The sequence below is a fragment of the Equus quagga genome, chromosome 11 (genome assembly GCF_021613505.1).
Source record: "Equus quagga isolate Etosha38 chromosome 11, UCLA_HA_Equagga_1.0, whole genome shotgun sequence".
Classification (NCBI taxonomy): Eukaryota; Metazoa; Chordata; class Mammalia; order Perissodactyla; family Equidae; genus Equus; species Equus quagga.
Genome location: NC_060277.1, coordinates 94,683,927 through 94,756,015, shown reverse-complemented (window position 1 = coordinate 94,756,015; position 72,089 = coordinate 94,683,927). Strand labels below are relative to the sequence as shown.

Sequence of the window (72,089 nt, the reverse complement as noted above, 5' to 3'; positions counted from 1 at the left end):
TTATATGTGGGATGCCTACCACAGCATGGCTTGCCAAGTGGTGCCATGGACATGGCGCCCGGGATCCAAACCAGCCAACCCCAGGCCACCGAAGCGGAATGTATACACTTAACCACTGCGCCACCAGGCCAGCCCCAACGATAATTTTATAATTTAAAAGTAAAAGCATGCTTTGCTTGTCATATAAAAAGTGTATACTATTGTTTACATCGTTTTACCCAAAGAGAACATACTCAATGAATGCACTTGAATTTCTCTTGATCTGTGTTTCTGTGATAGTTTCCAGAATGACATTGTGCTTCTATGATTTTCAGACCCAAGCAAGACTAGAGTGACTAAGACCATCGTGGAGGAGGTGGTGGATGGCAAAGTCGTCTCATCTCAAGTCAGCAATGTTTCTGAGGTGAAAATTAAATAAGCAATTTCCAGATCAACAAGAGTGTCTTCCCGAGAAAAAAATCTAAAGGACACAAAGGAAGAAATTGCGCCAATCTAGTCATCTTTCCAGACAACTTCACAGAAGAGTTTCCATTCAGAAATAGACAGCTAACCAATTTTTCTGCATCCTCTTCTTTTCTTATTAAAATGCTCTTGAAAAAGTTGAAATGACAGCTCTGCTCTAATTGTTTCTATGCTTCAATAAATTTACTTTTGCAAGTTAACTACATTATTCCTGAAATTTTTTGAGAAATTCAATATTTTAGCTAGACATGAAGCTATCTATTATAACCTAGCTGCATTATGTTACCAATATTAATTCGTTGTTTATATGGTACCTTCTTCATGAAACTCAAGATAATAGCCGTTTCGTATGTGGACATGTTTAACATCACATTAGAACTCAGCGATGGCTCAGTGTCCCTAAAACTACAGCCAACAGCTCAGCACACAAAGGATGAGATTATTTGAATAATCAGTCTATAATTAATTAATGTCTAGCTTTTTATGTCCATCACTGAACTGGGTATTTCATAAGATAGAAACGTAAGATATGCCTCCTACTTTAAGAAGCTTACATTTTAGATAGAGAAAAGAAAGCTAAACACAGAGAAGACAGTAAATAATAAGGGGTGTTAGTGGAGAAGGCTCGATGCCACAATATTCACCAGAAGCGCCACAGGGATCTGACATCTCATGTTTGCAGGACTTTTAGGAGACTGGCCAAAATAACAAGTCTTGGGGAGTAAGACTGGATATATGATATGGTGCCAGATTTCTGGAAAACGTGAAAGACCCAAAGAGAAGAGACGCTCAGATACTTGTTCCCTCGCCAAATCTAGCCACACCTCTAGCCAAAGACTGTCACTTAGCCAAGGTCTTTTCCCCCGTGGATGGTCCACATGGCTGTCTTGACTTGCTTGGGATAACGAAGCCTGTTAGAGCAAGGTAGGAGGTGGGTGCGTACACGTGGGTCCCAGGAAGAATCAGACAGAGGACAATGCCAGGTTGAGTAAGGACTTTCCCACTCAAGGAATTTAATATGGCCTGATCACAAATTAGAGAACTAACCCTACAAGCCAGTCCTCCAGAAAAGCACACGGAACTTGGCATAAAAAGCCAAATTTAAAATTACAAAAGGATAAATCTGAACATAATTGATGTAAATTATACTTTCAGACATAAAATCACTAAGAGCTGTATGAGAGTATCAAACCTTAATAATCAAAACACACAAAAAATGCAGTTTTTCACCTTTTAGGCACATCAAATAAAACATAAAAATGAACCTGCAGGCACACTGCGACTTCTGAAATAGCTAACCACTGAGAAAAGCTAATGGCTAAGCATGAAACCACACCTCAAAGAAAAAGAGCAACATTGTCTTAAGTCAAACACATGTTTCCTATCAAACCATTACAGTAAATTAAACCTTGGATTTTTCTCCTCTACTGAAAAGTTAAGAAATATGAACCAGGAGATCCAATGTGGATCGATGGGGGAAGTACAGAAATGGAAACCAGATGTGTGCAGCCTCCAGCATCTCAGCCCATCACGGCCGCATTGGGAAAGCGTCTCTCCTTGCGTCTTCCTAGAGCTAGTCTTCTCATCCTGTACTGCCTGGGACCTAAAGTTTACGGCTATGCTCACGTCAAGGCAACAGTATGAGACTGCCCTGAAAATCATCTTAAACTGAAAATCCTCACTCTGTGTTTCCTTGGCAAGTGTTAAGATGCTGCATTTGTACTAAATGATTGTTGACAGATATGGAAAAGGCCAGATCATAGGTGCTAATATACTGACATGCCGTAGACTGTGTTAAGAGCACATTCAATTTTTAAAACTGAAACCTACTGAACCATTTTGGATCACGAAATTTACTTAGAGTGCTGAAAACAATGTTAAGGACAGGGTTTTCACTCATCATTACCCGCTCTAAAATTATTTTAAAACCACACAAGCATATGTTTTATTTTGAAACTCTAAAGTTCAACTCTTCTTTAACTTCTAAATGAGAGGAACGCATTTCTTTCTTCTGAGAGTGGACTTACCCCTAAGAAGGAAGAGCCAGTGTCTATTTGCATATGGATTGTCATCGGCTGACTTTTGATCCAGAGATTCATAAGGTTGTTCTTGTCTTTCTGACCTCAAGGGACAAGGGACAAGAATGGTAAGGATGCTGGAAGTGGCATCTGTCCTCACAGAGATTAGAAAAAAGAAACAAGGTTCACAGAAGGCAGAGAAGAGGAATCAGCCAAAGGATTTGAGGCTCTATGGAAAGTAGCCTAAACTTGCTTAATGACTTCCTGGAATTAGACTGTGTTCAAAAGACCTACAAGAGGAGACAAAGTGATAAATATAAACTACCCAGAATGTAGCTCAAGTAATATTTTCCAAACAACCTCGTTAAGTAACAAAATACTGCAAGCAATAAATCACTTAAAAATTATCAGTGGCTCAGATATGGTACTTGAAGAAAAGGAATATTGGTCAAGCCCTTTTAAAAATAATTTATTCATTTCTAATATGTCAGCATGTACATGTCAACATGAAAGATAAGGTGGAAAGAAGCAAAATTATTGAAGTTGGAGACCAGAAGAGCTGACAAAGATGCCCCTAGGCCTGAGTTCAGACTAGAAAGCAGGATACCCAATGCCCCTCTGGCCATTAACATTGAAGCTGGATTTGCAGTAGAGGGCAGAACCAGGGGAAGACCAACTTTCTGAGCAGGACAGGAGCTGTGTCCTGGCAATGTGTGGGGTCTTGAAGTGAGCTTCATAACCTCTCAGTGGCAGCAAAGGTGGGAGGTGAGAGAGGCCAGGCAAATAATTCATTGAAAACTAAATTTTTATGCACAAAAAGTACACATGATATGCAATCTAAGCAAGAGCTGTTCTAAAATTTTTATAATAAGATGTTGAAGAGATCCTATGCAAAAGACTTTGTAAAAAAACTGATACATGGATTTTGAGAAATGTAATCATAATTTCTAAGCATCCTCCCTTACTCTTGAAAAACTTCTTTTGGTGCAGTTGGTAACTGAGATTATTAATGCCTGGAATGTACTGACCTTGTGAAAAGAGCAAACACACTCTGCTTTTAGCTTTACTCATTGCTTGGAGCTATCTGTAAAATAAATTACTTCAAATAATTTTTTATTAGCTTGCCTAAGACCAAGAAGTCAGATTTCTAAATCTCCATGACAGTTTTTCTGCAAACAAGGGCTTCATTGCACCACCTCAAGATGAGGTAATTTCGCTTTCCCCGCTGGGTGTTCCACACCCAAAAGTTTCCATGAAGATCCAATCTTAGTGCTTGTGATTTCTATCACAATCATAGCAACATAAAAATCACAGAATTTTAAAGAGTTGGGTGGTGACTTTTATTCCAACCTCCCACCCAGAAGAGAAATTCTTCCTGAAAGACTATTCTAGGCTTCCAGCCTCTGGTTGAAGGTGCTCAGAGCTTGGAAAGTTCACGACTTGGTAAGGGAGCCCATTCCTTTTAAGAACAGGTGTAATGTTAGAAATGTTTTCCTTATATTGAGCCAAATCTGTCTCTCTGTGTGACTTCCAGCAAATTGATCCTGGTTCAGACCTTTGGAGGTATTTTTAAATGGCCATTGTGTCTTCTCTTTGCTAAACAAAAATCCCAACTTCTTTAGCCATGCCTCGTCTGATGTTGTTTCCATACCGTTCATTATCTGGACCATGTTTTGGATATAATGGACACATTTGCAATTAAATAGTGCTCCTAAAATATGGCACCCAGAATTAAACGAAAGGATCAAGAGCAGTCGGAGAATGGTCGCTGGGCTTTTAAATCTTTTAATATAGTCTAACTTCAGCAGCCACAGCACACTCACAACTCTGCTGAGTGAGGACTGTTGCAGAAAAACTTTATCCTTCGCCAGATGTTTTGTTCTCTTTTGTGTTTTTAACTCATAGAACTTCATTTTTTTTATTCTATTTAATTTACGAAATCTTACTTATTTGCGGTCATCATTTCAGCCTGGAATTTTTTTAAATATATTTTTGATTCTCTTATTCAACATACTAAATATATTTTGTGTCATTTAGAAAAAAAGTAACAACAAAAGTCTAGAATGTAAGTGGACTCACACCAGTAGCTCCACACTTACCCATAACAAACATCAGCTTGACGTGTGTGTTTGCTAAACATGCTGGTAAGTATTTTATTCTATGTTAAATTGTTTCCCTTTTAACAAAAGTTTTAAGAAATTCTTATTTGATGAGTAGGGTGTTGGAAGACATGGGAACAGACCCAGACCCCCTTAGAAAAATGAAGGAAAGGCCATGGCCAAGAGAGAAGATCAAGGGATGCCGAGTTTATTTACCAAAAATATTGTCTTTCTAGTGTGACAGCTTTCATTAAAGACAGACAGACGTAGACACATGATTGATAAGTAGATGGATAGACAGATAGATAGATGGATCCTCCATCAACCTGTGGGTTTATTTCACTGCCTCAGACAACACAAACCGTGAAGAAAAATACATTTTATACTATAGAAACAATGGGGGGAAAGGGTTCCCCATGATAATAAGGAATTTGGGAAGGGAAAGTGCAGCATGGCATGGTTATTATCTCCAAGTTTAGGATTTCTGCTACAATTCAGGACCTGGTTATGTTGATTTAAAAGGAGCAAGGGACAGCCACTGCAAAGGTTTACGGGAACCTGGAAAACAAGCTTGCTACTTAATACTAACTCAGAACTATATGGTATCAGTTCTTCTATTCCTCTTTAACTTTTGGGGGGTCCTATGCATTCATAAAATAAGAATATAAAGTTAGATATTATTAGTCACTTTGAAAGTCCAAGGCAGGCTTTGAAGAAATTTAAAACTTAAAATTTTATTTTCTTACAATTGACAAAATTCAAGAGAAAAAATAACAGAAGAATACTAAAATGAATCTGACCATTTTCTCTGCCTACATTTTATTCTAATTTAATGTACAGGATACATAAGCTAAGAATCTGTCACTTTCTGTTACTTCACCAGAAACCCCTAAAAATGATTTCAAACAGCTTCATCTGAAAAGATAGCATATTTATCATATGATGCCAAAGGAAAATAAAGTGTTATAAGCATAGTAATAAAAAAGGCATGAGGGCAGAAATTCCGTAAGGGAAAATACAAGTTTAACTAGGCTGATTTCATGTAAGTATTACCTGCTTCATTTCTCCAATGTGTGATAATGAATACCCGAAGGAATTTTCTGTGCCTTTAAATAAATAAGACACTCCATGGAGTTTAACAAATAATTAACAAAATGATAATTTAGTATGATAGATGTCATTAAAAATCCTTAAGGTGATTCTTTCAGAGATGAAACACCGACTGTATCAGCTATAAAAGGAGTTACTCATTGATAACTTTTAACGGTCTTCTGGAGACGTTAGGCTTTGCAAGGTGGCAGCTCTTTCATCATGTCACACTTTGCTCAAAAATCAAGTCTATGGCACTTAGATTCTGTTCATGGAAAAGGAAGAATTGATGGAGGAAAACGTGGCTTCAGTGGCTTCGCAGGTGGAGCTGTTTCCACCAACTTTGGGAGTGAGAGCAGCTTGCTCTCTGGTAATGACAAGGGTACGATGTGAAATCTGAACGACCGTCTCGCAGTTTACCTGGACAAGGTGGGCACACTGGAGCAGGCGAACGGCACTCTCAAATATAAAATCAAAGCCTAGTCTAAGAAATTTGGACCTGGAGCTAATGGCCAAGGAGAAAAACAGGACTGCAAGAAGTATTACCAGATAATTGAGGAACTTAAAAACAAGGTAAGAAGGGGCTGGCCCCGTGGCCGAGTGGTTAGGTTCGCGCGCTCGGCTGCAGGCGGCCCAGAGTTTCGTCGGTTCGAATCCTGGGCGCGGACATGGCACTGCTCATTGGGCCGCGCTGGGGCGGCGTCCCACATGCCGCAACTAGAAGGACCCACAACTAAGAATGTACAACTATATACCGGGGGGTTTTGGGGAGAAAAAGGAAAAAATAAAAAAAAAAATCTTAAAAAAAAAAAAACAAGGTAAGAAGCTTTGCTACTGCTACACAAAAGAACTACACTAAAAATCACAAAATATCAAAAGATTGGAAGCATCTTACGTGTATACCTGTGCTTTTCTCAATTTAACCAGATTAAGATATTTAGCAGGCAACAGAATATACCTCTGAGCTATGTTAAATTTTTTTTCTAATTTTCTTATGTTTATATAGTTCATTTTATGGAAAGAATTATAACAACGTTTCCTAAATACTTAAATAAAATCAAACTAAATAAATTGCCCACAGTTATTTTATTCTCAAAAGAAAAGATAAATGCTATAAAGAAATATTTAGATAATTATTTAATGTATTTGTCATTAAGGAACCATATACACATAAAATTTCTTTGAAGACCTTGAAATTGGCATCGCTCAATATCATTGTACAGAAGTTCAGAATGTGAGTATAACAACTTTTTTGTGTCCTGCTTTTCCAGATATCAGATGCAACCATTAACAACACCAGTCTCACACTACACACTGATGATGTAAAACCAGCAGCTGAAGACTTCAGACGAAAGCAAGATGTGGGTACCTTCAAGGGCACAGTGGGAAACATCAACCAAGGGGAGAAACACTATGTGACGCCAAGCTTATTTTTACACTAGAATCACGAGTTGTAAAAAGAGTAGTTTTCTTTTCAGAAAGAAATGAGATCCTAAAAATGGAAAAAGAAATTAGCTACATACACTGTAGAAGGCCAGTATTTACAAGGATGTTATGGAGATTCTCTGTTCAAACAGTCACCACCTAATTGATGTTTTCTAAGTAAGAACTTTTATGTATTAGGTGTGTTTTAAGTGAGGTTCCTAAAAAGTGCCATTATATGTTTCTGAAGATTCTTTAATTAACTCCCTCTTTTATGCATGTGTACAAGGCCTTCAACAAACAAGAGGGAAATAAGGTGAGTCCTAAAAAATAAAAATGCTGTGCAGGTTCTTCCCCAAAGCTTTCAGCACTTTACATGCAGTGCCATACTACCAAAATATATATATATATATGAAATGTTAATAGCAAATTATATTCACGGCAAATATTGAGCTGAAGCTTAGCATTTCTGGATTGTTTAGAATAGAGCATGAACACAAACCTAACGACCATTGAAAACATTTGCGACTTTTTCCAGGTATGAAACTGAACTGGTCCTGTGCCAGAGTGTCAAGGCTGACCTCAGTGGCCTGTGCCAAGTCCTAGGTGACCTGACTGTCCAACACTGATCTGGAAATGCAGATTGAAACTCTGGCAGAGGCGCTACCTTATCTCAAGAAGAACCATGAAGCTGTGTGTGCCCATACACTGAAGCGTAACTTGCCTCTTTCTTCCTTAATTCTTGTCACTTCCAATCTAATGATCAGATTAAGGAAAACTCTAATACATGAAGTGAATTCTACTGCCATTACAGTTGAATTTTTTGATGGTTGTTTCCAATTCAGGAAATTAAACGCCTGCCAGCTGTTGCAGGCTCGGACGGTCATGCAGAGATGGACAGTGCGCCTGGAGCTGACTTACCCAAGCTCCTCGACAACATGAGAACTCACTACGAAGCCGTGACCGAGCAGAATCGCCAGGATGCTGAAATTAGGCTCAACAACAAGGTCAACCAAAAACACAGTCGAGTCAGGAAATGAGGACAACTTCCCTTGCCTGATAAATGACTCTGTTTCGTAATTGCATTTCAGAGCAGAGTGCTACCACAGCAGATGGCTGCCGCTGCTGGTGCATCCGATTCTGCTAAGACTGAGATGAATGAGCTGGAGTGGGCTCTTCAGGCTCTGGAGATAGAGCTACCGTCCGCAGGAGCCCTGATATATAAAAATCTCCTCAAGGGTGGATACGCCAAAAACCAATTTTTCCACACAGATAACTTCATGATTTCACCTCCACAATGTGTTTCCAAAAGACAGTATTATATTCCTTAATGAAGTTTATTTTTAAAAGCTCTTAAGAAAAAGCCAAGATCTTGGGCTTCTTCAATTAGTAACTCGGACGGGAAAGTTTCCATTTAATGTATGAAAAACATCTGGAAGCAAAATTATTAATTGCACATAGACACTATTCTGCAAATACTATAGCTCTTGAATTAGCTGAGACACCCCGAGTGTCCACCTGAGATGGTTGTTAGGGGAATGCTGGCCTGGCTCGTATTCAGAATGATATCACATGTTTCCATCTCCAGATGGGTGGCAAGGCAGGATTCCTGTCTGAATGCTTAAGAGAATTCACCTAGATAAAATGCCCTCGTTTAGATCAGCTGGATTTCATTCAATATCAAGGAGTATTTATGTTGTATTTTAATTAAGATTTAATACCCTTAAACTTGAATAACAATGTTCCACTTTTTAAATCAGTTTTCACTTCTACTCCACAACACAAAATTATTCATGATAAGCATTTATAAAGCATCCAATGTTTCAGGAGCGGTGAGATGGGAACCAGGATAGCAGTGGCATTTCTGTCTTCTGGGAAGTACACATTGGCCATAGGGAAGCTTTTATGAAACTAATAATGCATTAGCAAGTTGCTCTGTTTCCCATTGACCTGGTAGACCTGAGCCCCAGTCCCAGGCTTTTTCCCAACTCACTGTGTAACCTTAGATAAGTCACTCTTCTAAAAGAATCCATCTCTAGGCCTCCTTTTTCCTTTATCTGTAAACTAAGGGAGTTGGTGATCCCTAAGGTACCTTCTGGTTCTAAAATCGATGATTCTATGCAATTAAATTTTTTTAAAAATCAGAAAATTATCAAGGTGGCAAAATGAATGTTAGAGTGAATTAAAATGAGATCTAGATTTACTCTAATTCAAGGAGTTTCCTGAAACTTTTCTAATGCCTTATGCCCAGCGTCACGTTCTAAGTAAGGTAAGGTGTATCATCCTTGGCACTGTAGACGTTGGGGTGGGATAATTCTTTGGGGAGGGTGGGTGGCTGTCCTGTGGGTTGTTGGATGTTTAATGGCATCCATTGTCTTTATCCACTAGTTGCCAGTAGCATGCCCCTACTGGCTGTGACAACCAAAATGTCTCCAAACACTGCCATGTATGGAAGGGCAAATCACCACTGCACCACATGAAAGCAGCATTTTCCTGCTGCACGAGAGCAAATGTTCACCATGGGACGAAATGCTCGGCTTGGTCCAAAAGACGCAGGGTGAGGTTCCCTACTTCCCATGAAATCTCAAAACCTTACCCCTTAAAACATGGTGCCCAAGTGCAAAAGGTTATCTGTCTTAGTTGAAAGAGAAGGAGTTAGAAGAAAGAATGCACTGTGTCTCCATTCTTGCAAAGTGAATAGGAACACTTTCTGATACTAATTTACCTAAATAACTCTTTGTTTCCTCTTGTCTCTTGGGCAAACTTCGAACTTCACTACACCCACAGAAAACTTCCCTGGAAGCCAGGCTGACAGAGTCAGAAGCCAACTACAAGACTCAGCTTTCACAGATCCAGGTTCAGATCAGCGCCCTGGTGACCCAGCTCCTTCATGTCTGCAGCGAGACAGAGAGCCAGAGTGCAAGCTGCCAGCAGCTCCTGAACATCAAGACGCGCCTAGAGAATGAAATTGAGGCCTACCATCGCCTGCTCAAGGGGCAGGGCTGGTACATGAGAAGCTGCGAGTTGGGTGAAGTAGGGGAGCAAGTGGGGCTGGGGGTAATTCTAGGTACCAGCTTGCTTCTATTTACATTCCTAACTAAATGCAAGGATGTTAAACTACAAGGGTTGGACAAACTTCCACGAGGCCCATCCTAACAGTACAATTTCCAACATCACTCTTACCAGCTCCATGAAGACAATGACCTTGATTTATGAACCCAGCTTCCTGGTCCCACAAATTACCACCCCACACAAGGCACTCCACAAATATTTGCCTAACTGAACTGAACTGAAATTCAGGGCAACACTGTGGCTCTATCTTCCGTCCTCAGAACACAAGCCCATTATAGCCAACATATCCTATGTTTAATAGTCATTTGGGCTGTGTAATTCAAAAACAGAATGAATAAAAAACATAAAAAGCTAAAATTCAATGACTCCAACTTGGAGCTTTTCAAAACGGTTCTGGATATTACAATTTTTATTGAATACCTAAAACAATCAAAACAAAAGTTTTCTTTTCAGTCATGAGTTTGAAACTGGATCAAAAAGAGGAAACAAAATTAAGGGTAAGTTCTGTAAGAGAGGTTTTCTATTATTCTATTTCATTTTCTTTGGAGGAACAGCGTATTCAAGGTCCAAAAGACTTGTGTTTGTATATGAATTTATCACTTGCATTAAGCAATTAAAGTCATATCCACCCAGGGCTCTAATTGTAGACCAGTTTCACTGAGACATCTGTCAAAATAGTACTGTAATTTTTATTTGAAATGTGCACCTATATAAATAATAAATGTCCTAGAAGCTTTTACAACATCGCATTTAAATGGTTTCCCTCCAACATTTTTCAACTCAAATGTCGGAAGACATTTTTATGTCTATTTACTTTGAAAGGTCAAAGGAAGTATAAAGGAAAGAAGAGAGACTAAATGAATAAAGTGAAATGCTTACTGGAAGAGAAAAAGGTGGTGAAACCAGGTTTAAACTTGTAGATTAGTTTAAGACTGTTTTTCAAACTGTGGCTATAACCTATCAGTAGATCTTTAAAAATATTGGGTCACAATCTGCATTTTTAAATGGAATGGAATAGAACACATCAAAGCACATGTTATCTACAAATGGTAAATATCATTTTACAAAAGTTTTGTTTTAGTTATAAATGTGTCTGTGTTTGTTGTGTACTGAGGTCATGGTATAAAATATATTTCTTCTTGTGGGTTGCAGTAAAAAAAAGTTGGAAAGCTACTGTTTTGGTTTTTGGTTTTTGGTTTGGGGGAGTTTTTTTTACAACCTGTCTCTACTTCCATCAGTCCATCTTCCACACTGATTCCAGAACCATCTTCTAAATTCAGATCACATCATCCTAATGTTTTACAAACACATGTGCTGCCTATTCTCCACTGCCTACATGTGCTTTACCGTGGCCCACAACACCCTTCGCTATCTGGCTCCAACTTACTTAATTCTCCAGTCCTCTTTCCTACTAACCACCCCCAGGACCTGCCCTGCACATGTACCCTGAACTCCAGCCACACTGAACTTCCCTCTGTCCCCTAAACCTGCCAAGCCCTTTCACCTCTCCAAAGAATATACACCATTGAGCATTAACTATGTGTCAGGCTCTGTGCTAAGCATTTTACAGGTATCAACTAATTCAATACTCACTACAACCTTCTACAGTAGACGATTATTATCCCCATTTTGCAGCTGAGGAAACTAAGACACAGAGAAAGTTAAATAACTTGTGCAAGGCAGCTGGTAAATGACTTTTCAAAATTTCTGACACAGGCAGTCTAGCTCCAGAGCTGATGTTCTTAATCCTATGGTAATTTTTTCTTTCCATTAAGGTTTTTCTACCCCCATTTCTCTGCCTTCCCTACCTGGAAAACTCCTATTCATTCCTCAAGACTCAACTCAAAAGTTACCTCATCTACAAAAACTTTCTCAGTTGCACCAGATAGATGTAGTTGTTCCATCCTCTGTGCATGTTATTTATCCATTGCTATTTATGTAGTAATATGCCAGGCATCATGCCCAGCACAGGAGGATCAAAGATGAGGGAAACATCATGTCTGCCCCCAAAGCCTCTGCAGTGTGGCAGAGGAGACAGACACTTAGATCATTATGATACACAGTAGTAAGTGCAAGTATTAAGATTATAAATATAGTGTTCCCGGACATCATGGAGAAGGGACTTCTAACATATCCTAGCTGGGAAGAGAAGGTGAGGAGGTAAAGATCAGGCAAGGCTTCCTAAAGGGGTAGGGGAGGTAGGGGAGCTGAGCCAGGTCTGAGCTGAGTACCTGTCCCCAGGAGTTGTCATTCTCTGTCACACATCTGTTTCTCTGGCCAGCTGGCAGGTCCTCAAGGATCTGGTTCATCCCTGTTTCCCCAGGGCTCTCATGCCATGCCTGGCTCACAGTAGGCACTTTTCTATGAGTATATGAACATACGTGTGGGGTGTGAGGTTGATACAGGGTTCAGGGGTTGGGATTTCTATCTGAGCAACAGAAAATAGTCGCCTAGACTTAAAGAATAACTATCACAGAATCACTGACACTCCTTCTTCAGCACATTCTCCTGTCATTCACTTCTCTGTTGTGCATTCATTTGTCCTTAGTATCGGCTCCTCCATTACAACTGGTCTTCTCTTGCTTGAGGGCTTGGGTTTTACTCCCCGAGCTTTGACACAGGCTTTCCTCCTTCTTACAGGTCTGAGATCCATCTCCTTTCCATCATCCCCCTCCTGCTCCCCTCTTATCACATTCCCCATTTTCCTCCCACCCCTCATAGAGAGCATTTGAGGAACTGATGCTTGTGTATGCATGCACAAACGTGTGTGTTGTGTACTCAGGATGTAAAAGGATATATTTCTTCTCGTGATTTGCAGTGGAAAAAGTTATGACCTTTGTTATAGAGTTTCCTTTATTTTTCAATTTTCAGTTGAACCCAATTGCATGAAATGGATTATGAATCTGTTCGCTATCACTCCTGATGTCACTTCCTTCTCTATCACTGAGAATTCATTGGTACTCCTAGAAGGATTCAAACTCTTCTTTATTTTTCAAGTTAATTTCTCTATGACTTAACCATATACCATTTTCTTCCCTATATCATTGCAATGTCCCTCCACTTAGAATGTCACAAGATTATAACAACAACAACAATAATAAAAGCAACTACCATTTATTAAGCATGCACTACGTAAATATATTATAATTCTCACAGCAGTCTGTGTATTGGTCACAATCCCCTTTGCACAAATGAGGAAACCAAAGCCCAAGGAGACTTTCTCATGATCCTGAAGCTCATATGGGATGGAATAAGCCAAAATCAAACCCCAACATTTTGGGTTCCAAAATTCCCATTTTTCATCTTCCCAACAAACTTATGAGGTGGGTACTCATATTATCCCCCATTTATAAGGAAACTATAATTTTCCCAGGTTACACAGTAAGTGGAAGAGTTGGAATTCAAATTTAGGTGGTCTGGCTTCAGTTTTTGTGCTCTTAATCATTTGCTATACTGAGTTTACTCTGTTTTAGTGTTTCACTGGAATACAATATACATACCAAAACTGCATTTATCATAAATCAAACAACTCGATGAATTTTCACAAATTGAACACACCTGTGTAAACTAACCTCCAGCTCAAGAAACAGAACATTATCAGCAACCCCAAAGCCCCCCAAATGTTCCCACTGTCACTAATGCCTCCAAGGGGAACTGCTCTCCTAACTTCTAGCACCACAACTATAGTTTTTCCTATTCTTTAACTTTATACAAATGGAATTGTACAGTATGTTCTCTTTTGTGTCTGGCTTCTTTCCCTCAGCCTGATGTTTGTGAGATCCATCCATGCCTTTGATGCAATGGTAGATCATGCTCTGCCTTCAATAAGGACACATGTGAGGTGTTAGAAGTTCACCGATTTATGGTCCCTTTCTGGATGAATCGACAGTGTAGAAAGAGGAAAAATGTATGAAAACATATAAATAACAAAGTATTAACCATAATTCTGACTTAGCTTTATCAAAATCACTCCAAATTAGTGAAGGTCTAAAAAAGTAAAGATTGAAATCAATGAGATTTGTATGCTTATCTTTCCAACTATTTAGTAGGTAGAGAAGTTAACAAGTGTCCGATAAGAGAGCCGTCTTACTTTTGATGACAGTGGAATGCTTTATCAAATTATTCATTTACATCAACATAAAATTGACACTTTCTTTTCTTTTCACAGAACCAACAAAAATATTTTGGTACAAGACAATTGTTGAAGAACTTGTTGATGGCATTGTTGTCTCATCACAAATAAAAGATATTCACCAAAGACTAGCTTAAGGAGCATCACACAAAGCAGCCCGTGAAAACTAAGACAAACTGGGAACCATTTCATCTTAGTCGTGGGTATGGGATAAGCCATGTAATGCTCAGAGAGTCAAACTGAAAAAGAGCTGAAGACCAAGGGATGTATTTAAACAAGACTGATCTTTTAACAATGGAAAAAATAAACATCAGCAAGATATTTGGGGAGTTTTTTGCTCATATGCAATAAAGTCATATGAAGAGATCCACCTGCATTTTGGAGCTGTTAAATCTTTTGTGAATTTACCAAAAATGAGTACACTTCTGAATCAGGAGGTCTAATATTGAGGTTTTCTGTTCTGGCCTGAAGCAATCAACTTGGGTCAAGTGCTTGTCTGAACACTTGGTAAACACTTGGTAAACACTTATTGTTTACTAGATGGTAAATAATAAGAGAGAAACACTCCCTTCTAGAAGCCACAGTCTAGCTGGAGATGTGAGAGACACTCATGAAATAGTTCAATGGCATCGGACTATCACACAGCACCAAAATTGGTAGTACAGATGATAAAAGCCAAGGAAATTCACAGATAAGAGTTCAATATGGCCCAGAGAGGCCAGTGAAAAACCCATGAAGCTATAAATTAAGGTGACAATAATATAACATTTCATACTCATGAGTGAGCAAAAAGTAAAAAGACAATATCAAGAGTTGACAAGGATATGAAACAACTGGAACTCACATCTACTACTGATGGGAGTATAAATCAGTACCATCACTTTGGGAAACAGTTAGCATCATCTACTACAGTTGAAGAAGATACACTGTGAACCAGAAATTCCTTTCATTTACTTATTCCTTCAATAAATATTGAGCTGCTACTATATGCCATGCACTGTTCTAAGCACAAGGTTCCTATCTAAACTATCCTAGCTCGGCACCCTAGCAAAACCTGTGCACATGTGCACCAGGAATCATGTTCAGAAATGTTCATAGAAGCACTGATTATAATGGCAAAAAAATTTTTGAAAAGGTCTATCACCAATATTATGGATAAATAAATTGTGAATTCCTTCCTAAGGACAGAATTCAACACACCAGAGATAATTAATAAACCAGAACAAACAACAACAGGGATGAATTTTAGGAACATATTTTAAAAAGCAAGTTGCAGGATATATACATCAAGTTAAAAAAACATGTACCACTATAAAATAATGTATAGTCTAGTGATGCAAACAAGTGAGGTTAAACCAAAAAGAACAGCAAGTGAAATATAAACACAAAATTCAGGGAGCAAGAAGAGGAGGGGGAGGGTAGGAGCACACGAGCAACTCAGTGGTACCAGTAATGACAATGTTTTATTTCTAACCTGGGTGTGGTTCATGGGCATTTCTTGCATTGTTTTTCTTAATACCTTGTACATATTTGATAAGTATTCTCTTGTATCTATTCAACAATGCTTTTAAGTCCAATAAAGTGAAAAAGCTTGAATTTGGAAGGAAGGATTTGAATAGGCAGGCATGAAGCCAATATGACTGAAGGAAAAGTGATAGGATTGACCATGATATATGTGGAACCATGAAGTTGAATGTGGCAGCATGAAGAATTCACCTTGGAGGATGACAGAGATAAGATTAGATACACGGAAGAGGGTCAAACCATGGAGAGTCTTGAGAGCTTCTCCGAGGAGTATAGAATAACCTTAAGTTTCACAGGGAACTGTTGATAGCTTTAGGCTTAAGAGTAACCTATCAAGGGTTGAATACAAAAATTAATATGACCTCTGCATGCAAGATGGACTGGAGAGGGGGAAATAGAGACTAGAGATAAAGTAAGTAGGTTACTGCAGCAACTTAAGGATAAATTGAAATTTTTCTGGACCGAGATAAATCTGGGAGAAGTAAAGAATCTGAGAGACAGGATTTGGTTAATTATTAGATTTTAAAGAGCTAATCCAGGGTAAACAAAAGTTCTAAAATTTCAAGGTGGAATAAAAATTGTAAAGTTGGAGGGCGAGCAGACTTAGAAGATGATACAGCAAGCTGTTCATATATTGCATTTGATGTAACAATGAAGCACTCAACTGGAAATATCCAACAGAAAACCAGAGACACAAATGGACGATTGGCTACAAATTGCGCTAAGATGGATACGTATAGCACGGAAAACACAAAAGTCTTACTTGCTATGTAAAATTTGTTAAACACAGCAAAAATCCTAACCAACAGGTAAACATTCAAACGTTTAGAGATCATTTTTGAAATCACTTTCCAGCTAACAAAACTCTAGAAATTCAGAACTAAATATGATATTTTGAGGTATGAATTATCTCAACTCAAGAACCACAACAGAGAGGTCCTTTCCAGAATTGAGTCACACACAAAAACGCACATGCCATATTCAGAAAGGAAGCATGCGGAGTCTGTCTTGTAGGTCCCCATTCAACTCAAAAAACAATTTTTGCCTACTTACAATACGCAAGTACTGAAGTAAGGTAATATAGCTAAATTATCAAAGGTGTCATATAGAATTACACGGTTGCAAAAAGATCAAAGTTAATCCTAAAAGATTAACACCTAGGATTTCTCAAACAGAACTGAAAATATTTTCCTAATTCTCAAACAAAGCTGACGTGAATGACCATCTCTTTCAAGGTATGAGTCACTAGTTTTCTGGGCTACTTGGAGAAGTTTCAAAGATAATGATTTTTGAAGGTAATGAGCTTGTGGTACCTGTATGTCAACATATAATGAAATTTCATTTCTGGAGTCAGCAATGATAGATGGAAAAAACACATTGACAAAAGTGATTAAGAAGTTGAAGCTTAATGGATTAGTATAGTGAATTTTTCTGAAGTCAACAGTGTGAAAATGTTTGCAAAAGGTGTGGCAGAACATGGGATCACTAAAGAGTAACCATTCTTGCCCTAACAACAGTTTTGTTTTTCGTATAGACTAGACTAAATTTCAGAAAGTTTATTAATTTCCAAATGTAGTTATTTGTAATTTAGGCCAAAAGACATCTTAAAATGTATTAAACTTTTTAAAAAATTTTTTACTGAATAGACCAGCGGTGTAAGAAGCCAAAGAGGAACAAAGTCAAATTGAAGGGCCAAAAAAAACTAAAAGGAAATAAAAAATGTTCACAAATTTCAGAACACTTTATACCACAAATGAGCAAAGTATTGCAGACTACAGTCTTCAAGAAATCAGCAACTGTGTTAGGCACCAAACCAGAAAATGAATCATGCGCACTTTTATCTTAATACAAGATTACTTTTCATAGATAGCTCAAAACTTATTGATTGCTAACGATACAAAGTTATAGTTAAAAGAAAAATGGTAATAGAGCTAAACTATCAATGGCATCATATAGAATCATATAGGTGAAAAACGGATTGGTTCTGTCTTACTCAATCTTTATGATTAACACTGAGAATTTACCAAAGAGAATAGAAAATGTTTCCCTAATTCTCAAACACTGCTGACTTCAGTGAGCATATCTTCCAAGGCATGAGTAGCTAGTCTTGTGGTGGCTTGGGGAAGTTTCAAAGATAATGATTTTTGAGAGTGAAAACTACAGACCCAGCATGTTCTCCAAATGCTCAAAATTATTCATGGAAGTAGAAATATTATATTCACATAAAATGACATGATCTATAGATGTAACTAAGTTGCATTAAACTGAATAATTGCTGGTATGCCATATTAGTGTCTTTAATCTGAATACAGTCCCAGGCCCAAGAGGAAGATTGCCATTCTATCCTAAATATACACGGTAATCCCTAAGAGAGAAACTCCTCTCCTGGGTGCACAACAAGAAAGTTAAATCCAAGCCTTGCAATGAGCATTTCCAGAACTCAAAATGTATTTTCTTTTCTGCTTTATTTTCCCAAACCGCCCCCATACATAGTTGTATGTCTTAGCTGCAGGTCCTTCTAGTTGTGGGATGTGGGACGCTGCCTCAACGTGGCCTGACGAGTGGTGCCATGTCCACGCCCAGGATCTGAACCCTGGGCCGCTGCAGCAGAGCGCACGAACTTAACCACTCGGCCACGGAGCCGGCCCCTCAAAATGTATTTTTAAGAGAAGTTTAGCCATAACCAATTCATTTTCAAAACAAGGTATAAGTCAATAAAACATTGTCTACTCTGATATTTATTCATTTGTTCAAAAGCACTAAATAAGCATTAAGTCTAAGGGATTAGTGGGAAAACCCACTAAATTAGTGGGAGTTGAGCAGGTTTCAAAGAAACGTAAGACATGCACTTTTTGCCCTTGAGAAGTTCATGATCTAGTTAAGGAGAAAACAATTACCAAGCATTTTGAAGCTCACTTAAAGATTGTGGACAAATAAAATTTTTGTTGATCTATATATTTTAAATGCTGTTCATTTAATAGCCAAGATAGGATACTACCTCCTCCAAGCTTGTGGGGAAATATATTTAAAAACAAAAAAATTTTTTGTATAGCTAAAATTTCCTTTGTAAAATGTCACTTTATAAAAAGCCAAAATGTACCACTTCTGGGACTCCAGTTTTTATATATAAGCTTACTTAGAAGGGATCCACATGTATACACAAATGCAAGTGTACTACTAGCGATACACATGTGTCTTCCAAAGCTGTACAACAGTGCTGAGCAGCTGGAAGGTGCTCAGATCCTTGGAGACTGACTGGGAAGTTGAAAGCAAAGAAGACAAGAAGGATGGGGAGACAGAAGCAGATGCATCTGATTGCAGTAGTCAGGGAGCAGAGTCCAGCCCAGAGAAAGTTGGAGGGCTCTGCACTGGCAGCGGAAAACTAAGGACGCAATGGGCATCATGGAGAAGTAACAAGGCAGAAACGGGCATGGGATGTGGAGAGTCTGCTTCTGGAATAGGCACATTCATCTAGCCGGTGTGGGCAGTGGGAGGGCATTGCCTGAAAATAGAATTCAATAAATCAAGCCACTATGGGAAGACCCTAAGCAAAAATAGTATCCAAAGATGTATGAACTTTGGTTACTGATAAGAACTGCCTTTGAATGTAATCCACACAGGTCTCCTCACGCTGTCCACACAATCTGTCTGGAGAGGACAAAAGAGGAAAACCAAAGCTGGGTCCTTTCAAGGCATTTGAAACACACGAATGCTCAACTGAGGACTAGACTATTGCTACTGCAACAGTTATGCAGGGCACATATCCAGAACCAGGAAGCCACCAGCCCTGTTGTCAGAGAAGGTTCATGCTGAGACACAAGCTTGCTTAGGTAGGGTAGGGCTGAAAGATGAGCAGAGGAATTTCTGTAAACTCTCGCTTTCCCCATCATCAGCCATCCTCTGAGTTTTCTACTTACCACTTCTTCCACTTTACTACTTCTGTTCACCAGAAAGTACTCCATATGATGATCATACCATCTCTGGTAAGGGTTCAAATCTAGCATATAATGTCTTTCCATGTGGGCTCAAATATTCCCTCAAAAAAATACTTTTTTTAACCTATCCTGGATATTTCATCTAAATAGAAGTATAAGGGGCCGGCCCGGTGGCACAGCGGTGAAGTTCGCACACTCCACTTCTCGGCAGCCCGGGGTTCGCCGGTTCGGATCCCGAGTGCGGACATGGCACTGCTTGGCACGCCATGCTATGGTAGGCGTCCCACATATAAAGTGGAAGAAGATGGGCACGGATGTTAGCTCAGGGCCAGGCTTCCTCAGTAAAAAGAGGAGGACTGACAGTAGTTAGCTCAAAATAAATAAATAAACAGAAGTATAATACGTGTTCTTTCGTGTCTGGCTTCTTTCATTTAGCGTAATGTTTTCAAGGCTTATCCATGTTGTAGCACGTATCAGTACTTCATTCCTTGTTATGGCTGAATAATATTCCATTGGATGAATACACCACAATTTGTTTGTACTCTCATCTGTTGATGGAAATTTGAGTTATTTCCACCTTTGGGGTATTATTATTAGTGCTGCTATCCATAGAGACAGAAGGCAAATTGATGGTTATGTGGGCTGGGGGAACAGGGAAATGGGGAGTGACTGCTTAATAAGTACAGGCTTTCTTTTGAGGTGATGAAAACAGTTCAGAACTAGATAGATGTGTTGCTTATGCAACATTGTGAATGTACTAAAAGCCAATGAACTGTACATTTTTAAATGGTTAATTTTATGCTATATAAATTTCACCTCCATTAACTTTTTTTTAATTTCAAGGGAAAGCCTCCACTGCCACTTGCCTAAAATGTAGGTTAAACTACAAATAGGAAATGTTACATATTTTTAAATAGATTGCCTATAACATGTAGGCTATCCTTCACAGCCAATGTTGGACACTATGTCCTCGGTGAAGCTTATTGGGGAAACATAATTAAAAACACAATCTCCTTCCCACTCAGAAATTCTCTCCACAAAGGTAGTAGAGAAAGAAAACACTTTGATTGTTGAATAAGCATTAAACCAGAACACGATGTGCATCACAGGCAGTCCACTAAGAGATTGAGAGACAGAAAGATACCTCACTCCCTTATGTATCCAAGAAGATAGAACCCATCACACACACGTTCTCAAGATAAACGATAACTAGTCCTCAAGTAAGAGGACTTGACAGCACCATTTGTCACATGCAGTTCCTCCTAACTTTCCCTGGTAATTGGGGTCACCACCATCTAATAGGCTTTATATAAAGGAAAGACAAGTTCCTCATATCTTTATAACAGTAGTTTTGGAGAGAGGCAATCACCAAAGTTAGGCTCCTATCCGCCCACAGAAACTGAGAGACCAGGGTGCTATTTTCCTTGGATGTTGACATTCCAAAGATGTGGTTCCCAGGTCCTTGAGAAAGACATGCCTGGGTTGTAAAGCTGGCAAAAGGTTTATTTAGCTTTTAAAATGATTTACTTACATTTCAAAGATACAGAGAAAGAATTTACAACTATGAGTTTTCTAAAGTAAATGCTCTAAGAAAAAGGGGTGAGGGAATGTCTCTTCCCTTATTTTCAACAGGGAGATTAGGCCTCTTATTTTTAATTTGCATTTATCCTTACAAGCCTTCTCTGATCCCCTTGGCAAAAAGTAATTACGCCTTGTCAGCATCATAGCAGAGTAAGCTGTTCCCTTTGTCTCTCCCCACTTAAGTCACAATTAAATGGACATTCAATAACCAATAGAGGACTCCCACACAGCACAAAAGGATGCCTGAGAGATCCATGCAGCTGTACATCTGAAGGTGGGTGAACTGGATTCCAAGGAAGCACTGAAACTAGATGAGCATACCTCTCCTTCTCCCTGGTAGCAATGAGCCAGGTTGCAGAGCCTCACACAGCAGCCAAGAGTGACTGTAACAGTGGGTGGGGGTAGCCTGGAGTGGTAGGAAGACCCATGTGATAGCCCACCATTCCATAGTGGTCCCACCCATGAGAATGCTCCCCAATGAGTGGCAGAGCTCAGCCCCAGTAAGGGAGCCCTGTCCACCAATGACAGTGATCAGCACAACTGTAAGAGGAGGTGGGGACAGCCTGGCACACACGCAAACACCTTCAGAAGGGTAGCCCAGCCTGCAGGAGTGCCCACTGTGCCACAGCAGCCCTGCCCATGGGGATGCTCCCCACTGAGTGGCAGCAGCTCAGCTCCCACAAAGGAGCCCTGCCCGTCAAGCACAGAGGCTCAGCCAAACCACCTGAGAGTGCATGGCTGGCCCACACCTGTGCAACCCACCTGCTGAGCACAGAGGCCTCGCCCCAACGGGAGCAACCCACCAAGTGACTGTGGCCAGCCCGTGGAAACACAGGGAAGCCCTACCTGCACAACTTTCAGCAGACAGGGCAGGGTCAGAAACACAGCTCCTGTTCCCTCCCCACCCACCCCCCAGCAGTGGCAGGTGGAACCTGTGACCTGATATTACCCCAAATATGTCAGCAAAGGATCACTTCATCAAACACTATGAAAAACTACAGTATCACTTCAGAGGAGAAGGAAACTGACAAGTCTCCAGAAACCAATCCTGAAGTCTCAGAAATTTATAATCTAAATGACAAAGAATTTAAAACAGTGGTCATAAAGAAACTCAACAAGTTACAAGAAAACTCAGAAAGTCCAGTGAGCTCAGGAATAAAATTTATGAGCAGAAGAAATATTTCACCAAAGAGATTGAAGACCTTTAAAAAAGCTATACAGAAATTCTGGATATGAAGAACACAATTAATGAGATAAAAAATAATCTAGAAACCATAAAAAATAGAGCTGACATTATAGAGGACAGAACTAGTGAATTAGAGGACAGAAATATAGAAATGCTTCAGGTGGAGGAGGAGAGAACTAAGATTTTTTTTAATGAAGAAATTATTCAAGAAATATGGAACTCAATTAGGAAAAGCAACATAAGGATTATAGGTACTCCAGAGGGAGAAGAAAAGGAGAAAGGAGCAGAGAGCTTGTTTAAAGAAATAATAGTTAAGAACTTGCCAAACCTGGGGAAGGATCCAGACTTACAAGTACAGGAAGCCAATAGAACTCCTAATTACATCAATGCAAAAAGACCTTCTCAAAGGCATATAGTATTAAAACTGGCAAAAGTCAATGACAAAGAAAAATATTGAAGGCAGTAAGGCAGAAGAAAAGGAACCTCTATCAGACTTTCAGCAGATTTCTCAGCAGAAACCTTACAGGCCAAGAGATAATGGAATGATATTCAGAATACTGAAAGACAAAAACTTTCAGCCAAGAACACTCTATCCAGTGAAACTATCCTTCAGATACACTGGAGAAATAAAAGCTTTCCCAGATAAACAAAAGCTGAGGGAGTTCATCGCCACTAGACCTCCCTTACAAGAAATGATGAAGGAAGCCCTCCTGCCTGAAACAAAAAGGCAAACGTTTAAAAAGCCTTGAGCAAGGAGATAAACAGACAGACCAAATTAGAAAATTTCAGCTCTCTATCAGAACAGGTTAGCAAACACTTAAATATAACATAAAAGATAAAGGGAAGGAAAGCATCAAAAATAAATATAAACACTTCAATTTAGTCACAAACTCACAACACAAAAAGGAATAATTTGTGACAACAATAACTCAGAAGGGGAAGAGGAAATGGATGGAACCTACTTAGGCTAATGGAGAGAAGAGGCTATCAGAAAATGGACTATCTCATCTATGAGATCTTTTATACAAACCTCATGGCGATCACTAAACAAAAAATCAGAGCAGAGCCACAGATCACAAATAAACAGAAAACCACCAAACTGAAATGATAGTCAGAAACACAAGGGAAAAGAAACAATGGAAATATAGAAGAACTGGAAAACAAGAGATAAAATGGCAGTACTAAGCCTTCACATATCACTAATCACTCTAAATGAAAATCCATTGAATTCTCCAATCAAAAGATACAGAGTGGCTGGATGGATTAAAAAACAAGACCCAACAATATGCGGCCTCCAGGAAACATATCTCAGCTCTAAAAACAAATGTAGGCTCAGAGTGAAGGGATGGAAGACAATATTCCAGGCAAATGGCAAGCAAAAGAAAACAGGTGTTGCAATACTTATATCAGACAAAGCAGACTTCAAGACAAAAAAGACAATGAGAGACAAAGAGGGGCAGTATATAATGATAAAAGGAACATTCCACCAAGAGGACATAATATTTATGAATATATATGCACCTAACACAGGAGCACCAAAGTCCATAAAGCAACTATTAATAGACCTAAAGTGAGAAACTGACAACAACACAATAATAGCAAGGGACCTCAACACCCTCCTTACGTCGACAGATAGATCATCAAGACAGAAAGTCAACAAGGAAATAGTGGACTTAAATGAAACACTAGACCAGATGGACTTAATATAGATAGAACATTCCATTCAAAAACAGTAGAATACACATTCTTCTCAAGTGCACTTGGAACATTCTCAAAGATAGACCACATGTTGGAAAACAAGGCAAGCCTCAATAAATTTAAGACGATTGAAATCACATCAAGCATCTTTTCCAACTACAATGCTATGAAACTAGACATCAACTACAAGAAAAAAGCTGGGAAAGTCAAAAACATATGGATACTAAACAACATCCTACTGAACAACCATTGGATAAATGAAGAAATCAAAGGAGGGACCAGCCCAGTGGTGTAATGGTTAAGTTTGTGCACTCTGTTTTGGTAGCGCAGGGTTCATGGGTTTGGATCTCGGGTGCGGACCTACACACCACTCATGAATCCACACTGTGGTGGTGTCCCACACACAAAATAGAGGAAGACTGGGATGGACATTAGCTCAGAAACAATTTTCCTCAAGCAAAAGAGGAAGATTGGCAACAGATGTTAGCTGAGGACCAATCTTCCTCACCAAAAAAATAAATAAATCAAAGGAAAAATCAAAAAATACCTGGAGACAGCTGAAAATGAAAATACAACATTCCAACTCTTATGGGATGCAGCAAAAGCAGTTCTAAAAGAGAAATTTACAGCAATATGGGCCCACCTCAACAAACAAGAAAAATCTCAAATAAGTAATCTTAAACTACACCTAACTGAACTAGAAAAAGAAGAACAAATAAAGCCCAAAGTCAGCAGAAGGAGGGAAATAATAAAAATTAGAGCAGAAATAAATGAAATAGAGGCTAAAAAAAAACAGTAGAAAGGATCAATGAAACTATGAGCTGGTTCTTTGAGAAGATAAACAAAATTGACAAGCCCTAGCCAGACTTACTAAGAAAAAAAGAAAGACAGCTCAAATAAATAAAATTAAAAATGAAAGAGGAGAATTTACAATGGATACCACAGAAATACAAAGGATTATAAGAGAATACTATGAAAAATGCCAACAAATTGGATAACCTAGAAAAAATGGATAAATTCTTAGACTCATACAACCTCCCAAAAGTGAATCAAGAAGAAATAGAGAATTGGGCCAGACCTGGTGGCTTAATGGTTAAGTTTGGCACACTCTGCTTTGGCAGCCCAGGTTCAGTTCCCAGGCACAGACCTACACCCTACACCACTCGTCTGTCAGTGACCACGCTATGGGGTGGATCACATACAAAAAAAAGAGGAAGATTAGGAGCAGATGTTAGCTCAGGGAGAATCTTCCTCAGCAAAAAAAAAAAAAAGAAAAAAGAAACAAAGAAAAGAAAAGGAATAGAGAATCTGAATAGACCAATCACAAGTAAAGAGATTGAAACAGTAATCAAAAACCTCCCAAAAAACAAAAGTCCAGGACCAAATGGCTTCTCTGGAGAATTCTACTAAACATTTAAAGATGATTTAATACCCGTCCTTCTCAAACTATTCCAAAAAATTGAAGAAGATGAAATGCTTCCTAACTCATTCTATGAGGCCAAAATTACCCTGATATCAAACCAGACAAGGACAATACAAAGAAGGAAAATTACAGGCCAATATCACTGATGAACATAGATGCAAAAATCCACAATAAAATATTGGCAAATTGAATACAGCAATACATTAAAGGGATCATACAGCTTGATAATGTGGGATTTATACCAGGGATGCAGGAATGGTTCAACACCCACAAATCAATCAATGTGATACACCACATCAACAAAATGAGGAATGAAAATCACATGATCATCTCAATAAATGCAGGAAAAGCATTTTACAAGACCCAACATCCATTTCTGATAAAAACTCTCAGGGCCGGCACTGTGGCCCAGTGGTTAAGTTCGCGCACTCCACTTCAGCGGCCCAGGGTCTCCCCAGTTCGGATCCTGGGAGCGGACATGGCACCGCTCGTTAGGCCACGTTGAGGTGGCGTCCCACAAAGCACAACTAAAAGGACTCACAACTAGAATATACAACTATGTACTGGGAAGCTTTGAGGAGAAAAATCAGAAAAAAAGAAAAAGAAGATTGGCAACAGCTGTTAGCTCAGGTGCCAATCTTTTAAAAAAAAAACTCTCAAAATGGTTAGAGAAGGAAAGTACTTCAAAACAATAAAAGCCATATTTAACAAACTCCCAGCCAATCTCATACTTAACAGTGAAAAACTGAAATCCATTCCTCTAAGAACAGGAACAAAACAAGGGTGCCCACTCTCACCACTCCTATTCAGCACAATACTGGAGGTTTTAGCCAGAGAAATTAGGCAAGAAAAAGAAACAGAAGGTATCCAAATTGGAAAGGAAGAAGTGAAACTCTCACTATTTACAGTGGCATGATTCTATACATAGAAAACCCTAAAGAATACATCAGAAAACTATTAGAAATAATTAACAACTACAGCAAAGTTGCAGGGTACAAAATCAACTTAGAAAAATCAGTTGCACTTCTATACACTAGTAATGAACTAGCAGAAAGAGAAGTCAAGAATACAATCCCATTTATAATCACAACAAAAAGAATAAGATATCTAGGAATAAATTTAACCAAAGAGGTGAAAGACCTATACACTGAAAACTATAAAACATTATTGAAAGAAATTGAAGAAGATATAAAGAAATGGAAAATATTCCATGCTTATGGATTGGGAGAATAAACATAGATAAAAATGCCAAAATTAACTAAAGCAATCTACAGATTCAATGCAATCCCAATCAGAATCCCAAAGCTATTCTTCATGGAAATAGAACAAAGAAACCTAAAATTTATATGGAACACCAAAAGACCCCAAACAGCCAAAGCAACCCTGAGAAAAAAGAACAAAGCTGGAGGCATCACAATCACTGACTTCAAAATACATTACAAAGGTATAGTAATCAAAATAGCACAGTACTGGTACAAAAACAGACACATAGATCAATGGAACAGAATTGAAAGCCCAGAAATAAAACCACACATCTACAGACAGCTAATCTTCAATAAAGGAGCCAAGAACATACAGTGGAGAAAGAAAAGTCTCTTCAATAAATGGTGTTGGGAAAACTGGACAGCTACACACAAAAGAATGAAAGTAGATTATTATCTTACACTATACACAAACATTAACTCAAAATGGATTAAAGACTTGAATGTAAGACCTAAAACCATAAAACTCCTAGAAGAAAATATAGGCAGTACACTCTTTGACATCAGTCTTAGCAGCATCTTTTCAAATACTATGTCTACTCAGGCAAGGAAAACAAAAGAAAAAATAAACAAATGAGACTACATCAGACTAAAAGTCTTCTGCAAGGCAAAGGACACCATGAACAAAATAAAAAGACAACCCACCAACTGGGAGAAAACATTTGCAAGTCGTATATCTGACAAGGGGTTAATCTCCAACATATATAAAGAACTCATACAACTCAACAACAAAAAACCAAACAACTCGATCAAAACATGGGCAGAGGATATGAACAGACATTTTTCAAAAGAAGATATATAGATGACCAACAGGCACATGAAAAGATGTTCAACATCACTGATTATTAGGGAAATGTAAATCAAAACTACAATGAGATATTACCTTTCACCTGTCAGAATGGCTATAATTACCAAGACAAAAAAATAACAAATGTTGGAGAGGATGTGGAGAAAAGGGAATTCTCATATACTGCTGGTGGGAATGCAAACTTCTGCAGCCCCTATGGACCACAGCATGGAGATTTCTCAAAACATTAAAAATAGAAGAAGAAATACCATACAATCCCCCTATCCTACTACTGGGTTATTTATCCAAAGAGCAAGAAATCAACAATTCAAAGAGACTTATGCACCTCTATGTTCATTGCAACATCATTCACAAGAGCCAAGATGTGGAAGCAATCCAAGTGCCCACCAACTGATGATTGGATAAAGAAGATGTGGTATATATATATATATATATATATATATATATACAATGGAATACTATTCAGCCACAAAAAAGACAAAAACATCCCATTTGCAACAACATGGACTTTGAGGGTATTATGTTAAGTAAAATAAGCCAGAGAGAGACAAACATCATATGATTTCACTCATATGTTGAAGATAAACAAATACATGGATAAAGAGAACAGATTAGTAGTTACCAGAGGGGAAGGGGCAGGGGTGAGCAAAAGGGGTAAAGGGGCACATATGTATGGTGATAGATAAAAACTAGGGTATTGGTGGTGAGCACGATGCAGTCTAGACTGAAACTGATATATAATAACGTACATCTGAAATTACAAAATGTTATAAACCAATATGACCTCAATAAAATAATTGAAAAAAAAAAAGTAACTACTCCATCCTTGGAGGTGCCTCTCTGTAGCACTCCCCACTTATTACCTCGAATTGAAACAATTTTGACAGTATCAGTATCTGGTTCCTTTCTGCATCCTTCATGGTACCCAGAATACCACCCAGAGCCAACACTCAGAAAAATCCCTAGACAACTGCAGAGGACCTTATGGTGATGGAAATGTTCTGTATCTTGACTGTATCAATGTCAACATCCTGGTTGTAATATTGTCCCTTAGTTTTATAAGATGTTACAATTGGGAGAACTCAGTGAAGTGAATGTGGGATTTCTCTGTACTATTTCTTACAACTGAATCTACAATTATCTGAAAACAAAGTTTAATTAAAAATGAAAAAGGCCCTTCAATGAATAAACACATATGTATTATTAACCACTGAATAATAGTGACAGAATACTTTAAACAGAAACATGGACAAAGCTGAAGAGAAGAATATTCACAGCTGCATTCAGGGGAAGAGTTGAGCAGGATTAAGGGGCCTTTAGGAAAATTTGGGGAATACCTGTCAGGATGCTAAAATGTGCTGTGCAAGGCAGAAAGCCTGTGAGAATGGCCTAAGTAAAAAATTTTTAAACAAAATAAAAAATTTTTGGAAGACAGAGAAAAAGAAGACAACAAAGATAAAAGCCAGGAAAAGATGACTACAAGGCAAGGGATTCAATTGTCTAGAATAAACTAAGACTGGACTCTCCAGGACACTTAACAGAAGGCAGCAGGGACAAGGTCATCAGTTAGAGACAGAAGATTTAGAAAAATCAGTATTTCGAAGATAGGAAGGGAAGTGAAGGAAACACCTGCCAAATTGGTGAGGGAGATGTATTTAGGACCCAACAAAGCCTTCTCTTCCTAGGATCAGAAAAGAAAGGCGAATATTGTAAGTCAAGTGGTGGGTGGGTGCACAGTTTTAGCCTAAGAACCACAACTTCAAAGGTTGGGACTTAATTAAGGCACCTTCAGACAAAAAGGGAGACGGAGAAAAGGAAATTGAATTGCTGAATAGTTTTGTTTAGTGCTTAGAGTCTGCAAAGGTAACAATATAACAACATGAATTGTATTTGTAACACACTGAAACTGTACAGAGTAATTGATCCTAAAATGTCCTCACCCTCTACTCACGCTACTTTTTGAGCCTGAAACATCTGTGTGTTGGGCTGCTGTGAACAAGGTAGGAAGGGGAAGCGCTGCGAAAGATGCCAGAGAAAATAGGACACAAAGGCAAAGTCCTTGTTTAGAGAAATAACTCTGCCTTTTACTCTTGAGTTACAGCAGCAAAGAATGAATTCAGTATCTACCATGAACACGTGAGCCTGTGTGCGTACTATACCCTGCTTCATCACTCCATCTGAAATGTGTGTGCAGGACACATGGAAACGCATGTGAGCATTACTCATGCTCCTTGGAACGTGCTGAAAAATGCTGACAAACACGTTCCAACACAAATCTCTGCCTAATTATATGCTTACCTGATACGTGAAACACAAGATTAAACCATACCATGTGCCGGCATGCTCCTATAAGTAGAAAAATCAACAATACAACTAAAAGGGGACAAACCAGGAAAATAAAGGCCTGTCACTTACAACAATTTTTTTAAGTACAAAAAAAGATCCATCTTTATTTGATGACTAATTATGCATCTATAATCCTATTAAAATGCATGACTGATTAAAAAGACAGACTCACAATATCCTAAGCTGCTAAAGAAATTACACCTAATAAACAAAATAATACCCCAGCTCTACGAATTATCCCCCAAATCAAAAAATCAGTTGGACTGATACATCTGTCCAAAGAAAAGAGATTCCTATTTACAACTGCCTGGAGGAGAAAGCCATTTAATAGAAAACTGTGTTGCCATCAGTTGTATCTGGTATGTTTTTTAGAATAAAACCTAACCACAATATTTATGTGTAGGACAGGAGAACATTAAATGGGTTAAGATGTGACCCTTGTATACAATAAAATTAGGAATTTTAAAAGTTGCCCAAGTGCATTGCATAAAAAGTGCATACATATGTGTCCAAGCGCATTGCATAAAAATAATTGAGCCCATTCTTTTCCTTTCAAAATTTGTTTCCCTCCTTAAAGCAGCAAGCCAATCTTAAGTACAAGCTGGTTAGAAAAGATGTTATTTATGTCAAAGGTTAATGCCAAAGTCCCCAAAATCTACCAAGATGGAGGATGTGTGCATGCCTGACTTGCTTGGATGTATAAACACTGAAAATGGGGCGAGCGTGAGGGTTTGAACTACGGTTCTTATCTGTCTCCTAGTACTCCACTCCCTGCCCCTCACCTCCTTCAAGCAAATAGGTCACTCTGGGTTCATCGCCTGAGGGGAGAGTGAAACAAAAACCAAGTCCTTGGTCTTAGAATGAGGAGGACTCAGGGCCCAGGCAAAACATTCAGAAGAAACATCATTCCATCTGCACATGTTTATTGTCTGCCATGTCCGTGCCAGGCACAGAGCTAGACAGTGGTGACAGAGCCATAAACAAGGCAGACAGGTCTCAGGGCTTGCATTCTAGAATAGAACCCTGACGAACAGAAGAGCTTCCCTTAACTGAAGGGAGAGGGGAGAAAGGAGAAGCAGTGAGACAGAGGCAGCGGAGGGTCCTTGAGAGAGGAGCCCCAGGCCATGCTTCTGAGTCAGAGCCCCTGCAAAGCTGCAAAACAGGAGGTTAGTTGGGGACCCAACCGCTCAGGAGCACTGCGCCCTGGTTTTTGGATTGTGGCCCCAGGAAAGGGACAAGAGCCAAATAGATTACGGTTGCGCAGTGTGTCTGGGCAGATGGAGCCACAAACAATCTACCTGGCATTTCCATGCCACTGGCACACGGAAGCATCAGAGTGATTCTCACGCCTTTGAGTGTGGAAAGAAGTATGGAAGAGAGCATCTGGATGCTGTAAGGCCAAACACAAGCTTAAACAAATAGGCTTAATTCTCCCTGTTGAACTAAGAGAAGAGACAACCCTCCCAGTCCCTTTTCTTAGAGCTTTTACTTTAGAAACTTCGTAATTGTAAATTCTTTCTCTGTCTCTTTAAAATATAAGTAAATCTTTTTAAAAGCTAAGTAAGCCTTTGGCCAGCTTTACAACCCAGGAATGTCTTTCTCAAGAACCTAGGAACCATATCTTTGGAATGTCAACATCAGAGGAAAATAGCACCCGGGTCTCCCAGTTCCTGTGGGAAGGTAGGAGACTCTCTCCAAACCTACCTCCCATTATAAAGTGTTGTTTCCCTTTATATGAAGCCCATTAGCTAACACAGACGGTGACCCCAATTGCCAGGGAAAGTTAGGATGAACTCTGCATGACAAATGGTGCTGTCAAGTTCTCTTACTTGAGGACTAGTTATCATTTATCTTGAGAACAGGGATGTAATGGGTTCTGTCTGCTTGGCTGTATAAAAGGGTGAGATTTCTTTCTGTCTTCGCAATCTCTTAGCGGATTGCCTGTGATGTGCATCGCATTCTGGTTTAATGTTTATTTAATTATAAAAGTGTTTTGTTTCTCTGCTACCTTTATGGAGAGGATTTCCCGGTTGGGAGATTTTGTTTTTAATTGTTTCCCCAACAATGAGAATGGGACAAGTGGGAAGAATAATAATTGACTTAGTGAACACAGACTTGGACAGATCCATCAAGGACGATACAGGCCCCCTAGTCACAACTACAGAGGGTCCCCAAAACTTAGATGCATCACTTTGGAGAAAAGGCAGGAAGTCCCATTGAGGAGATTTAATTATACATCCTCTACGGAATGGGAGCCCAGAATAAAGATTGATTTGTTAAAGAAAAATCAAGCAATGTATATGTCTTCTCTACCTGAGGCTATGGACTTGCCAGAGTTTAAATTTGGGAGTCTTACTTCACATTTAACAACCCACCTCCTCTGGGTGAAGCATGAGAGGGAAATGAGCGGAAGGAAACAACGTTTATAACAGTGATTCTCAGACTTTGCTGCATATTAGTCTCACCCAGGAAGTTTTTAAAATTCTGATGCCCAGGCAACATCCCGATCTAATTAAATCAGAAGGGGGGGGGGGGGGGGCGGCATCACTAGTTTTTAAAGTTCTCTAAGTGATTTCAATGTGCAAACAAGTGTGAGAACCAGTGATTTAAACTGGCACTTCTCAAACTTTAGTGTGCACCCAAATCACTTAGAGATCTTGTTAAAGTGCAGCTGCTGATCTAACAGGTCCGGGGCGGGGCCTGGGAGTCTGCATTTCTAACAAGTTCTCACTCTAAGTAGCAGAGATTTGAAGACCTCTATTACGTGCCAAGTGTTCTACTTCTGGTTACTAAGAAGTTTCAAATTAGGTATGCTCTGAAGGGTAGGCTCTGGAGTCAGACTGCCTGGCTTTGAATCTTGGCTCTGCACCTTGTTGTACTTCTGTATCCTTATCTACAAAATGAGAATGGTGATAATGGTAACAACCAATGACAGTGGTAGTGGTATGAGGCATGCATCATTAATTTCATTTTACAGATGAGGAAGTTGAAGTTCAAAGAGCATCAGTACACTCCCCAAGCTCACTTTGCCGCTACCTGGTAGGCAGAGGCTTGAACCCAGGTCCTTCCCACTACATCATGTGGCTTTAAGGGTCTGGACTTAATCTAATTATCTTCCTCCCTTCCCTGTTCTGATCATGGAACCGCAGATGTCCTAGCTGCAGAGAGTGTAAATCTGAGTCATCTCTGACCTCTCCACCCTTTCCCTTCATAATCAGTTGCCACTTGCTAAAACTCTCTGATTTCAGGCATGCTCCCTCTGCTCAGTTCCCATGGCATTACTCAAATTCACTTTCCCACGATCTCTCACTCTGAACTTCAAAAATAGCTTTATGTTTCTTTTCACGAACAGCGGTTCTGTAATTAGTGTCCTTACTCTGAAATCTTTCACACTATTCCCAAATTAATCTGACCATGTGACCATTATGATTCCTCATGTCATAAACCAGCAATGACTCTCCATTACCTACCAAATAAAATCCAGCCTTCATAGCCTGCCTTCCCATGATCTGGGCCTGAGCCATTTTTTTTTTCTTTTTTTTTACTGTTGCTTCTATAATGCCTTCTGCATCTTTTCTTCCCACCACATGCCCTAGGAGGTCACCTCTCCTCTTCAGAACTCCTCTAGCACTTTATCTGCACCCAGCACACTGCTGTGCAGACAGTAGCCCTCAAATAACCGAATGAATGAATGAATGAATGGCCTTCGGTCTTGAATTCTAATTCCCAAGGACCTGGGGACTCACTCTCATGAATGTCCCTAGAGATGGTGTCCTCAACCTCAGCATTTTGGGAGTTGTGATGTGTGTTACAATGAATTTGTTCCTATTAATAAAGTACAACATTTTCAAGTGATTTCTTTTTCTAATAACTAGAGTGGATTCAAGATGATCCCTATAAGAATGACATCCTTCCTTATTTGCATTGCTAAGATTTCTGAAGCTACGGGAATGCCCGGCACAGACTGGGCTGGCCAGCAGTGAATTAATTCAGAAATTAAAGGAGGACGATGCACATCCAAAGGCCCTGTGAGTGCTAGAGCCAAAGATTGATTATTTCCTGAACTACGCTCTAGATACAATCTCAGCCAAGTCACTCTACAAATAACAATGATAGATCTATTCTCGAAAATATTTCAGTCACACCTGGCAACTAGATGGCCAGATTAAACAAAGAATTTAGGTTAGGAGAGAGAGAATGCAGAGGCAGACAGGGCAATATAAGAAATACAGAGAAACAAGCAAAGTTCTAATCCCAAGGATGCCATTACATTGCCATATGACCTTGGGCAAGACGCCTTAACCTCTCCTGCCTCAGGCTTGGCATCTTTACAGATTACAAAATGACAGGGATTGTGAAGACTGGATGGAATGACAGATGTAAAGGTGCTTTTTAAAGTTAGAAGAGCTGCACAAATGTTATATTTACAAGTGTGAGTTGTCATTAACCATATGTTTACTAATGAGGGAGCAACCCCACGATAAATCTTACCGCGGTGAATACACCCTGTGCAGGGACCATCTGGTTCCATTTCTTCAACCTTATTAAAACGTGGGAAATTTTAACTCTCAGCTCTCATACTCTATTAGCATTTATCTCTAGCTATAGCTTCACCTATAATATGCCTTCAGGAATTCACCTCAGTACGTCAAGCCCTGCTGTCAGGCCAGGAGCTGGCCAGGAGCCACACAATACCCATTTGAGAGAAATACAGTCAAACAGTGCTGTGGCTAATGACAACTGTCAACTTAATCTGATGGTAGCTTTTTCCCATAACTGTCAGAATATTCAATATTTACAACATATTCTAATGCCCCTACCTTAGGATTTCTGTTTAAATAATCCAAATGGTGAGAAAAATTGTAAAAGAACAGTTTAGCTATCATGTTTTGGGCCCAGATTTATTCCACGCAATATCTTCAGAAAACAAAATATAATTTTCCTTGTTATGCCCCATTTCCTTTCTACAAGATGAATTAATTTTTCCCCCAAAAGTGCTCAGTTTTACAGAGAACCAATTTAGAAATACTGAGGATGTTTTCATTTTCCTGTTCCTTTATGGAGAGTCTGACATTTCTACGATACCAAAAACAATAGGAGAAAAGGGTTTACCTATTATTTGAATAATTGATTAGAAACACGGGAATTTCCATGGCTTCTGAAAAAGGAGCTCTGCGTCTTTAAGGCTCCACAGGCTGTCTCCGCTGGCGACGCAGACAAAGCAGGCTCTGCCGCAGCGACTCAGCCTATCGATAAGGTTCAGTTAGCCAAGGTGGAGGATGGGAACAGAATGGAGCTGTCCCAGCTACTCAATGAGATCAGGGCACACTATGAAAAGCTCCTCACCAGAAATCAGATAGAGACCGTGCTCTCAACAAGGATCCAGGTAATGATTTCATAGACAGGCACCTTCCAGGATAAGGAGACAATCCATGTCTATCCAATTCCTGCCCCGGCCTCTCTGAGGTACAGTATTTCCTTTTCAATGCAGCATATACTGGGGAAGGAATTTAGCTGTTACTGCAGTGTGACTGGGGCTACAGGGGAAAATGCTATGATTATACTGTCAAACTAGCAGCAGATAAATGTCGATTGATGCATTTGATTTTTATGTAAATTACGAGGTGACTATCATTAACAAAACATGGGGTCAACATACAATAAAATGGTTCACTCTAACCTCTTTTAGACATCCTTCAGGAAGGAAGCATTTCAAATACCCTTCAAAGATATTACGGAGTTATTTATAGAGATTACGTAAATAACATGTTTAAAATGACAAGCTTTATGGTAAGATTTATTAGCTTGCACACTTTGTAGAGAAAAAGCTAAGTAAAATAGGTCTAAAAGGTTTCCATCATCTTTGTAATGAGTTCAGTTTTATACCAGATTGTTATAAATAGAAATCATCTGAGTATGTGAACATAGCATTTAGGAACAATGATATAAATTGGAATGATCAAAATTCCCCAAATTGATAATGACTCTCTACTTAGATTATAGATTTTTGCTTTTGTACTATAAGATGAGAAATGGTTATTTCCAATACTAAGCATGCAATATTTAAGTATTGAAAAAAGAGAGTGCCCAGGTAAATAAGGGCTAACTCCTGATTTCATAGACTTACTTTGTTTTAAAGTGAAAATCACCTTTAGCAATTAATTAAGGTCTCTAATCTTTAAACAAACGTACAAATATTTTAGAAACAAAGATTCAGAATTTCAGGGATTTTTTTTTTTTTTTAGTTTACCTATTATATCTGAGTTCAAATTCTATTCCAAGTACCCAGACAGAGCAAAGAGTTTACTGGAGAATATAACTAAAAGGAAAAAAATATTGTTGGGAAATCATAGGTCTTCATTCCGTTAACAATTCACCTTTAGTAACATTATAAATTTCACCTTTGGGTAACATTTTCAGTCTTCATAAAGAATGGTCAGTATCCTAGATTAAGCAAAGTCACTGGGATATTTGATTTAAGTGTCGGAATAGTTCACTTATCTTTTACAGAAGAAAAAAATTTAATAGATGAAAATTTCTGAAAATTATAAACCAAAAAACATTTTCTTTTGCAGCAGTAAAAATAAAAGTTATTTAGTTTACAAGTCACAATGCTGAAATGAATAAATTAAAGTGAAAAAGCAAGACTACAGTAAGTTTCATTCAGAGTCATTTTAACATAAACCTACTTTAGAGGATTTTCTTTAAAGAAGTCAGGAAGTCAGCTGGAATAAATTCAAGAAAGCCTCATTAATTGCTACAAAATAAGGAAACATAAGCTATTTTAGTTACTTTTTCTGTAGAACAAACCACCCCAAAACTTAGTGGCTTAAAACAGCCATTGTATCCCTGCCATGATTTTGTGGGTTGACTGGGTTCAGTGGGGGTGATTCTTCTGGGACATATGACATTGGCTGGACTGCAGTCATCTTGGGGCAAAACCTAGCTGGGACATCCAAGGTGGCTCACTCATGTGTCTGGCACCCTGGCAGGAGATATCTGGAAGTCTGGCTCAGCTGAGACAACGAGGCCTGTTTCTCTCTTTCTCCATGCGGCCTCACGGTCTCTGTCCCTCTGGCCTCTCTACATGATCTCTCCCACTGGGTATCCAGACTTCTTGTATGTTGGATCAGGGCTCCCAAAAGCAAAGAAGTGGAAGTTGTCCAGGACTTCCTATGGTTTAGGCCTAAAACTGGCACTTCTGCCACATTCTACTGGCTAAAGCAAGATGCAGGGCAGCCCAGATTCAGTGTGGAAGGGGACCAAACAAGTACATGAATTTTGGGAGATGTGGTTCATTGGAGGCCATCTTTGGAATCCAGCTACCACACAACCTTGCTGTGGTTCCACACTCAAAATCAAAAGACCAGTAGATATCAGCATTTTTATGCTCTGCTATTTCCTAAATTCCTGACATTCTCTTCTGTCATTGCTCTGATATGTGCTTCTGCTTGCCTTTACCAAGTGACGCTAAGAACAAGTGACAGAATAAACCAAAAGAACATGGGAATTTTGTTCTCTAATACCTTGCCCTAAACTATATTCATTGACTCCAACGTATCCTTTTAAAAAAATCTATTGTATCATCAAATTAATTTTTTTATTTTAAAACACATTTTTGTAAAAAGTTGTCATTTTGCTTCAAAATACTACAGTCAATTCCACGCATTGCTCCTATTGCTCTTGGGGCCAAATGTTAAGAGTTCTGTCAAAAGACAATTTAATTCCAACATCAGCATAAAAACATTTACAGACGAAACAATATTCCTCTTGTTATTTAATATGAGGACATTTAGAAAACAATCTTTAAAGATGTCATTTTTGCTACTACCCTAGATAGCCAAGATTAACATTCCTTCTAAGAAGAACATTTTTTATAAAGGTAAATCAACAATGTGTTTTCTTAATACTGAAGTCTATTTTAGAACCTCTAATGCCTTAATTCTCTAAATTATTCATAATATACTTTCCAGCAGTATTTACTCCTTGTCCATACACCCAGTCCCAGAATTGATCAGTTTAGGATTTATAGCTGCTTTTTATAAAGCAACCTACAGGAAAATATGGGAGGGAAATAGTAGCAAATTTTCAATTTGTCTTCCTTAATGATATCATAAATAATGGAAAGTTAAGAATCAGAGGTCTCAAACTTACATCCTGCAAACTGTTACTTTTCATTAAAACAGATGTGTTTTTCTGCATTTCATAGACTGTCATGGTCGAAAAGGACTTTTGAGGTTCATTTTACATCTGAGAAAACTGAGACAGACTTGCTCACATATTAGTAACTAAGCACTAGAATACACTTGTAATCTAACAATTTGAAGAAAAAAATGATTCACTTCTTATATTATTTTTCTATATTTGCTTTTAAATGTCTCATTTTCAAGAGCGCTCTTTGTTTTTTTGTTATTGTTGTTATTGGCCTTCTTCTAGCTAGAAGAAGATATAAGCAAAAAAATGGACAAAGATGAAGAGGCTTTAAAGGCTGCTCAAGCAGAACTCAAGGAAGCCCGTCGCCAGTGGTACCACCTGCAAGTGGAAATTGAATCTCTCCATGCTGTGGTGAGAATGATCTCAAAAGTGACCGGCCCATTGAGTCCCCAGATGTCACCTGATTAAGAGAGGGAAAGGAATCATGTCCATTACTTTGCAGTGAGAAGCTAAAAATCACGGCCACTGAATTCTATCCCTGGTCCTAGTTCATCTACCCGCCCCCCCACCCCTGCCTCCATCATGACAAGGGCTATTATCAATTCATTCAAGGTTTAGCTCATGCCTATAAAAATGAAGTAATCTTTCCTGATCAGGCTGGGGTTCTCAAATTGTTGGAGTAGGGGAATAGAGCCTTTGTCATTAACCAAAGTCATAACAGTGAGATTGAGACTTCTAATAGAAAAATATTTAAACACTTTCCTAAAATGTCTTTTACAATCAGTCTGCTCTGGCTTTGATATTCAATATTCTATACTTTCAATATTTAAAAATCAAATACAGTCGGCCCTCCATCACCATAGAGGCGGAATCCCTGGGTAAGACAGGCCATGTAAGGGACTTGAGCGTCCTCGGATTTGGGTCTCCCTGGGGGGTCCTGGAACCAATCCCCTGTGGATACCGAGGGATGACTGTAAATCAGAGTGATATAACAAGTTAATCACACTGAAGAATTTTTTTTGTCATAAGAATTATCACACTAGTCCTTTGAAATAGTAAGCTCTCTAGCTACATGTATAAAACATAAATAACTTTTTTTAACTTGGGTTATTCATAAAGCTGTAAGAAAAACCCCTTGCATAAGTGTTATACAATTATTGCAACCTTTTTAAGAAAGAACACAACAGGATGAAGACATTGCAAATCAGATTTCAGAAACACATTTTGTTTCACTGATGAAGATCTATATAAAACAGGAAAGGGGCCTTGAACACTCCCTACACGCCAGCGAGCAACATTACCAGACGCAACTGCAAGACTTAGAGGCCGTGATTGAAAGACTAGAAAAAGAGCTACAGGAAGTAAGGCGTGGCATCGAAAAGCAGCTTCAAGAGCATGAGATGCTTCTCAACACAAAGATGAGGCTAGAACAAGAAATAGCAACTTATCGCCGCCTCCTAGAAAAGGAAGAAATCAGGTACCTAATTCCATATGGTTAATAACAAGTGGCCAGAAATACAGCACCACTGACGTCATTGATGTAGTCAGGGAAATTAAACCTTAAAAACCCATCATCACCATGCCATACTCATTGACCGCCTACAACAAAGTAGGATTAGTAGCCATTGCAAAGAATATGTGGAAGAACTATTATCAGCCTCCCCAAATTATGAACATAACAACCGAAGTCAGGGACATTAGCTACAACAAAGAGCACATTGAGCCTGGAAAAAAATGTAACAATTCTCAATTGCTACAAAAATGACCTTTCTTAACTTTCTCACTTCCCTTGCCATTCATCTCTTTTAGAATTAGTCAGTGCCTTCTATGGACCACACACAAAGAAAGCTTGGAAAATTCACATACTATTACTACGTCCCCGCCCCCACCCAAGAGCCCACACCCACCACACATCAAACATCAAAAAAATAGTAATTAATAATAATAATAATGTGATTATATTACAACCATGGAAAGCAGTGTTGTTCGGAGTACGTGACTTAAAAGACTTCCAGATGTCCTGATAACAAAAGGTATCAAAAGAAGAATCCTTATTAATTCACGAAATTTCATAATCCATAATCACTTAGAAGGTCACATGGCTTTGAATACAGCACAACCTCCAATTTTCCATGTTCTCATAAAAAGAAAACTTTATTCTTCCTTGCTTCAGAATTCTGAGACCTCTATAAAATTAGACGAAACTACTTTAACCTACAATAAGACATTTACTAAATCTTTGAAAAACGTAAATTCAAAATATACCACTTACTAGCTTGAGTGGTGCTGGGCAAGTTACCGAACCTCTCTGAGCCTCAGTTTTCTCACCTATAAAATGGGAATAATGTTAGCTACCTCATAGGATTGCTGTGAGGATTAAGTGAATTAACATTTGTAAAGTGCTTACGACAGTGCTATGTAAATATATACATAATTTATTATTAAATAAAATAAATGGTTGTAAATTTTATTTAATGCTTAATCATTCAAGATGTTGATAAAGTGGTCTTTAACACTATTTTTTTAAATTTTGTTATGCTATATTTAAGATATACATGGGGCAGCCCCATGGCCAAGTGGTTAAGTTTATGCACTCTGCTTTGGCGGCCCAGGGTTTCGCCAGTTCAGATCCAGGTGTGGATATGGCACTGCTCATCAGGCGGTGCCCCACATAGCACAACCAGAAGGGCCTACAACTAGAATATACAACTATGTACTGGGGGGCTTTGGGGAGACGAAGAAGAAAAGAAAAAGACTGGCAACAGATGTTAGCTCAGGTGCCAACCTTAAAAAAAAAAAGATATACAAGAAAGTATCAAAAAAAGTATAGTGAACTCTCATGTATGCACCTCCCCCAGCTTAAGAAGTGAAACAGTTACAATGTTGTTGAAGTCTCCCCCAACCCCACCCCCACCCACCCTTACCCCAACACCTAAACCACATCACCCCCAACTCATCCTCCTCCCTCAGTCTAATCTGGCTCCCAAATTTGATGCTTATTAGCCTCATACATTCCTTTATACTAATATGTATATATCCCTAGGCAAAATATGAAATTGTTTTGCATATTATTTTAACCTTTATAATCTTAGCAACAACTTATCTTTTTCTGGTCCACTCAATGTTATACTTGGAAGATTCATCCATAAACATACAGTGTACTCTTAGTTCATTTATTTTCACTGCTAAATAGTATTTCCATTGTATGAATATACAGTGTATGAATATACACTGTATATACAGTTAATACATTGCATATACAATGTATGAACATACAATTTATCCATTCTCTTACTGGTGAGCATTTGTTTCAATTATATGCTAATACAATGTTGCTCCTATAATGTAATTCTTTCCAATTTCAGATATTATGGTTGTATCCAAGGTGAGAAAAAAGAAGAAAAACCTACCACAAGTAGAGTTGGTTTTGTTTTACCTTCAGGTGAGTTTCTGATATAAGTAAACTAAGTTGAAAAGTAAAATGTCATTTATAGGGATTATGAATAAATTAAATACTCTAAAGTAGCAAAACCAAGCAATATTTGAATAAAGTCTGACATAAGTTGACTGTGAATAGCACTTCCACACTGTAATTTAATACTTCATAAATAACATTTTCACAGCCATTATAAATGAAATATCTTTTTCAACGAAAGTCCCACAAAAGTATGAGAATGAAAAAGTGGAAACAGTGACCAAACAGGCAATATTAAATGGAAATATCGTGAAGGAAAGCACTGAAGCTCATGGCACTATTCAGTAAGTAAAATAATTTTGACCAAGAAATAATAATAAACATATGCAAAGAAATTAACTTCAATTGAGTAATCTCAGTAATCTTTGAATATTTCCAAAGATAATTTTAATATGCCATGGTTTTTAATCTGACGTGAATAAATATATATAAATGAAAACTCAGATGGAGTACTTAACTAAGGATTGAGTACTTAATTCACCGTTTCTCTAAAAATATAACCAAACCATGAGAATTCCATTGAATTCCCTAGAAATTATATTCACATGACTTTTAAAGTATGTAAACTATAAATTCCAAAATGTAAGTTATAATTTAAAATGTAAAATACAAATTATACAAATTTCTTGATTTCTTTTTCACATGGAATACATATTACATTTTTTAAAATATATCTATACTTCTTCATATAGAAAAGTTTATTTTATCATTTCAGGACAGAGAAAGTGGATGAAGTTATCAAAGAATGGGAAGGTTCCTTCTTTAAAGATAACCCTCGCTTAAGGAAAAAATCTGTTTCTCTTCGATTTGACCTTCATTTAGCAGCCACCGACGAAGGGTGTTTACAGACTAAGCAGGATAATCTGCCAGACATAGAAGTCAGGCTTATCATGAGAAGATCATGCAGTATCCCCTCTATCAAACCTCCATCAGCAGCTAACTAACCCAAAGACAGGATGTGACTTGATTTGAAAATGACATTGGGATAGACCAAGGTGGGCCATGCTGACTGCCTTCTGTCCCAAAATGTAAGTTATTAAGTACATGTGTTATGATCTATGTGTGATTCTCTTCAGAAAAAAGAAAAGTAAAGGACAAAATTTCTCTGAACCTAATTATGGGTATATTTTTTGGAGAGGGGAAGCTTAAAAATAAAATCAGAAATTCAGTAGAGTTTCTATTTTATTCATTCTTCAAATAGTCTTCTTTTTCCCTGGAAATTTTATCAGAGATTATACACATGAAGATGGCTTAGCAAAGTCTTTGAAATTTCACTCTATGGCTGAATACTCTAAGGAAAAGGGAAGTTTGTTTAAATATGATTGTATTATCTTAAGAATCATACTGAGTTATTCATCATTATCTGATGACCGGTTCTATCTCAAAAGATTTTTCTACTTAAAAAAGAAAGCAATTAGAAACAAACTTTTAAATAGGACTCACTATTTACTTAACCAAAATTTTTCCTTTGAGACAATCATTGGCACACTTAGAAAAATAAGTTTCCACGAGCAGTTCTGAGCAAACTATAGAGTATGCCCCAGGGCTAATTGACGATTGAGTTAATCTTCATCTGAAAGTTTTTGTAATCATTATCTGACTTCCAGAAGAGTTTACTTTATTCAAAGAAGTTTCAATGTTGTGTCCTCCCCCACAGAAAATCAGAAGGCCAGCTGCACACACAAAACAAGAAATTACTACAATTACTAAAACAGAGCTATCTCACCTCTCACCATCCCAACTTTCCCATCTGTAAAGTTCAATGTGATTAATTTGAGTATTTGATGTGAGCATTAGATAAGATATTCTATAAAGTATTACAAATATTTCTTGCAATCATTTGTGTGAATTAAGATAACAGTATTGTTGTCCAAGCTAAGAGTATTTGCAAGATTTATGTTTTTAAATTGTTCAAACTGTAATAAATATGGACAGAAAATATATTTGTGAATAAGTATTGTTGCAAAGATTTTTAAACAACCTAATTTGTTTAATACAGGTAGATTTATTTTAAGACCTTAAATAATAAATACCTGTTTTAAAACATTAGAAATTTATAAGCTATTAATTTTTTTCTAAGCAGAAAAAATGTTGAGTACAACTCACCATACTTTTTTTCCAAGCTAAAGGGCTACAGCTATGTTAACATTTCAGTACAGCCTTTGCCCCCAATCTCTCTCTCTCCTTTATTTCAACCAGAAGAAAACTGCATATTTTAACTAGAAGAAAATTATGTTAAGTAATCTTTAACATAATACAGGGATATAAAATTTTAGATTTTCTTTCAATTACTTCAGATTCCTTTTAGCTTGGCTTTTTCTATTTAGTGAAAGGGATGATTTTGTTCTGTCAAGGATATAGCAGCATGCTAAGTGCTTAGACTTGCATAAGCATCTGACCTAAAATACATCCTCTGTGTAAAAGTGTTTTCATTCAATATTAGTTAAATGCTACTAACTTTATTAAAGCTTTGAAAAGTGCAATCATATAAGCTACTGTACTAAAGTTACTGTAGGAAGCAACAGTAATCATAATAAAACAATGTATCTAGTGTAATCTTTATGCAGTGTTAAAAACCTAGTGCTGGGCATCATGAATGTACCTGCTTGTTAAGTAATTCCACTATGCAGCTATTGTGTGCATACCATGTACATTTTAAAATACTGTTCTTGAATTTATAACAGTTTTCTTTGCTTTGGGACATTTTAAATGGGGATATGAATTTACCAAAGTAAATGATACCACTACAATAAAAAAAACTTGAAACATGAACTCTAAAGCTACATTGTATTTGAGTTTGATACATTGTTCTGAGTTTAAATGTTCCAAAATGGTTAGCTCACTTGGGGACCAGGACAACTGCAACCACAGTGGAGAGATAATGGTTTTTATACTTTTTTTTACAAAAACAATTAAGAATGGTATATTCTAATAAATGGTATATTTTAATAAAAAATCAACATAAAAACAATCCCATAATCCTAGGGAAAGTATAATAACAGTAGCCACCATTTGCAAAATGCTTACCCTGCTCCTGGCACTGTACTCAGCATACTCATACATAATCTTTAATCCTTACAACCATCCTACAAGATGCATAATATTATCCTTATTTTATGGATGAATAGAAAGCATTCTTCAGTCTCTCTGGAATAGTTCAAATGCATGCTTCCATGACAAAATACAAAAATAAAGAGTAATTCCAAGGACTAACAATTGTAGGATCTCAGCCCTGCAGCTGTCACTAATTACCCACGTAACCAGGAAGGAATCTCTTAAATTCCCTAGGCTTCAATTTTCACACTTAAAGGCAAAGGTGGTGCTTGGTAATAATTCCTACCCCACCCACCTCACAGAGTTGTTTGAAATAAAATACATGTGAATATATTCGGCAGAGCAATACTCAAATATACAGTACTATGTGGATGAAAATTGTCACTGCAAGAGAAGAATTTGTGAGGACAACTGTAGCTGACAATGATTAAGTAACAGGTCAAAACACAACAGGTAAAGGGAATTTTTTAATTCTGCAGTTGCTGTCAGAAGAATTATTCTTTTCCAGTGAGTTACCCAATTTGAATTGTTCTAACATGCTAGTTTTTAAAGCACAAAAATCTTCTCTAAAGTCAAAAAATGCTTAAATTAATTTGAAAGTTTCAAACGGAAATGTATTACGGGACATAGGCCAAGATTAAATTTTAGTTAAATAATATGCACATACACATGAACACATGAAATCAAAGGAAAGTTTGTGCACAGGGCAGAATTTGGCTCTATGTTTACAAATTATGGCCAGCATGTACACACAGATTGACAATATTTATGGCCACACTACAAATAAATATTGTGAACTAAGGTATATGTGCAAATCAGGACAGGCCTTTTCCAGTTTCCCTCACACACTTAGACCCTAGACTAGGGTTGGCAAACTTTTTCTCTAAAAGCCCGAATAGCAAATATTTTAGATTTTTGGGGCCATATGATCCCTGTAGCAACAACATATACTACTCTGCCCTTGTAGGTGAAAGCAGCTAATACACAAATAATACGTAAATAAATGGCCACGGCTGTGGGCTAATGAAACTACAAAAACAGGAGGCAGCCCAGATCTGACCTGTAGCTTGAGTTGGCTGACACCTGCCCTGGACTCGCAAATCAGATCTGTGGGTGAAAGGTCACACCCCAGATTCTCCAGGACCATCCTGTTTTCAATTACTTTCATCTTTTTCCACACCATGTGTCTAAGCTCATGTTCCAAGTCATCGAAGTATTTTGAAGGTAACACAGAGGCTGTAAAAACAAACCACACTTCGTCAAGTTCTACAAAACACTGTGAATCCACTCTGTCCTGGAAATCTGCTCGGCTTCAATATTTCACAACTATTTCTAGCGACAGAACTGAATACCCATACGTTCTGCGTTCACAGAAACAGCTGAGAAAATCAGCCTATTTCACCATTTTGCCTACAACCAGACTTTCATAAGCTATTTGGCTCAAGGCAGAGTTCTGTCCTCCCTTTCTCTATTTTAAGAAAAAAAAATTCATTTCAAAAAGCTTCTTTAAAATATACCACAGAAAATTGCCCGGCTCAGTGGTTGGTTCAAAATCTTTGAGTCAAGAGCTCTTCGAAAGCCTGTTAAAGTACTAACCCTCTATGGGAGGGGTACACATAAAAATTGTGTACAATTTTAAAGGGTTCATAGACCTCCTAGAGCCAATGCATGGACTAGCAGGTGTCCAAGGACTGTGGGTTTTCCTTTTTTCTTCTTTCCCATTTTCTCCTTTTTCTTCTTCCTTCCCAGGCATGATTCTCTTTCTGTCCCCAATTCTGTCACCCTCCTCAGCTTCTTCCCACAGTACCACAAAAAGAAATCAGAGACCTGGGCTTGAATCTCAGCTGAGTCACCTGCTGGTTTTGGTTTCCCTGTGTGGGAGGAAGAAGAAGCTCAAGGAAGTATGAGTAGTGCCAGAGAGGAAAGCAGGCCAGTTCCTGGATCCTGCTGCCAGAAAGGAAACTAAACTCCTTGGGTCTAAGTCTATCTCCGGGGTTTACAGGTAGGCCCTGTGAGGCTCCCAACAACCTTGAGAGTTACATATCACTTAAATAGTCATATTAATGATGTATCCCGTATTTTCCAGGAATAATCACTGTTCCAAAAGTCTGTCCTGTGGTCCCCATAAATATCTATGTACATGCAAGATCATACGTTCCGATGTTTGCTTAGGGAAAAAACAAACTAACAACCCCGCATAAGTAGAATCCATCTTGCTGAATATTTCTTTTTTCTTTTTTCTTTTTCTTTTCTTTTTTTTTTTTTTTTTGAGGAAGATTAGCCCTGAGCTAACATCTGCCGCCAACCCTCCTCTTCTTGATGAGGAAGTCTGGCCCTGAGCTAACATCCGTGCCCATCTTCCTCTACCTTATATGTGAGACGCCTACCACAGCATGGTTTGACAGGCAGTGCCATGTCCGTACCTGGAACCTGAACTTGTAAAACCCGGGCCTCCTAAACAGAATGTGCGAACTTAACTGCTGTGCCACAAGGCTGGCCTCAGTTGCTGAATATTTCACTCTGTAGTCTTAATTTCTTCAGGACTAGGGAAGAGGGTTTTTTTCTCTATTATATTTTGCCTCTTTTCTTCCTTTCTTAATTTTGCAAATTTTGGGGAGTAAAGAACCAAAGGGAGGAAAATGAGATAGCCATTCATTTATTCATTCCACAAATATTGAACAACTGAATGTACCATGCACTCTTCCAGTGGTCAAAAGTCCCCACCCTCACGGAACTTTTATTCTGTTGGGAAGAAAAAGACAACAAAATAAATAGATAATAAATATAGTATGTTAGGTGGTAAGTGCTATAGAAAAACCAAAGCACAGACCATGAATAGAGTGGAGGGTGGGGAATGAATTGCAATTTTAAATAGGTCAGGAAAGACCTACTGAGAAGGTGACATCTGAGTAAAGACCAGGAGGTGAGTAAGTCTATCAACGTCACTGCTCCACTCAGATCTCCTCCTTTCCTTTTTCGTGATTTTTGCGCCACCCTTTTCTCATTACAGTGGACTTTCTTCCTAACACCCAGCAGCTGCAGCTTTTCTTCAAGAGGACTGCCTAGAGATGACACAACAAGCATCTGCCCCAGCACCTCACTTGCCCATCCCCCACCATAACCCAAAGGCAGGAAAGAACCCAGGCAGGAGTTGCTGGATAAGGCCAGAGAGAGAGGGTATTGGGATCCCTACCGAGGCCTTCGTGTATCTTACATTAATCCTTTACATGTCTCTGATGCTTTTATACTAAAAAAGCAATTTGATGTACATTATCTCGAGCACCACTCAGGCTGCCTGTTATCTTTTGATGACTTCTCTTTTAGTCTTTCCCTTCAATATGCTCTTCAATTTCTCTAATCTCTATTCATGGGTATAAAAATATTAGAGGTGGAAGAATTGGACAGTGTCACTTGCCCCTGGCTTTACAGACTTCTGGAGATGCCCTAGTCCCTGCTGGTACACCCAGGATGGGGGCTAAGGGCAGGCCAAGAATTCAATCAATCGCTCTAAACGTCAACACTGCTTTCAAGTCATCACAGGTCAGGGACCCTATCTGTTCCTTCTCCCTCCACAGTGGCACATAACATAGCCAGGTGTCTATAGATCCAAGGAACGGGCTTCTAACTGGTAAACCAGCGTACTCACGATCTAGTGCAAAAAGCCCGGGACCGGGCCAGAGGCTGCCTCAGCACACAGTTACCGAGCATCTAACAGCGGGTCGAGGCCTTAATGGGTACTGGCGATAGGAAGGCGACCAACGCAGATGACTGAACCTTTGCTTTCATAACGCATTGGAGGTGACAAACAGAGTCTGATACAACGAGTTGGAGAGAGACCACAATAAAGTTATCGAAGAGCTGTGGGAGATCAGGGGAGGGTTTGGGCGGCGGGGGTGACTTAAGCTGAAGGTGGGGGACAGTCGTTCCGGAGAGGGAAGCGAAGGAGCCCAGGCCGGGCTGCAGGGCACACAACCCGGGCGAGGGATGGACACCTCTGGGCCTCGGCTCAGAGACCCGCGGCAATCGCCCCGCGCTGGCGCCGGGAAAAACTGAGACGCGCGCGTCGCTCTTCGCCGAAGCTGATGCCCGGCGCTGAGGGCAGGACGCCCTGAGAGGCCGGAAACCCCGCGAAGCGAGCCCTCCGCGCCTGATAACCGGCTCTCTCAGCCAGAAAGAGGAAAGAAAAAGACCGGGGGAAACAAGCCGCTTGGCGGGCGCGGAGCCTGGGAGAGGGCGCGGCCCGCGCGGCCACAGTGGCTCCGGGGCCTCGGGTCGGGGCGCCCCGCTGTCCCCCGGGCCCGCGCGGAGGCCCAGGCCGCGGCCCCCAGCTCTCGGGGGGGCCTGCCGCCGCCCCGGCCTAGCCCGCGGTCGCGCCACCTCCGCCCTCGCCGCCGTGACGAATCGGCGGCCGGGCGGAAAAGGACCCAGATTCGGGAGTTTTGAGGAATGTCTGGGGCCTGAAAAAAAATCCTTGAGTGTGCGAAGCCTCCCCGCATCCTCCCTAGAAGGTGCATTTTCTGCCGAGAGTCGGGGGGGGGCGCAGAGAGGGATCCGGAGGAGTGTGGAAAGTGCGAGCGCGGAAGCGCCGGCCGCGAGGGGCGGGGCGTGCGCGGGACAAAGGGAAGCGAGGCTGGAGCTGCGGGCACCTCTTCTGCCCGCGGGTGAGTGTTCCCAACCGGGCCTGGCCGGGTCGGGAGGGTGGCAAGTCGTGGTGTCCCGGCTCGGCTGGAACCCGAGCTCCCAGGGGTTGCTGGGGTTCAGGCTTGGCCGCGGGGCCAGAGCTGGGGCCCGATGGCGGCCTCCCTGAGGCCTAGCGGAGCGAGGGCTGGGAGCGAGTCCCATCTGGGGCCCCTCCTTGGCGGCAAGGTTTGCCCCTTCCCCGCACCCCGCGGAACTGGTCAGAGCGCCTGTGCGTACCCCGCTTTGGTGGAGTTGCTGGTGACGCGCAGCCTCCGCGACAAGCCTAAAGGAAAGGACCGCAGAGGAAGCCCTGGGGGCCAGCCGGTTGTCCTCGCCCCCCGGAAGCTGGTTTCCCCTCGGTTGAGGCAGCGGCCGGAGGACTCGCGGTGTGGCTTAGAGGGAGGAGCGAAAGCTCTGAAACCGTTTGACCTGGGTTTAAAACCCGACTCTGGCACTTCTTGGCTGTGTGTCTTTGGACAAGTTACTTAAACTCGCCGAGACTCCTTTTTGTCATCTGTAAATAGGGATGGCAGTACGTATCTCCTTGGTAGTTGTGACTGTCAGACAAGATAGTGTAGGTAAGAAGCCTGTTCCGTGCAAGGTACTCACCAAATACCTATCTAGTATTTTATGCCAGGCACCGAGGATGGATCCAGTGGTGGGTAAATGTACAAACCCACTCTTAGAATTTATAGTATAGCAAAGGAGAGTAATAATTTTAATGTGCTAACAATCAAGTGTGATGTACCCGGCAGCCTGTGGCGGTTATTCTCAGGGCTCCCCACAGCAAGGCCTACTGGATGTTGGTTGACAGCTCCCTGAATGTGCAGATTTCCACTAGAATCAATGGTTTCTGCCTGTTCCTTAAGGAAAGGGGGAGAGACCCAGTTTGGGCCAGTGAGAAAGTAAAGCGTTTCTTTCCACACCAGGCCTCTTATTCCTATGCTCCAGGGAAGTCCCTTAAAATGCAACATAGAAGCAAAAAGATCCTGTTTGTTTCACATAATGTTGGATGAAAGTACTCCTGTAGTCTTAGAAGTTATCTGGGTTTTTTCTAAAAATGAATGTCTTTGTACGCACCGTGTGTGATGTATATTGATGTCAGGAACAAGCTCGTGTGTGTGGTCATGTTGTGAGCTGGTAAATGCTAGGGCAAAATTTATAAAGAATGGAGCTAGGTGCTGGGACTACAGCAATGAATTAGATGGTCTCTGTTCCCAGGCAGCACACCATCTAGCCATATGAACAGGTATAATACGATATCATAGATCTATGTATATTGGGTAGGAGTCTCGATGAGGAAGCAGTAATTCTGCCCAGGTGATTTATCAAGAAAGCTCCATTGAGGAGATATATTTTGAAATGGACTGCGAAGTTTTGATAGTTTTTCAGGTAGATGCCCAAAATTTATTCCCAGCATTTAGAAAGTTGTTTTACCACTAGAAGAGAATGTAAAGCGCATTATCATACCAAGTACCTTTTGCACTACCTCCAGGAGTGAAATGCCACTCCATTTTAATAGGAGTTGTTATCCTAAAAGGAAGGTAGAGCTGCTGCTGGTCTGGGGACTGTCCGTATCTGGTAGGCCTTGTTGGAGTGGGCCCTGATAATACATCATTCTATTGTCATTCAGTTTTTATCGGTCTTATTGAATGTTTACATGGCATCCACAAAATGTTTTCCATACAAGAGGTGGCTCAGTATCATAAGAAAAAACTTGAAAGTATATGTCTAATATTACGTTTAATATCCCCGGTGATTTGTTTTAGTCATTTAATTCTGATCAACCAGATGACCTAAAGAATTACTAAAATATGCAAAAGACTTGATTACTAGAAGATAAAGTAATTTTACTAAGAAGTACCAATTATAAACTACCCTATTCTTTAGGAAAACATTCTCTTATGCTTGCTGAGTTTTGATTCTCTTTTTTTTTCTTTTTTTTTTCTTTTTTTTATTTTAGTGTCTCAGATTCATTCTTAAGGAACTGAGAACTTAATCTTCCAAAATGTCAAGTAAGTTTCATTTTTTATATTTATCGATCTATATTAATAAGAAACTAATGCCCTAGCAAGTGGGAATTCCAAAATACTCTCATTTTTTTTCTTCAAAACAGGACCATTGGTAGTTTTGTTGCATAGTATTATATCTCAGTTGTTTACAAGAAGTTATTTATTTTCTTTCAAACAGAAAGACCATCTTATGCCCCACCTCCCACCCCAGCTCCTGCAACAGTAAGTTTTAATTTTCTTGTTAATGTAATAGCCAAGTCTGGCCTTGATACAAAAACCCAGATGTCTTCCAGTGACAGTCACTCAGTCATCACAGCAACAGGATGAAAAACTCAGCTGAAAAACAGCACTTCCTACTAAATAAAATAACTCTTTGCATCTTACCTTGAACCAGCCCCAACATTTAAAGAAACATACTGCTGAAATGCCAACCTCCTGCTCACTTCTTTTTTTTAATGGGAAATAAACAAGTTAACACTTCTTTCTTGTTGATCTCTATTAAGAGTCTTTAAAACTGATATTGAATGAATACTCATTCTGGCATTTATTATTTTTAAACCTAGCCTTCAACTGGTTACATTTTTCTCTCCTTGTCTATATATAATTTTCGTATTAAACAATAAAGCTTCCAGTTCTATAATAACACTCATTGTAAATCTTTATTTTCAAGCTGTTCAAGCAAGGATTTCATTATCTGTGGGTCAGATCTTGCTATTGAATTTTATTCCACTCCATAAATAATATTTTATGGGTTTGAGAATTGATATTTTTCAAAGTATCTAAATAACAGTTGTGAACTAGTTTTTTCACCCAGCAAGCTCTAGCCCAGCTTGGTCAGCATGTAAAATAATTGTCCGATCCACAAAACAGTAACAGATTTTTCAGGCCTTGCTGAAATGGATTCCTTGTTGTTTTTTTTAAAAACAAACGAAAACACTGTTAACATTGGCCATACCCTTCAAAAGCAGTTCTTTACCAGCTCCTAGCCCTCCTTCCGTACCTCCTACCCCCTAAATTTCCACCTAGTTTACTAATTAGGTCCTTGTGTAATTTTGTTTTCTCCATTAGATAACTACTCTTATTTACTAACCCTCAGATATATGTTTTAGTTACGTTTATCAACAATTTGCTTTTCCTTAGTAAGATACTTTTAAAAAGAGATACTGTATTACATGTTCTCAGTTCAATTTATGTAATATACAGTCTCTAAAGTTACTTCCAGTAGATCTTAAAGTCCTGTGTTTGGTTTGTTTTCTTTCTTAAATCAAAGAACATTTCCTATGACCATCTCCTTGGCACTCTGCTAGTGGCTATACAGATGGAGTTGAACAATTGAGATTCCTGACCTCAGAGCTAATCATGTACTTCATTCTTGGAAATGGTATCATTGTAATGTTTTAGTTTCAATCTCTTTTTTTTAGTTCCCTTACATTATTGCCTCATAATGTTGAACAGTGCTTCTCATTGTTGACGCAACCTTTGAATAAGTCATTTTGACGTAAATACTGCTTCTGACAGTGTATAGTATCTTGAAGACAAACTTGATTTTTTGAGATAATAAAAATAGCTCAAAAACCAAGCATCCCCTTATGACTTCTCAAATGTAGAAAGGGATTTTTTTTTGCCTTTCTTTAGTCATATTTCTGTACCATTATAATTTCACATTGACACAAAATACAGAGGACTAGGGATCAGGACATCCAACAGAGTGGATATTAAATGAGTTATCCTCCTTCCTTTTTTTTTCCATTACTTCTACCACCATCACCACCACCACCTCCACCACCACCACCACCCCCCGCCCTAAATGTACCACTCCAAGTAACATACACTTCTTTTGTGCCTTTGATGCTTCATCTGTGTTTTGCCTACTTAAATATGCTTAATTTGCGTCTTCTATAACTAAATAGACTAGAAATTGATCAGTTGTTCTCCTAAAGAGTATCAAATGTAATATCTGCTTGAATGTCTTTCTTTCGGACACTAAGGATTTGTGCAGCGGCATGTTTTAGAAAGTTGTGTTTATACAGCTACAGCTTAGTTGGGATGTGTTAAGTGTATTTTATATTATAAAAGTCAGGTCTGATATTCTTAATTGCATGTTCAAATGAAATTACTCTCACTTGTTTTGATTGAATTTCATTAGGTAAAATACTTTTGGTCTCTCTGCTACATCCTTTTTGTGCATTATACCTTGATTCTCATTAACATTGGATGTCATTGTATTAAGCATGAGGGCACTGCTATACAAGAGCCCATTTGTGATCACATTAACACATAATTCACAAAAGCCAAGAATGCCATTGCTGCAACGAGCTGTTGTGTTTGGAAGGGGCTAGACTGTCAGGAAACTAGAGGAAAAAATAAAGTTCAAATCTGTCAACTGTCACATTAAAACTAAATGCAGAAATTGTCCATGATTGACCTATGGAAGATGGATCAAGAAGAGATGGAAGAGAAAGCCTATAAAAGAATGACTGGGTTAAAAAGATGAGACAGTACCCCATTATGATATCCATGCATTTCTTGCAAGTCTTTGTTTTGAAATCATGTATGTGACATCCATTAAATCCCACATATGTTCTTTTCTATTGACAACTTCTGGCTTCCTGATTGGAGTCTCTTCTCATTTATCACATTATATAAAATGATTTAAAACTGTCTTTGAAAGCGATGCATTTCTTGTTTTTATTTGTTTTTAGTAGATAAATACGTTGGCAGCATCCACATAACTGTCAAATAAATCATGTTTTGTTTTGCATGTAAAGTGTTTTCAGACTTCTAGTTTATAACATTTCAAGCTTTCCTATCTCAGACATATCGCCAAGTGTTATATTATACTGTGGACTATAAATTTAATCCTGAATGGTTAAGACACTTCACTGTACTGCTTTTCCCAAAAAACAAGCACTCACATTCACACACACAAATACCACTGGCCCCTGCAAAGAGAAGGAAGGAGAAAAAAAAACCACTTGCAGACTGGTTTCTCAATGAAAGAAAAAGAACAATTACAACACATCATTGCTTGTTTAAATTCAGGTTGCTTTTGCATGCCATATGCAGATCATTTTTCATTTCTGTGTTTTCCTCGTTTGAGCTCATTTCTCATTCGTGTTTTTGTCTCATTTGTTTCCATCAGCAAATGCCCAGCACACCAGGGTTTGTGGGATACAATCCATACAGTCATCTCGCCTACAACAACTACAGGCTGGGAGGGAACCCGGGCACCAACAGCCGGGTCACGGTAGGAGAATCAACTATTACAGCATCCGGCAAACAACTGGAATTGACCAGAAATGCCTTCAGAGTTAGGTCCTTTTGAATCATCAGCACAGCCATTAAAAAAAATTTTTTTAACCTGGCTTTTTGACTATTTTAAACATTCGTTGTACCATCTTACACCGAAAAGAAAATAGTGAGATCTGGATATGTATATGGAAGAAAAGAAGAATTCATTCTGTTTGGTGGTTGGTAGAGATAAAGCCTTGGGCAATTAATGCTTATACTATATGTAGACAAACCTAGAGTTTCTTATGGTTAAAATACCCTTTTTGAGATGAAGAGTATCTTTCCCTTAAGGTAATTGGCATTAGGCTCAAGAACTCAGTTTCCTAGTAAAGGCTGGGTTTACAGACCTGGTTTTTTTTTTGTCTGGCTTAGCAGTTTGAACTGCTACACATAATTATTTGTCTTTTGGATTTAATATTTGACCTTCTAATTGAGATTCATTTCTCTCTAGTTAAAAAGAGAAAAAAATTTTGTCATTTCAAAGAATTGCAGAATAGAAGTTGAATGAAATTAATTTGAAGTACCAGACTAGATATCTACAGCTAGAAGTACATTAATAATCCATAGGATAAGGGATATGATTTCTGAAACTTAGGATGTTCCATTTAAATGATCAATCTAAGATATCAAAATTGGACTACGTACTTCAGACTTTTTACTTTAGAATCATCATAAACTCCATTCAAAGAAGTTTAAGTACCAAAGAAACAAATAACTGTAAGAATGATTTACCAAAAATAAATTTAAAAACATAAATCCAAAAGCCAAATACCTACATACATTTGAATGTGGTATTGATGAGAATTTATACAACCCAGAATGGCTGTAAACTCTTTAGTACTGGTTTTTGTTTGCTGTATTCTTAAATAACTCAATTAATGTGACTTCAAAAAAGCCCTCTCACCCTGTAGTCGAGCTAAAGCAGAAAGCCTGTAACTATCAAACTATGTCTATCTTGGTAAGCATATTGCTTAGCTTGATAGGTTTTGTTTGTCTAAATTTTTCATTGTTTCTGCATAATTTGTACTTCATAAGCATATCAAGTTTTATGTGCCATGCATATTTCATGGTATCTGAAAAGAATTCTGACAAAGTGTGTGTTTGTATGCATTTCACAATGCATACAGTTTTTATGTGCATCGGTACGTGTTTTTCCCTGGCCTAAATGTGTTGTTTCACAAGTGTAATGGGTGGCAAGGTTATCAAATGATAAAGAACATTTTAATTTAAACAAGGAGCAAAATCAGTTTTGGATCGTTCATGTTAATGGAGAAAATTATTCATGGGCAGTGAAAAAGAGAATTACACTTTAATAGCTCTATACAGTCAGCTCTTGATTATCTATGTTAATGGAATAGAAATGGTGGTTAACTGTAATATTAGAATCCTTTGTATTTCCGTTTGTGTGAGCATTTTCTTCTCAACTTGGATGTATCTGTGGGAATTCTCTGTTAATAAAGTGAGATCGTTCGTGGAAACTTAACTAGGAAAAGGAAAGTGTCCTTGCTGTCTCCGAGCCTCGGGCGGTTATCTCTTTCTCCCCATTCCTTCTTGGGGATGTTAGAACCCAACATTTGGAGTAGGCACTAGCTTCAGGGTAGATTGGTATAGGCAGGATGTTGGGCATGGAAAAGTTGGTGTTTTGGTTCTTTGTAGTTATTTTCTCGTATTATAGTCTTTTCAGGACTGCTTAGACTTAACCACCTGAAGGGCCTAGAAAATGGAGAGGCTTTAGCCTGTGTTAATCGCAGCGCCTTCGACTTTTAGTGACCTCTCTCTCGGGTCATTGAGTCACTCTCTAAGAAAATTATGAAAATTAGTTATGCCTTAAGGTTTATGCTACTTTTTTAAGATATCTAATTTAAGTTGTGTTAGAACTCAATAGATCTGATTTTTACCATTTTAAAAGCATTTTATTTTAAGATGACCCCAATTATGTATTGCCTTTTTTTTTTTTTTGACTCCTGTTTGGTATTATTGTCTGCAAATCTCCTTAAGTAAGTGATTTGACGGAATGGTTCTGTGAAGCTCTATGAAGTAACTTCCTGTAGGCTCTACAGAACATCTGGTTTTCCTGATGTCCCCAGGACACTTGAATAGCTTTCAAGCAATAAACTCTTTATATAGCTTGTGGAAACCTTTTGGAGTGCTTATGATAGCTGTGAGATGGGATTCACTCCCAGCCAGTTCTTCATTCAGATGATGATGAACCTTCTCTTAATCACAGGTGTGGAAACAGATTGAGATAGAATATGAAAACAGCTTATTTCTGTGTTTTAATGGAAAGTCCATCCCAGAAGAAAACCCTTAAATAAGCTGAGGATTGGGAAGAAACAACAAAAACTCTTGAGAGTCAAAATAAGTTTCACAAAATCATGGACTTTATTCATAGGAGATTCCCAGGACCTTACTCTTACGTAAGCAGTTTTAACAAACATAATTAATTACTTGTTTTCCCCCAACTCATTGCCAGTTGGAGGCAGAAAATTGGAAAGAGGGACAATTGCTGCCTAGAGGTAGGTTTCCTGATAGAGCAAGGAAAGAAACAGCTAAAAAAGGAAACAAGCTTTCCAAAAGCATCACCCCTGGGCCATTTAGTAAAGGGGCCAGCGATCTTTCACATCTCAAACCAGAGGATTACAACAAAGCAGTGGTTGTAAGTATGTTCAGTGCAAACTAACTTTTTTTTCAGAATAATGTTTAAGACATTGTAGAAAGATGTCTGTCTGAGATGGTAAATAAATAGGGGTGTTGAGTGATATAGATCTTTCGTATCCTGAAAACCAGCTAGAATTTAACTTTGTCGTTATGTTTTGGGTTTTGTTTTGTTTGTATTTGTAAATTGGTCAATGTAATAAAAATATGACCTCAGTATGTAGATGATCTGGGTGCCTACCTTTGAGAAAAAGAAATAAGCAAATCTGTTAATGTTATAAAATGCAGTTCATTGAAAAATATCAAAGCTCAAATATTACTATAATTTGTTTTTACAGTGTTTTAATTCAACACATTAAAACATAGACATTTTAGAATTCTTTGCCTCTTTTTAAAAAAAATGTTAATAGTGGTCTGCCAACTTCAATTATTGGCACAATTCCAACTTTCTTTGTAACCCATTTCATGGAATTGTGAATGTTTGTGTCGGACGTGACATAAGGTTAGCTTTGTGGGAATTCCCACACACACACACACACACACACACACACAAGAATTCCTGCAGCCCTGAGACAGATCTCCTCTTACTGGCTGTTCGTACCACCGCTGTTGACAGCTTCCATCCCCCATGGCTCACCTCCGTTGCCCCTGCTGGCTGAAAACAGGGTCTGTCTGCATGGGCACCAGCACGAGGTGTGGTCAGAGTGCGTGGGAGGAGTGGAAAGAGAGGAACTGCTGCTGCAAAGGTGAAATACTTTCTAATAAGTTCATGTTCGAAGAAGCAGAGTTAGTGACAAGTATATAGGGATGGAGGGAGACACTACTTGTAGGAAGAGGAAACATTGAAGCAGTGGAAGGTGGCATAATCATGCTAATCCCTGAGCCCTTGGATGAAAAATAAAGTTATGGTTGGGGTCCCAGCCCAGGATGGAGGAGTTCCCCTGGGGTTTTATCACAGTAGCAATAGAAGGGCAAAGGAAGAAAATGTCACTTAAGTTTTCTTATAAGGATTTGCCAACCCCTGTCTTTTGATAATTAGAGTGAAGCCAGCATTTCTGCCCCCTAGCCTGTCAAGGAGAATCAGTATCAGGAGTCTCCTAGACATCTGGGTCCTTGATCAGATGCAATCATGTACGTTCAGATGAGACTAAGTTCAGAAATAGGCGCTCCTGGATGGAGCTATCTGGGATGCCCTCTAGAAGCCATCTGATGTCTCTCGCCTAGGTAGCTGCCCGCAGAAGAACACATCTCTCATCTTTCTCTTTCTTTCCCTTTTTTTCCCTCTAACTCACTTTTTTCTTTACCTTTTTAAAAAATTTTTCAGTCTCCCCCCTCCTTTTTTCTGTTTGCCTTTTCCTTTCTGTGTCTTCCCCACAAAACCAAAATTTTTTAATCAAATGGAGTTTCTTGGTATAAGGCCTTAAAATAACTTAATCAAGCCCCATGTCTGCCATTTCTCTGTTCCCGGTAAGCTTGTTCACTCCTACACTGTGATTAGGACAAAAAAGGTATGACTATAGTTCACACTTTTTGATCCCCTTTAGAAAAAACCCTAGATATGGACATAGAACCTTAAGAAAAGTAGAAGCTCTAGTCGTGATAAAGGAGATAAGGTTTTTGGTTTTCCGTTGTTGAATCTAGGAAGTAGTTTGGCGGTGGTGGTGGGGGAGCATCCCTTAAATAGTACACATTGATGGAGTCTCCTGCAGACAGTGTGCGTGTGGTCAGTGCTGAAGGAGTTAGAGACTCATGCAGATAATCAAGTGTTGACTGTATGTGTAATGGTAAATTAAGCACAATAAAGAGTGCCAGGTAATGTCCTAAATGTGGGACAATTGATATATAACCACATATATTCGATGTATGGATAATTATGTAATATTTTATTTGTTCTTACAGCCAGGTTGTCAAAGCAGTGGCAATAAACTGCTAAGTAAAATATTTTTAAATTATGTGCTTAAAGTCATTTTCTTTTCATGTGAACATTTCTGAATTTGCAGTGATAGCTATTTTCAGTGGAGAAAATATAAGAATCTTGTATCCATGGACGAGTAGAAGAAAGGCGCATTAGAATTTTTTAAGGGACTCTCTTTTCAGTTTGCTGATGAACTTTTTGCAATTGAATAATGAATGTGTCTAACTCTTTTGTAGGCATCCTCTGGTATTACGATTCCAAAACCCCCAAAGCCACCAGATAAGCCGCTGATGCCCTACATGAGGTACAGCAGAAAGGTAGGTGCCCAGGAGCTGGAAGGGAATGAGCACTGCGCCTTTGTTCTTGGCTTTACATTGGATTTCAGGTTGGCTTAGCCAGCTTTTCTGTGCAGAGCCAGAGGAAAGGATAAAGAATTGCGGTTTTCAAGGAAGTTAGTTCTAGTTTCAATATTGCAGAACTAAAATCCAACAAGAACAGTTAAACTGTTAAAATCCTTAAGATAATGCTATGTAGTCTTTTGGAGAATATTTAATGACATGAGAAAAACGTTAATTGAGAAAAGGGATACAAGACTGTGTGTTAATATCATTTTTATAAAAATAATAGCAACTGCATTGTTAGTTTAAAGGAAAAAAAGCCTAAAAGACAATAGTTATCTCTAAACAATAAGCTTATGGTAATTTTTATTTTCTTTATACTTCCTTGAATTCTCCCTCTTTTTGTTTTTTAATGATGAACCTACATTACTCTTAAAATAACAATTATAGCCGATATCTTTATGAAAGAAGAGCATTTGGCTATTTTCACACTATTTAGAAATTTTTCAATTTTTTGGTCATAATTATCTATATATATTTGAGGATATGGTGTATTGTATTATACAAATTAACCACTTTCCTTCTAAATTATCGTGAACTTTTAGAGACACACAGACTAGGTTATTGAGTTAGCTCATCTTAAGTGTCTGCAGGGATTGGAGATGTCTGAGACCTGCCGTAAAGTAAGCCAGCAGAGTCTGGATGAAATGAGATTGGCCAGCTGTTGATAACTGTTGCAGCAGCTTGATGAGAACACAGGGATATGACACTATCCCCTCTGCTTTTGTTTTATTTAAAAATTTCCATGTTAAAAAGTGTTTTTAAAGGTCTCTATTTTTAGGCATCAATACTGAAATGTCATCTGTTTCCTTTTTAAGGTCTGGGACCAAGTAAAGGCTTCCAACCCTGACCTAAAATTGTGGGAGATTGGCAAGATTATTGGTGGCATGTGGCGAGATCTCACTGATGAAGAAAAACAAGAATATTTAAACGAATACGAAGCAGAAAAGGTATAATGGGGCCTGCAAAGGGATGGGTACAATGTGAAATGCACAAACATTTGCTTGTTATTTTAAAAGAAACGTAAGATCTAATCAGACAGCTGCGGCTGCACTCGGGCCTTGTCTGCCTGGGTCAAATCACTTAATCTCTCTGGGCTTCAGATTCCTTGTCTGTAAAACGGAGATAATTGTCATGTCTTTTGATATTCAAATGAGATAATATAGGTATTCATTATAACCTGCAAAATGTTAATTATAAAACTGAAAAACATTTGAATTTCAGATAGAGTACAATGAATCTATGAAGGCCTATCATAATTCCCCAGCTTACCTTGCTTACATAAATGCAAAAAGTCGTGCGGAAGCTGCTTTAGAGGAAGAAAGTCGACAGAGACAGTCTCGCATGGAGAAAGGAGAACCTTACATGAGCATTCAGCCTGCTGAAGATCCAGATGGTAAAAGAAAAGTGGGGTTTCATTTATGCTTTCTCTGAGAAGTAAAATAAAAATCTCTTGTTTTTAATTGATATCCTAAGTGGAAAACAAAGCATAAATTAAGTACCATTTCAATATTTTGATTAGTTATTTTGAGTAAGATTTGTATGTGAATTTCCCACAAGAAAAGGAAATGTCCTTTTTAGTGCAGAAAATAGCTAAAATTATTTATTTTTTATCAAAATCTTTGTACTCAGAATACATGAAAGGTTTTTGAATCAGATCAAGATTTTGCCTCAGTTGCTTTTAAAAAGCTAAGTGCCTTCTAGTTATATCCTGTTTTCTTACTGGGTCCCTTGATTTGCTGAATTAAAGGCTCTTAAGGGAGAAAGTTAATAAGAGGGAAGAAGCCTGAAATTTCTTTTCCAGTTAATTCAAAAATCCAACTAGAATTTATAAATATAGCTTAGGATAACACTCATGAGGGTGCACACATGGAAATTTTATACACACACACACAAATAGCAGAGCTTCCTAACTGGCATTCCACAGTTTGCAGGTGTGCATATTCGGCCCCTGGTCCCCTGCAGCCAGGCGGGGTCTGAAGCTATGAGGAGCACCAGAACTAGACACCTCCAGCTACCATATCATCCACATACCAAGCATACTGTCCAAGTAGTGCTTTCTCTGTGTGCTGCTGTGATGTGGAAAAGGTTGGAAGCTCTAGCTACAAGCAACAAAAAACATCAAGAAAATAATTTAAGATCCTATTTTAAAGTAGCAGTAACAAAGAAGCTTGTAAGAACTTTAAAGAAGATGCTATTGAGAGAGGAAGCAGTAATACCACCTAAAGATGTGATATACTTTAAAGGAGAGGAAAAAATGATTTTTTAAAAGAATGGACTCGGATATTGACAAATATTCTCATAAATACAGAATAGGATATAGTAATAAATATAGAGAACAGAATATGGAATAGAAACAGTATCAAATGTTAAACAGAATCGGCAGCGCTAAAGACACACGAGCATATGCAGACCTTAACTACCCAATTGGATGATTAATGCAAGAAAAACATACGCAGAATTAAAAAGTAGAAAAGACCCAGTCTACAAATAATTGGAAGGATAGGGCTCAGTACAAGAGGAAGCAGGCTGGCAACATAGAAGCCGTAAGTAGAAAATAGGTCAGGTTTTCATTAGGTGAAAGATAGCAGCATGAACATTGAGAAGGACTGAAGAGATTCATTCAGGAACAGTCTTCAAAAGAGAATCCTTTTCTCTCTTTCTCAAACTTCTGCCAACTGTGTTTTCTAAGTTTAAGATCGAATCTTAAAGCTGCTAGTAAGAAAGGACAGATAATAATTAAGATGCCAAGATAAGAATGACTTTAGACCTTGGACTTTATCCCTCAGAACTGGGTAGAAAGAGGGAGACTTGAGAAGTGGAAATGTCCATAAAACGAAGAGAAGGGCAGCAGACCGTGAGTCCACCAGCTGCGAAGACAACTGAAAGACTGCGAGAAACATGCATTTATACACACAAGACGGGGAAGGCTTTTTAAATGATGTTTTAGAGAATGTTCATGAGATAAAGTAAATAGCTGGTAAGTTAGAAAATAAATAGAAAATATAAGCCTATTCCCTCCCCACCCACCAAAAAAAATCAGACACCTAAAGTGCAAGGAAAGACAGGCCCAGATTGCTAAGACTTTATTTCCCCTACCAGTGGCCAGCACTGGTGCCATGTAGATGAAAGAAGAGAGCAAAAACTAGCCACAGAAGAGAGAAGTTAGATGGAGGTAGCACAAATATACCAGATATAATCTAAATGTGAATAGAAAAACTCTTCCTTAAAAAGTAAGAAAGTCACAGAATTTTTTTTAAATAATATCTTTTATTCCAATAATTTTAATTTCAGAAGTGTATATCCTAAAGAAATTACCTGAAAAGGAAACAAAAAGTAATTTCTACAACCGTTTGTAGTGGTGATGTTTATGGATGATGAGTTTTAGGAACTACTTAAATACCAAATAACAGGGGATGTACTGAACTATGACATGGCAGCACAACTGGGGCCTCTGTAGCTGAGTTTCCTAAGGAATGGTCCCTCCACCTCTAATGGGACACGACGTTGATTAGGTGGTTCAGAGAGGAACTTTTGTTTTAATATGTATTGCTTAAGAGGGAGCTCTTTTTTTTTTAAGTGAGTTAATTTAAATAATATTAAGTAAATGATAGTACAAGTTGTTAGCAGGTAAGTCAAAAACTGTGGAGGTGATGAGCACAGGTTGAGATTAGGAAACACTGTTGCATAGCTATTAGAAATAAGCATATACACCAGATCCGTGCTATATGTATATGAGCTTGAGTGGATGAAAGCAACGCAGTACATTTACGCACTGACAACAACTGTATACATGTGTAAATTGATAAAAATTAAAAGTAAAATTTGGTATTAAACATTTATTTTTTTCCTATAAAATTACTTTAGGGCCTTAGTGGGTTTTTAATCTCATAAAATGTATTTGCTGGTGTAGGAAACTGAATATTGCTAGAGATAATGTTTTCTCTGCAGTGGGCATTTTCATTACTTTAATATTGAAGTGCTGCGATGACAAAGACATTGCCCCGTTCGTATGTTGTCATCAGTTGTAAACGCCTTAAATTACTACCAAGAGAGTGAAACATTTGGTAGAATTTCGATTTTGTCGTCACGTGCAGCCTTCACATTGATTTCTAGGCCAAAAGACACATGGTTTTATCTCATTTGTGTTTCAGCTGAATTCTTCTCAGACACATGTCGTCACTTAAAGATTTTGTGAGAAAAACCAGCATCTTGGCCAATGAACACATTATGTCCTCTGTATGGTTTTTATCAAGTGACTGCCCCAGTGCTCCGTTAATGCCCTGTAGGCCCACTTGTTAGACCAGTGAGAGCCATGGCTCCTTGGTCAAGTGTTACACTCTCCTGTTTATGATTACTGGTGACCTAATTTCCAGAACATTTTGTTTATTCCAGATTATGATGATGGCTTTTCAATGAAGCATACAGCCACTGCCCGTTTCCAGAGAAATCACCGCCTCATCAGTGAAATCCTTAGTGAGAGTGTGGTGCCAGACGTTCGGTCAGTCGTCACAACAGCTAGAATGCAGGTCCTCAAACGGCAGGTGCAGTCCTTGATGGTTCATCAGGTAAAGTCACAAAACATATGTTCTAGTAAAATAGGCCTATGCCACAGATCAGGTGACCTGATTCTATTCCACGCATCAGTGTGCCTCTTCAGTATTTCTGTGTTTAGTCTACCCTGTTCCTGATTCAGGGAAGAGGCTTGAGGGAGTGGACCTTTCCCAGAGATTTAATAAGTTTGTCATTAAAACTGTAACAGAGAGGGGCCGGCCAGTGGCACAGCGGTTGAGTTCGCGTGCTCTGCTTTGGCGTGGTGGGGTTCGCCCCTTCAGGTCCTGGGCGGAGACCTAGCACCGCTGATCAAGCCGTGCTGTGGCAGGCACCCGCATATGAAAAGTAGAGGAAGATGGGCACGGGTGTTAACTCAGGGCCAGTCTTCCTCCACAGTGGTTGTTAACTCAGGCCAATCTTCCTCAAAAAGACTATGACATAGAGCCTTGTGATGGGAAGTATATCCATTAAGAATTTGAGATATCCAATCAATCTTTACTGCTTTACCAAATATTTTTTTCCTGAAGAAATTGCTCGGGCCTGAGACAGTATTCTTTAACATATGTTTGTTAATCTTAGTCACTCCTGTATGCTGCATTTTATATTGTAAAAGCTAGACACATTCTGTAAAAAGTTATTTAAAAATTCGAAACATTTGTCACACTGTGAGAAAGTGTGGACCATTAAAAAAATGAGACAGATTTTCTGTGTTTGACATTTGCTTTAGAGAAAATACTGCAGGATTTATAAAGCCTCATCATATGTCTTACAGCGAAAACTGGAAGCTGAACTTCTTCAAATTGAGGAGCGACACCAGGAAAAGAAGAGGAAATTCCTGGAAAGCACGGATTCATTTAACAATGAACTTAAAAGGGTATCAACTTAATATGTTCACGATACTTTTATCACTGTGTCTGTTACCTTTTTTTCGTTATTTTTTCCAAAATAGTATTTTTATTGAATGTTGTTGGCTTTGAAACAGGATTAACTTGGCTATAACTGGTAAGATCTTTGCTTTCTAAAATTATTCCCATTTTCTGGCGAACTTACAGTAGGTTTGAAGTATCATATAGTATACACACATGTACTAGGCCTACAGACTCTAGAACCCTCTCGTGTTTTAATTTAAACTCATGCAATCGTGAATTATTTTCATTTTTCTGAGATTTAGTTCTCAAATATCGTCATTTGGTGTAGTTTACAGTTTGCACTTGGTATTAAAACAAGTAAGTCTAGTGTTTGGTGGCCTAACATAGAAAATGGAAGGCTTGTCTGTAATCCAGTACTTTCAGCATTGCCTCACCAGCTATTCCATGGTATTTGCTGTTACATGGCTACTAGAGCAACTTTATTTTCCTCTAGACACAAGAGTTCCAGAGAAGAACCTAGAACCACGATTTTTTTCTCCCATATATTTGTATATAGTTCATAGCCAAGAAAACTCACTTTTGAAATAATTTGTCAATATTGCATAGTTTTGAAATAATGAAAGAACATCATTAGGAGAGTTTTATTTTTTTCTGACTCCCAGTTGTGCGGTTTGAAAGTAGAAGTGGATATGGAAAAAATCGCAGCTGAAATTGCCCAGGCAGAAGAACAGGCTCGCAGGAGGCAGGAGGAACGGGAGAAGGAGGCAGCAGAGCAGGCAGAACGCGGCCAGAGCAGCGCGGCTCCTGAGGAAGAGCCAGCGGCCGGGAAGACTGAAGAGAAGAAGGACGACGAGAACATTCCGATGGAGACAGGTAACCTCCCAGTTGACACCAAAGGAAATGTCAACAGTTTGTATAGTTTTCTTTAATTTTGATTTTTCTTTCTCACTGCTTCTCAGAGGTCACTCTGTTAATCTTGCCTCTTGAGTTATTCTCTGTATGACCTACCTATTTCTTTCTAAACCTTAATCTCTTACAGTAGATTCACTTAAAATGTTGGTATCAGTACACAACAGCAGTGGTGTGTTGTCTTCAGTCTTCCTATTCGAGGTCTTGGTTATTTGCCCAGATTGAGTCATGTCGTTTTCTGGCTTGGGAATATGAAGTATGATGACCCTGGAGTCAGACATCTGGGTCTGATGCTGCTTCACCACTTGTTAGCACTATGACATGGATTAAGTTATTTAATCTGTTTCCTCATTTGTACATATCCTAGTACCTGCCTCCAACAATGAATTCCAAAGGACAGAGAAGAAAATGTACATAAAATCATTTAGTATTGGGTTTGACATGGTATTGGCGCTCAGTATTTTAACCTTTATTGCTAAAATTGTTTAAATAAGATATGGTCATTTCTCTTAAGATGAGTCGTTTTTGGTGTCCTAGGACAGGGTTGGGTGAGTAAAATCTGCAGGCCAAATCCTGTCCACCGCCTGGTCTTGTAAATAAAGTTTTATTGGAATACAGCCACACTTGTTTGCTTACATGTTATCTGTGGCTGCTTTCGCTTTGCCACAGTATAATTGAGTAGTTGCAGCAGACACTGCCTGGCCCGCAAAACCTAAAATATTTATTGTCTAGCCTTTACGGGAAAAGTTTGTTGATCCCATCCTAAAAAAATTCTTACTTCCAGGTATACTGATCTTCCTGATTAAAAGCATTCCTCAAGGCAAAAAGTAACATGTAAAACTTACATAAAATACTGATTCAATCGATTATTACTTGAAATTTTGAGATCACCTTACCTTCCGGCACTATTTTGACCCTGCCCAGTGCACTCTGTAAAGAGGACTAAGCTAAAAGTATCTTAGGAAACACAACCAAAGGTTCTCCGGACCATCATTGCGAGAAGTGGAGGGGCCAGTAGTCATACTTAGTCCTCAACTGCCGACTTCTGACTTAACATCAGAAAACATTTAATGGAATATAGATATCTTTACCATATATTTCTACAAAATTTAATTCAGCAGATTAACATTTCAGATAGTCAGATTTTAAGTTTCATTATCTGAGCCTTTTTCTGTTTTGTGTGAACATGTTTTTTGTCTTAAATTTGGAGCTTGAGGGCATTTTTGTGGTTAAGGCAAGAGCTTGAGAAATTGAGTATGGCTTGTTGCTCGTGTTGCAACTAGACAACACTGAGTCCTTTGCTTCTGTTTTGTCATCTGTCAGTAGTGTGTGCCTATAGGTCTCTACTCAGATTTTATCCTTCTAGCTGAAGAAAAAAAAGTGAGGAAAATTGTTTGAGACTGTTAGAGCAAAAACCTCATGCTCTTATTTCTTACAGAAAACAGCCCAGCGTGACTTTAACAGAGTACCTGAAACATTGACCTTACATCATTTCCACACCTGCCTTCTTGCTTCTTAAATCCAAAGCACTCCACAACAGCATTATCCAATAGAAAGAAATGCAAGTCACTGTGTAGTTACGTTTTCTGCTAATGACATTTCTTAAAAATAAAGCCAAACAAGTAAAATTAATTTTAATAATATATTACTTAACCCAGTATATCCCAAACAATATCATTTCAGCATGTGATCACCAGTTTTTAAGGTATTAATTGTTTGCATTCTTTTTTCATACTAAATCTGACATGTATTTTATACTTATAGCACATCTAAATTTTCATTAGAAATACTTGATCTGTATTTAGATTACATAAATTTGCAGTTAAAAAGTAGATTTTTAGGGGCCAGCCCAGTGGTGCAGTGGTTAAGTTCACATGTTCTGCTTCAGCGGCCTGGGGTTCGCCAGTTCAGATCCCAGGTGCGGACCTACGTACCGCTTGTCAAGCCAGGCTATGCCAGGCACCCCATGTATAAGGTAGAGGAAGATGGGCACAGATGTTAGCTCAGGGCCAGTCTTCCTCAGCAAAAAGAGGAGGATTGGTGGCAGATGTTAGCTCAGGGCTAATCTTCCTCAAAAAGAAAAAAAGTAGTTTTTTAAACCCCAAATTGTTTCAAACATGCTAAAAGTTCTTCAGTCACATCAGCTCATTTCAGCTGCTTGAGAGATGCACGTGGTTAGGGGCTACCACATTGGACAGCGCAGCTCTAGACTGTCAGCGTAATTAGAAGAAGAAATTTTTGTCTTGGAACTAATAGTGACAAATGTGTGATTACAGAGGAGACACCCCTTGAAGAAACGACAGAAAGCCAACAGAATGGTGAAGAAGGCACGTCTACTCCTGAGGACAAGGAGAGTGGGCAGGAGGGGGTGGACAGTATGGCAGAGGAAGGGACCAGTGATAGTAACACTGGCTCGGAGAGCAACAGTGCAACAGTGGAGGAGCCACCAACAGACCCCATACCAGAAGATGAGAAAAAAGAATAAACGTTGCCTTGTTTTATGTGTTCTAAATACTTTTTTAAATGAAAAAAATGTTTTTTGAGTTTTAATGGTGTCATGTGGTTTGTGTATTAATATTTTTCTTGTCCATGTCACAGCACCAAAGGCTTTTGGACCATTTAGCATCATGAGCCGAGTGGCACAGTCACCTTTCTAAGGGTTGGTGAAGATGGTTCTTTGCTGTGGAATTGTTTTAGTCCTCAACTGCTGAAAGCCTCAGAATTTAAATTAATTGAGGAAATGCCCACTTCTTTTAGAAAATTATCCTTTGATGCTGCAGAATCTGCTCTTCCAAATGCCTTCCTACAGCTCACTCGGGTGCTCACCAAAGCCATAGCTTTAGACCTTCCCAGCCCCTCCACAGCTTCCCGACAGCCCCCTTTCCTGTCTGCTTCTGCAAAGAGGAGCTTCTTGAACACGTAATCACGTGTGAGTGTGTATTTGTTCACGGACCCTTTTTTTATTTTTAATCAACGTCAGATGCCAAGAGTTGTGTTGAGGTGTTGAGTGTACCTGCACCTACACTTGCATCGTATTGATCCGGAAATGGTCTCCATAGTTAAAGGAGTTACTAGCTGATGAAATCGTCATTGAAGGGAACATGGCACATATACACTATACTGCTTTTTCTTATAATTAATAGTGGGTGTGTTCCTGTAAATTCATCCTTATTGTACAGAAAAAGAGATTACTTTTTTACCAAGTTTTCCAAAGACAGAATAGATCATAAGGCTTAAGGAATTGAATATTCTTGCAGTGGAGCATCTAACTTCAGAATGATTAGCCCGTGCTCGAAGAAAAGCAGCTGGGAATTAAGTTCATCCGCTTGAAATTGTTTTACAATAATCAAAAACATTCAAAACCTCAAGGCTCAGGATCCCATAGATCAGAGCCTACCTTTTTGATAAACTCAGTAAAGTCTCAGAGACCAGAAGCAAGACGGTTTGTGACATATATGCGTCCCAAAAACTAGAATAGATTTTTACTGAATAGTGGTATATCTGATGGTATATGTTTCTTAAAAGTCCAAATGTAATAAAAAGATGGAAAAAAAAGTCTCAGTGTTTTTAATGCACTAAATATTTTTGTGCAAAACTAGCATATAATTTTTTTACTGTACTGCAGTGACTGTGGTATGGCCACACGCAGCGGTTATAGACGCGCTCGGTTAGGGCCCTGTCTCACCCGGCGGCGTGCACTGCCGCAGTAGGAGGTTCATTTGTACAAGACACTCGGGAAGATTAGTTTCCTTCCATTGTAGTCATGTCACATATGGGGCTTGGTCTTTGACTCCAAAAGTAAAGGAAATAATGTTTCTACATTTACGTACAAGCATGAAGGAATCGATGACATTTAAGTTATCTTTGAAAAAAGTGTGGCTCAATAAATAAATGTAAGCCCTGTGCTTACATAGAGACAACTTCTCTAAATGGGCAAGACTTGATTTACAGTGAATTTAGTGCTACTGAGCTCACGGCACATGGTGACTATACGACTGCACTCTGTTCAGCCTCTTGGGAGCGAGGAGGAAAGGAAATTTGATGTCACATGGAAACAACACTTGATACCTGTTTTTCTAAACAATGCATGGAATCTTTCTCCTGCTTCTTTGTGAATCAAAGAACTAATTTATCAAGTAGGACTGTTTCTGGGTGTCAGCATTGTAGGGCTAAAAGAGCTTCAGACATCTCATCACTGACAAATTGAGTATCTTGGTTACATTCTCTAATAGTCAAAACTGGGCAGAGAAGTTGTTAAATGATATGGGTGGGAAAACTGCCAGAGCAAGACATCAGGTTACTTACTATGGTGTTGAAGTCTCCAAGAGGATGAAAGTGGTCCTTTGCTAAGCTGGAGATGGCAGTGGGAAAACATGTGTGTCTAGACCAAGCCTGCCCATACGATGCTGGGGCAATTGGCTGCAGGTGAATTAATCAGGAGACTAGACAGCTGTTAACTGCAGGGGGCAAAGAGTGAATTAAAATTCCCAGTTGTCAGAGTGATAGACGTAGAAACCACCAACGTTTGAGATGTTCCCTAGTTTCTTTGAGAATGTGGAATATAGTCAACATCTTTGATTTTTTTTTCACATGTCCCCATGGGCGTTGGGCAAGTCACAAACAGCCTGTTTCAACTGTAAAATAGATTGAACTATTTTCTATCTCAATCCCCTTACTACTCCAGATAGCCATGATTTTTAGTTTATTTTGAGTATGAATGCATAAAGCTTGTAAAAAATATCAATAAAAATCTACTTTTATTGATTTTTAACAAATGGGAGAGAGGGAATCCCCCTGATGAATAAATGAAAAGCTGTAGGATATGTTGGAGTATGTTGTAAAGCCATTTGGTTTAAAACTAACTCAGCCTGACCTTGTTTTTCCAAAAAGGCCTGAGAAGAATGATTTCTTTAAAGATAGGGCTATGGCTTCCCCCCCGTACCAGCATCTCCTTAAGGACAAGCATCTCTTCCTGGAAACTAAAGATTAATTACCAACCTGCTGTGCTCACCTTGTGACCACTGACCTGCTTTGCTAGCAATCTCATGACTGTTGTAAAAGGCATATTCCTGTCATATGTGACAGATGCCCTTTGTTCCAGGATGGTATGTAACCTCTCTGTACACCCCACTTCTTGCGTGTACTTCCTTCCTTGGGGAAGGAAGACCCCCAGCTTATAGTCCTCAGACCTGGCTCATAATAAACTCATCCAAAATTTTGATTTATAGATTGATTATAGATTATTTGTGTCGCCACCCGATAGTCCCCCAGTTTTTGTACAGGAGTTTCAAATTTCATATCTTTCTCCATCTTTCAACAAGCATGTCTTTTAAACAGCCCTCCTATAGTATATGAAAATTAAGTATTTTGTAAAGCAGAGCTTTCAGGAAAAATTACTAGGAGCAATTTCTCTTTAACGTGATAATCTGAATGTCCTATGGAAAAGACAGAGTACTTCATTCCCTATGTTTGAAAAGAGAATCTGAGGTTAAATCCTTCCAAATTTTTAGTTTGGAGCCTTCACATTTAGACACTCGTTTGAGGTTTTAGACAGTTGGTGCTGACAGTGTGAAACTCCAATTGCCTGCAGTTAAATTGAGGCTTTGGTTTCTCATGTGAACGAGCAATGAAGCTGGGATTACACTTTAAATCCTCGTTTCAGAAATACTTCCCCTCCACCCCCAGCTCTGCCACACACAGTCTCCCCGCCTGGTGTCAGGGAACGCAGGAGTTTTATCTTGTTTTTCACCGCTGGGCAAACCTTGCTGGAACAACAATTGACTTCTTAATAATTTGCACATTAGAGGGACTTAACGTCTCTACAAATGAGAAATCCCTGCGCGATGACAAGCTAAAAGGAACTCAGCCTTTTTAGAAGAAATCGTGCTGATTATAATTTGGCTCACTGTGATAATGTTTCTTTGATCAGTATGGTAAGGAAAATTCTGAGTTTAGTAGAAAACGACGTCTAAATGTGTTGGTAATTATAAAACGGCTTACAAATGTTGTAATATTAGGTTGAACCATATCAAATTGCCAATGTAGGTTTTTATGTGCAAAATGACC

At 38.8% G+C, this 72,089-nt stretch overlaps 4 protein-coding genes across 5 annotated transcripts in view; all 4 read left to right on the top strand.

Moving 5' to 3' along the window:
- Positions 1-662, top strand: part of KRT24 (keratin 24) — a 4,341-nt gene extending 3,679 nt beyond the window's left edge. The window contains exon 8 of the mRNA XM_046677342.1: positions 315-662. Within this exon, the coding sequence (XP_046533298.1) occupies positions 315-418 (104 nt within the window). The 3' untranslated portion in view covers positions 419-662. The remainder of the gene's footprint in view (positions 1-314) is intronic.
- Positions 663-7,803: 7,141 nt separating this feature from the next.
- On the top strand, positions 7,804-10,487 carry LOC124247744 (keratin, type I cytoskeletal 27-like). The gene is made up of 3 exons (XM_046677349.1): positions 7,804-8,097; positions 8,182-8,301; positions 9,878-10,487. Exons 1-3 carry the CDS (start codon positions 7,984-7,986, stop codon positions 10,244-10,246), a joined length of 603 nt encoding a protein of 200 aa, XP_046533305.1. The 5' UTR covers positions 7,804-7,983; the 3' UTR covers positions 10,247-10,487.
- Positions 10,488-35,299: 24,812 nt separating this feature from the next.
- KRT222 (keratin 222) lies at positions 35,300-44,417 on the top strand. Of its 2 annotated transcripts, none has more exons than XM_046677347.1 (6): positions 35,300-35,443; positions 38,494-38,622; positions 39,468-39,688; positions 41,577-41,653; positions 41,835-41,970; positions 42,402-44,417. In XM_046677347.1, the coding sequence occupies exons 1-6, from the start codon at positions 35,348-35,350 to the stop codon at positions 42,628-42,630; spliced, it is 888 nt and encodes a 295-aa protein (XP_046533303.1). In that variant the 5' UTR covers positions 35,300-35,347; the 3' UTR covers positions 42,631-44,417. The 2 variants fall into 2 exon arrangements, with proteins under 2 accessions (XP_046533303.1, XP_046533304.1); XM_046677348.1 differs by lacking the exon at positions 35,300-35,443 and adding an exon at positions 35,455-35,523 and having other exon boundaries at positions 39,453-39,688.
- A 4,877-nt stretch (positions 44,418-49,294) lies between these two features.
- On the top strand, positions 49,295-68,573 carry SMARCE1 (SWI/SNF related, matrix associated, actin dependent regulator of chromatin, subfamily e, member 1). The gene is made up of 11 exons (XM_046677346.1): positions 49,295-49,401; positions 51,384-51,435; positions 51,611-51,654; positions 54,575-54,679; positions 59,530-59,610; positions 60,510-60,641; positions 60,916-61,087; positions 64,087-64,259; positions 65,018-65,119; positions 65,777-65,987; positions 68,300-68,573. Exons 2-11 carry the CDS (start codon positions 51,429-51,431, stop codon positions 68,506-68,508), a joined length of 1,236 nt encoding a protein of 411 aa, XP_046533302.1. The 5' UTR covers positions 49,295-49,401; positions 51,384-51,428; the 3' UTR covers positions 68,509-68,573.
- Positions 68,574-72,089: the final 3,516 nt, after the last annotated feature.

Coding starts and splice junctions, on each gene's coding strand:
- LOC124247744 (XM_046677349.1), top strand. CDS start 7,984: ATGGACAGTGCGCCTGGAGCTGACTTACCCAAGCTCCTCGACAACATG. Junction 8,098..8,181: donor AAATTAGGCTCAACAACAAG/GTCAACCAAAAA, acceptor ATTGCATTTCAG/AGCAGAGTGCTACCACAGCA. Junction 8,302..9,877: donor TAGAGCTACCGTCCGCAGGA/GCCCTGATATAT, acceptor CTACACCCACAG/AAAACTTCCCTGGAAGCCAG.
- SMARCE1 (XM_046677346.1), top strand. Junction 51,655..54,574: donor CCACCCCAGCTCCTGCAACA/GTAAGTTTTAAT, acceptor TGTTTCCATCAG/CAAATGCCCAGCACACCAGG. Junction 59,611..60,509: donor ACATGAGGTACAGCAGAAAG/GTAGGTGCCCAG, acceptor TTCCTTTTTAAG/GTCTGGGACCAAGTAAAGGC.
- KRT222 (XM_046677347.1), top strand. CDS start 35,348: ATGGAGCTGTCCCAGCTACTCAATGAGATCAGGGCACACTATGAAAAG. Junction 38,623..39,467: donor TTGAATCTCTCCATGCTGTG/GTGAGAATGATC, acceptor TATATAAAACAG/GAAAGGGGCCTTGAACACTC. Junction 41,971..42,401: donor GAAGCTCATGGCACTATTCA/GTAAGTAAAATA, acceptor TTATCATTTCAG/GACAGAGAAAGTGGATGAAG.